At 36.5% G+C, this 60,195-nt stretch overlaps 6 protein-coding genes, 1 long non-coding RNA gene and 2 pseudogenes across 8 annotated transcripts; 8 read left to right on the top strand and 1 right to left on the bottom strand.

Moving 5' to 3' along the window:
• Positions 1–5,009: 5,009 nt before the first annotated feature.
• On the top strand, positions 5,010–11,632 carry LOC132309798 (uncharacterized). Of its 2 annotated transcripts, XM_059808074.1 has the most exons (5): positions 5,010–5,142; positions 8,885–9,057; positions 9,857–10,427; positions 10,932–11,083; positions 11,228–11,632. In XM_059808074.1, exons 2-5 carry the CDS (start codon positions 8,968–8,970, stop codon positions 11,414–11,416), a joined length of 1,002 nt encoding a protein of 333 aa, XP_059664057.1. In that variant the 5' UTR covers positions 5,010–5,142; positions 8,885–8,967; the 3' UTR covers positions 11,417–11,632. The 2 variants fall into 2 exon arrangements, with proteins under 2 accessions (XP_059664057.1, XP_059664062.1); XM_059808079.1 differs by lacking the exon at positions 5,010–5,142 and having other exon boundaries at positions 8,995–9,057; positions 9,867–10,427.
• Positions 11,633–12,410: 778 nt separating this feature from the next.
• On the top strand, positions 12,411–14,027 carry LOC132309788 (F-box/kelch-repeat protein At5g26960). Its single transcript, XM_059808066.1, has one exon. It carries the CDS (start codon positions 12,460–12,462, stop codon positions 13,714–13,716), a length of 1,257 nt encoding a protein of 418 aa, XP_059664049.1. The 5' UTR covers positions 12,411–12,459; the 3' UTR covers positions 13,717–14,027.
• A 2,988-nt stretch (positions 14,028–17,015) lies between these two features.
• On the top strand, positions 17,016–20,499 carry LOC132279159 (senescence-specific cysteine protease SAG39-like; annotated as a pseudogene).
• Positions 20,500–22,638: 2,139 nt separating this feature from the next.
• On the bottom strand, positions 22,639–23,779 carry LOC132311475 (senescence-specific cysteine protease SAG39-like). Its single transcript, XM_059809414.1, has 2 exons — positions 23,344–23,779; positions 22,639–23,222 (listed from the first exon to the last, which is right to left on the bottom strand). The coding sequence occupies exons 1-2, from the start codon at positions 23,777–23,779 to the stop codon at positions 22,639–22,641; spliced, it is 1,020 nt and encodes a 339-aa protein (XP_059665397.1).
• A 1,660-nt stretch (positions 23,780–25,439) lies between these two features.
• Positions 25,440–26,585, top strand: LOC132311390 (senescence-specific cysteine protease SAG39-like). Its single transcript, XM_059809320.1, has 2 exons — positions 25,440–25,875; positions 25,999–26,585. The coding sequence occupies exons 1-2, from the start codon at positions 25,440–25,442 to the stop codon at positions 26,583–26,585; spliced, it is 1,023 nt and encodes a 340-aa protein (XP_059665303.1).
• Positions 26,586–29,186: 2,601 nt separating this feature from the next.
• On the top strand, positions 29,187–30,338 carry LOC132279150 (senescence-specific cysteine protease SAG39-like). Its single transcript, XM_059781084.1, has 2 exons — positions 29,187–29,622; positions 29,752–30,338. Exons 1-2 carry the CDS (start codon positions 29,187–29,189, stop codon positions 30,336–30,338), a joined length of 1,023 nt encoding a protein of 340 aa, XP_059637067.1.
• A 9,894-nt stretch (positions 30,339–40,232) lies between these two features.
• On the top strand, positions 40,233–43,205 carry LOC132309781 (uncharacterized). The gene is made up of 2 exons (XR_009482546.1): positions 40,233–41,924; positions 42,933–43,205. It is a non-coding gene; the product is annotated as an uncharacterized LOC132309781 (long non-coding RNA).
• Positions 43,206–43,906: 701 nt separating this feature from the next.
• Positions 43,907–45,121, top strand: LOC132311312 (senescence-specific cysteine protease SAG39-like; annotated as a pseudogene).
• A 1,598-nt stretch (positions 45,122–46,719) lies between these two features.
• On the top strand, positions 46,720–47,845 carry LOC132279140 (senescence-specific cysteine protease SAG39-like). The gene is made up of 2 exons (XM_059781075.1): positions 46,720–47,155; positions 47,259–47,845. The coding sequence occupies exons 1-2, from the start codon at positions 46,720–46,722 to the stop codon at positions 47,843–47,845; spliced, it is 1,023 nt and encodes a 340-aa protein (XP_059637058.1).
• Positions 47,846–60,195: the final 12,350 nt, after the last annotated feature.

The raw sequence follows: 60,195 nt of genomic DNA, 5'->3' as shown, positions 1-60,195 counted from the left end.
AGGGTAAAGTACAAAAATCTCCTCTCGACTTATAACATTTTCTAATAAATTATGTCTAATTTTTTACTAAAGAACCACCCTTAACTATCTGAGGGGTTAAAAAGGTGGATACTTGGACCAAAATACCCTTTTTATTTAAATTATAATTAGCCCAAATTTCAAAAATCCATATCTCATAAACTGTACCTTCAAAAATTGTAAATAATATATGCACGGAAAGTTTATGAAATAAAGATTCATAACTAGAACGGGACTTGGATCCTCTAAGTTAAATATTCTCTAAGTTATCCTAAGTTGAATTTGCTACAGATTGACACGTGACATTTAAAATCTATTTACTGCTTATGTTAAATCACTTTAACTAATTTAAAGAAAGTTTGAAAACTGCACCGTTTTGAAATAAGGAAAAAATTACCAAAGTGTAAAAATTGTACCGATTTGAATTAAGGAAAATTCACCATACTCTAACGATGTTTAATGTCGTTATCTCTCCCTCATTTTTTCCAAAAAAATTCCTCGCGCCTAAAATGAATGAATGTAGTAATGTTACCATGTTCCACCATTTTTCATTTTCTGGAATTTTTGTTGTTGCAAGGGCTTGTCTTTTTTCGTTTTGCGTACCGGACACCGTGGGGTGTGCCGGGTGTGTCCGTGAGTTGGTTGGGGTATTTCATTGAGTTTAGGATCCATTGAAATGTAATGTTTGTCATTTTTGCATTTTTTCATTTTTCGGGTCGGACGGTCCCGTGTGGGACCCGCTACCGGAATTGTTGTATATGGAGATTTTATTGGGTCTATTTGCATCTCATATATTTTATTTTATGTGGTATTTATGTGGTTTGTGTGCATATATTTTATTTTATGTGGTATTTATGTGGTTTGTGTGCATATATGTATAAATTGTGGTTGAAGATTAAATGAAAATGAAAAAGACTTTTCATTAGTGGACCCAATTTAATCTTCTACCACAATTTATACATATATGTGGTGGCTTAGAGACTAATTTGGTCTCATTTCTTCTCTCTCCCCGTAATCCCTCTCTTCCTCTCACCTTTTTTTTTTTTTAAATCTTAAACTTCAAGTTTCAATTACTTCTTCAGTTCTTAAAATTTTTGGGTGCCGTTTGCGGCAAATCGGAGAGCACGACAAGATTTACGTGTGAGTACAAACAATTCCTTGTTTGGTGCACTCTAGGGATTTCGAATTTAGGACCCATTTTGAGGGTTTTTCTACAAAATTGAGGTAGGGGTTTCTAATTCCCAATTTCTTGCACCTTTGTGAATTTTTGTACAATATTTGTTGTCAAGTATGCTTAATTTGAGTTGATTGCCTCTAAAATGATTTAATTGTTGTGTATGAAGTTCATGACTATGTATATAAGTGATTTGTGTGAAAAACATGCTTAAGTGTTGATTTTATATGTTTATGTGCTTAGTAACTTGGTAAAAATTATTATGTGGATACAAATTTTATGAATTTATGAAACTCCTTATTGTCATCGCATTGTAAGGCATTAGATATTCATGCATATCACTGCTACAATATTTGTTGTCAAGTATGCTTAATTTGAGTTGATTGCCTCTAAAATGATTTAATTGTTGTGTATGAAGTTCATGACTATGTATATAAGTGATTTGTGTGAAAAACATGCTTAATTGTTGATTTTATATGTTTATGTGCTTAGTAACTTGATAAAAATTACTATGTGGATACATATTTTATGAATTTATGAAACTCCTTATTGTTATCGCATTGTAAGGCATTAGATATTCATGCATATCACTGGGCTTAAACAGGGGAATTGATTTGAAACGAAAGAAAAAAGGAGCTTTGGGGAAGGTTTTAATTAAAGGTTTTTTTTTTTTAGAAAACCCGGACGCCGAGAAGGTACTGAGGGTTCGTGGCGTTAATGTAACCTAGAGGGAATTAGGAAAATTGCCCAGCATTGTTGAGCTATCTGAGTCCCAAATGACGCCGCGGGGTTACCAAGGATCAGGGACAGTAATCAATTCTTCTCTCATGTCGCCGAGGAGTCACTGAGGGACGGGTTATGTTAACGGTTTGAAAGGTGATTTATGATTTTGAAAATGGGGAGCGACATGGCATGGCATAGCATTCCAAAGCATTCCATAGCATCACATTATTCATTTGGACTTAAAATTGATGTCGTATTTCTCCAGCATAGCATGATCCCGTTTTCTATACTTCTATTCATTTGTTTGGATTCACAGGGTCACAAGAGGTGTGTTTTAGGCACTACTTACTGAGCAATTTACTCACCCTTTATATTTAACATTTTTAGGACATGGAAAAGAAATGACGGATGTTAATCTACCACAGCCTTAGCTTGGACTAGAAGACTACTTTTGGTGACCTTTTTGTAAATAGATCCCATTTTGTAAAGCCTTGTATAGCATGTATAATTTTTGTAGCTTGTGGTTGTACTTATAATTTCATGATAGCTAATGTTGTAAACTTGATACAATGTTGTTACAACACTTGTGAATCATATTGGGATCATGTATTGGGCATGTAAAACTTGTGTTTCAATTGAATGGAATGTAGTATGTCATTTACAGTGTGTTAGAACAGGTTTTGGGTGGATTGCACAGCTTCCACATAGTCCATTTTCATTTCCATAAATCACAGCAATCCAGTAGTTGATTCACAGTTCGAAGGGCCATTTCGGCCGACCGAAATGGGCACTTCGGTTGGCGGAACATTCCAGTAGCTCCAGCAATTGTTTGGCCCACAACCGGTCGACTGAAATGGCTACTTCGGTCGACTGGAGCAGACCTCATTTCGGCCGATCGGAGCTTCATTTCGGTCGACCGAAATGAAGCTGTTTGGGAGTACTTTGTTCCTCCTTTTACACGATTAGTCTTTGAACCTTGAAAAGGTACTTAGAACCTTTTTGAAGCATAATTAAGGCATAATGTTAATGTTGACCCTAGACATGATGGAATTTGACTCAGGTGACCTCCGGTTCGGGTAAGGACCTAGTTAACGGTTCGGACCTATGGGTTCGGTCGTTACAAATATTCTTTACCATGGAATTAAGATGAACGAAAATGTGATTGCAAGATATGCAACTTTTACTGCAATAGTAATGATTGGAAAATATATATATATATATATATATATATATATATATACAAGCATGGATATTGATGGAGTTACAAAAATATAACTAAAAGCCCTATATATATAGAAAAGATGAGAGAAAACGATGAGAGACAAGATAACGACGTTAAACATCGTTAGAGTATGGTGAATTTTCCTTAATTCAAAACGGTGCAGTTTTTAAATTTTGGTAAATTTTTCTTATTTCAAAACGATGTGTGACGATCTGAAAATGAGATGCTCTGACTACCTGTGACGTTTAGAATTTTCACAAACCCGGATAGTTAATGTGACCCGAAAGTTGACCCGATAACGAATCTGGAATGTAGAATCGGAAACAAAAACAAAATCTATGGGGATGATCGGTATCCCTAAGACGTCATGGTGACTTTCCATGAGTTACGGAAACAAAAGAAAACAATTGTGGAAGCAAAAAGGTGAAAATAGACCAAGTATGTCCTCAAGGGCAAAATGGTCATTTCACATGCAACAAAGTCTCAAGAGATGTACGTTATTTCTAAGGCACAAACATGGCTTCCCATGAAGCCATATAACTTAAAAGAAAACAAAAATGCAGAATCGATGTTTTAAAAACGAACAAGTTTAACAATTTTCAAACTTTTTCTAAATTAGTTGACGTGGTTTAATATCAATAGTAGATCGATTTTAATAGCGAATTTAACTTAGAATAACTTAGACAATATTTAACTTAGAGCGAATTCAACTTATGATAAGTTGGAGAATATTTAACTTAGAGGATCTAAGTCCACCAAAGAGAAATAGGCAATCTAAAAATCTGCTTTAGCAGTCTCATTTTATTTTTAAAGAATAAAATAGACTTATTCATTTACCATAAAATATAAAAAATTTAGCTGCGTCAAAGTATTTTCATTTTTTTTTTTAATAGACTCACCATTTAAAAAAAAAAATCAAAATAAATATTCTGTCTCTGTTGGGGCTAATTTTTATTTTTTTATTTTTTTATTTTTATTTTTTTTATTTTTTTATATATTATGCTCCATATGCAAATGAATAATTCTGAAAATTTCTTTGCAAATATCCCGGTAATCCTTAGATTGCCTATGTCATAGTGTTTTGTTGAATAAATCTTATATTTTTGTAATACTTATTTCATAAGCTTTCCGTGCATATATTATTTGCAATATTTAGAAATACGATTTGTAGATATGAAATTTTGAGGTTCAAGCAAATTGGAATTTACATTAAAAAAAAAGGTATTTTAGTCAAAGTATCCACTCTTGAGAGGGATTCTTTGATAGAAAATTAGAGAAGGAGATTTATTGAAAAAGGCTCCAAGTAGAGGGGGTTCTATACATTGCCCACGAAACTATTACGAGTTCTTATATTTGTGAAGTATTTTTATTTACATATTGAACAATTATTTATTTATTTATTATTATTATTTTTGTCTCCCATTGAACAATTCATACTTATCAATGTTAGTTGGATTTTTTAAATTTTAATTTAAATTTTTTTTACATTATGCCCGAAATTCCGACTCCGCCCCTGTGCATAACAAAAGTTACAAAACTCTTTTTTAAACACCGTGCTATATGAGTATGTTTTAACGAATTTCAATATTTTTTACTATTGAATTTCAATATTTTTTACTATATGAGTATCTTGCTATGCATGTACACTTGTATTATATATATAAGAATTCTAATAGCAAAGAGATTGAACTAAAAGAGTTCGATAGAGAGGATCAATTTGGTAGGTCTGCAGATTTTGTGATATAGTTTAAGAAGGATACTAATACTGCAATTAATAATTCTAATTTAATAATACAGAAATTATATATATAAAATATAAAGACCCCAAGTACGTACTAGGTATATATAAAAATTATAAAATATAAATATATACACCCCTGACGTACAAGTTGTTTTCAGATTATACTTCGAACACTGTATTCATGAGGTTAGAGCTTCAGTGAATGACCATGTCCATGGTCCCCTAGATATTCACGTTTTCGGCGTCTCTCCAATTTCCGAAATTGTAAGTTCTGTAACTTTGATTTGGAGAAGATTTACTATTTTTTCTTTCAATTTCATTAATCAGTGTGAATCTGAAGTATTTTCACATGATGTTGAGATGAATTTTGGGTGATTTGTAAGTATTGATTTTTCATGAACATTTATTGTTTTTGTGGAAAACATCTTCGCAATGGTTGTTTAGTTCTGTTTATGCATTGAAATATATCTCTATGATGTGCTAACTATTATTTTAGTTTCTTACCCTTTTAATTGATTAATTTATAGTAATACCCTAGACATTTGTTAGAAAGATCTTTGTTAGATTTTATTAGAATGTTGGCGGAGTACTCCAGTGCATGATTGTTTCAGGTTGTGAATTATGAAGCTAATTAGTGTTTGGATTTTTATTTTTTAATTTTTTTTTCTTTCAAAAATACAGTATTGTTTTCTGATCTAGAAGATGCTATGATTAGGCGATTTCAAATTGTTCTACTATTGGCATTTGAAGTTAGGATTGAAGGATACTTGTAATTCAACTGCTCTTGCTTCTATTCCTTTAAAAAGTTGGGTTTTTGTTTGGTTTTCCTTTCCCTTTTTGGATAGTTTAGCGCACATACCCAACTCAGACACACACAATTGTGTGTGAAGATGATGTGATACCATTTTAGCTAAAACCTTGATGGTATTCACATTGAGGGTGGGCCTTGGCGCAATGGTAAGATTGCTCAATTGTGACCTGGAGGTCACGGGTTCAGATAAGGCTTAATGCTGCATACATCTGATCCTCCCTAGACCCCACAATGGTGGAAGCCTCGTGCACTAGGATAACCCTAATCCTCAGTGGTATTCACATTAGGTTTACAGGTTGAGTACTTGAGCTGTAAGAAGGTTCCAAAATGTGGCTGTGGTCTTTGTGCTTATAAATTTTTTTGCACCTTGTCCAAAAAGATGCCTATATGCAATTTTGTAAATCAAGAATCCAATAAAAATATGTGCCTTAATGCTTCTTAGTGGATTTGTTGAAATGACAATAAATATGGATTCTAAAGTAAATCAGTAAAAATAAAAGAACTATTCATTCAAGTAAATCAGTAAATCATGATTATTAGTAATTATACACATAAGTTACTATCATCTAATATACGTAATCAGTAATAAATTATAGGTACAAACTTCACACAATTGTATATAAAATTATCAATACTATACTATGTAGTGTAAAATCCATCATTATACTAGTTGTTTATAACTATTTATACAAATATCAAAAGAAAAAGAAGAATTAATTATACAAAGAAAAATTAAATAAACTAGAAAAATTAAATTAAATTGAAAAAAAGAAAAAAATCAATAAAAATTTTAATAAAAATCCAAAATTTAAATTTTATTGAAAACTGCAACATTTATAACCTATAACGCTCGCGCGCACACACACACACACACAAAATCATTCAACATGATTGTCTGAATGGTAGAAACTTACTTCTTTGAAGAAAATTCAATATAATTGAGAAAATATGAGTTTGGAAGTTATTGAGAAAATCCCAAGAACAAGACTTAGAATTTATAAGTCTTACGTTTTACACTTCTTTTGTGTTTAGCATTTATATCTAAGTGAAAAACCAAAAATGAGAAACAAACTGATTATTTGAAGTATTTGATGGCTTTGTTAAGTTTTAGATGAATCTCAAGTTTTGTGGGGTAGATCTAGCCTCTAGACTTTTTGGAGTGTGTAGAAGTTAACCGGGAAAAAAATCAGAAAAGAATGAAAAGTTTGTAGTTCTATGATTCCAGGCTCTTCTGACCATTGCAGAGCTGTAATTGCCGAGTTTGTGGCAAAAACAATTAGCACCCAGATATCAGTGAGACTTTCTGGCTGCTGAGTCCACTACAATTCCATTGAGTCACACTTTGACGGTCAAGTCTTGAAAATTTAGTTATACCTCAATCAAATTGCATTCTTGTCTTATGATGATTGGCTGTGTTTATCTTACATAATGGATCTCCTTGGAGCATCATTTCATAGCTATATTTGCTCACAAAATTGCTTAGAAGTAAAAAAAAAATGGCGGAATCATACAATCTTGAGAGAAACAGAGTCTATATAGGTCAGACTTATTTTAATCCCCTGCAATTCATAAAATAGTTATATCCGTAACAACTAAATTATTCAGTTTTCCCCCCATTTTCTTTTTAATGAAATTCCTAACATGGAACTAAGTTTGGTTGGTTTTACCTCAAACATTAGCATCAAGTTAGGCTTCATAAGTTTATTTAATTAAAGTATATGCATAGTTGCAAACAGCACATTTGAGTAAAAAAAAAAAAAAATCATTTCCATGGAGAGTCTTGTGTTTGGATTAGTTGATCTAGCCTGGTCTGCAGTAGTTAAAAGTTTCTAAGTTTCCATATATTTGAGTCTTTTTCCTAATAAGTGTGTCAGAAGCCCAATGTCTATATGTACTTGCTCAATCTTTATATTCAACAGAGTTAATTTGAGATTTGAAAGTAACTTTGAAGCTTTGTATGACGTGTTACTAAATCTTTCCGTAGGAGTTTTAAGAATTGCTGTTCTCAGGTTACTATATGTTGCCACAGAACAGCTATATGATATTCTCAATACTTGACCCTACCAAGCTCTAAATCCCTATGTCATTCTCAAAACTATTCCTTACTAAGAAGCTCTAATAAATCCTAGGCCTTTCCCTTAGTTTTTGCTGTCTATTTAAACACACTAACACCATACTTGGTTGCTGCCTAGAACTGCAACCTGTTGCATTTTAAACCAAGCCAAAATCACAACCGCTCTCATCCACAAAGCTTACTGATCTCTCCAACATATAAAACTTTTAAACTAACAAGCTTCCTGAAACAAAAACCCACTGCAAAGTCATGCATAGGAAGTTTTATTCTGAGTCTCCTACAGCTGTCTTACATCATGATCAATGCGATAGATAGTGATTATTGAGGGAATTTTTGTAGATTTTACACGGCTAAGATGTTTAAAGGATCATCAATATTGGATTTAATTATGAGCGTTTCTGTGTTGCATTTGACTTCGTTCAGGAGGTGCACTATTAAATTGAATTTAGTGACAACTAGCAAATTTTCAGCCGACATGTTATGCCCTAGAGTCTGTTATCTCAATGTTCTGCCTACTTTATTCTGTCCTGTCATTTCTACCATTTTTTTGACATTCTTTTTGTTTCACCTTGAGTCTCTTCCATTACAATACTAGCTCTACTCTTCAGGCATTGAAAGCAAAAAAACACCTGTTGCAGTTAGCTATGCCTCGATGGGTGGTATCAAGGGTACCACTCATTCCCCCCCCCCCCCCCCCCCATCGCGCGCGCGGGAGTCTTCATACTTGATGGAGTGAATTCTACTCTATGCTCTGACATTTAATGGTCAAGGGTGGCCTTCTGTACAACAACAATGGTTGTCCTTGGGCATCCATAAATAAATACACACACACACACACACACACACACACATGTATATTTATAGGAGCATTTTTTTCCTTTCTCCTTTTCTTTTGGGTAGACCATAGTCATGTAAACTATTGAGTTTGTTTAATTATTTGTACCTTGAGGCGATTCTTGAGCATTTACCTTGTTGACGCTGCACTTGCTTTGAAGGAATTTAGCTGTTTCATTCATGTTATATATATATATATATATATATTTAGACAGGTGATACTGCTCTAGGAACTTACATCTCACCTGTTCATTTTATACCTAATTGAGAGAATTGCATGGCTGCAGGTGTCTATCACTCTTTGAGTTGGAAGTGAACAAATAAATATTTGTTCTTTTATTCCCTGGGAGTGTTGTTGTTCGTTTTCAGTATGGATTTTAATGGTAATGGTATAACATGGGCTGGGATATTCCAAAAGATTGAAAATCTTTTCATGGAGGTGGATGATATGGTATCTGAGGTAGTGCTTCTATGTGTACCTATTTTCTGCTTTAGACTCCTGTGATGTCGTTATTCTAAATGTTTGTTTGGTATTCTACTGATTCTATTATTCCCTTCCAACCCCCCTCCTCCTCTTCTGAAATGGTAAATGATCCGTTTATCATGTTATTGTGGGCGTTTTGAATTTTGACTCTGATAATCTGATACTTGGGTTTTAATTTGTAAACTTTTGCATGTGGCCTACCCCACTTTCCCATGGTCCTCAAATTCGTTCAGAACTCATCATAAAATCTTTCTCCGAAATTTATCCAACTACTCAAATTTCTGCTTTTTTAAATTTTTTTTATTGTATAATATTTCATTTTCCTAAAATGATAAAACAACAGAGTTCAAGCCCCAAATTTTATGATTATTTATTTTCATAATCAAGTAATTGCAAGTCTTGTCTAGGTGCCTGTGGATGATGGATCAGTTGGTCATGTTATTGTAATCTGATTGACCTTCAAATTTATTTAAGTGCCTGTGGCAAATCTGATCATGCTGAGCTTTTTGTTAAACCATGCTCTTTTTAAATGAGCATTGTGTTGCTTATTCTGCCTCCATCTTTTGAATAGTTGCCTTACTACTACTTAGCTACATTCATAAATAATTGCTCCTGAAACTGCTAAGAAGTCTTATAACATTAATCGCCTAACTGCACAGGAAATAGTTTATATATATATATATATATATATATTTTTTTCCAGACGCACAGGAAAAAGTTAACTATGTTGAAACTTGAAAACCAGTTTCTGACTCTGGGTGCTGATGTTAAACAGTTATGTTCAGATTTTTTGCATGATATGTTCCCTCCAATTTTAGTAGATTCCATGAAAGGAGCAGTTTCTGATCTGTCTCTAGAAGAAAATAAAATTACCGAACTTGCAGCCCATGAAAGCTCAGAGGAATTTGTTGAAAAAGATTCTAAAAAGGGGCTTTGGAATGTAAATTCTTTGCCCCATTCATGGATGCATGTTGATTCATCTTTGGAGCAAAATACTGAGATTGGGAAGGGAAATTCTGTTGAAGAGATATGTTCCTATGAGATTCCAGAATTAGTTGCTCATGCAGAGAAGGATTCAAGCATCGTGTTATTGTGTCATGAAGTCCACCAATCCAATCAAGAAGAAAAATGGGATGGTCAGATCAAATTGTTAACTCCAAGTTCATTTGAAGGGTGCAACTCTTCCCTTGAAGAAGGAAGAAGTCGTAACATTGTGAATGCCACAACTAATATTACGACTGCCCTTACATTGGCCAGTTCTGCTCTTTTGGTCGGTTCCATTGAATGTGAAGTTCCAGAGAGTGGACTGACTTCTCCTAGTGATTTCTTGTCAGCTGTATCGAGGGGTAGGTATTCCATTAACTTATTTGTTTTTTTATTTTTATTTCTTGTCTATTTTTCTCTATATCTTTCTTTCACTTCACTTTATTTCACTTTCACTTTCTATAAAATTTTCTGTCTAACCAAACGGAGCCTACATTTCTGGTATAAATCTGTGATAAAAGTACTCTGGGACTGGGATTGAGCTGTTTGATGTATATATAGTATATGTATCTAGCTTTAATATTACTACCAAATTGTAATTCATTCTCTTTAGCAAACAGATAGGAAAATCTGGTTGCTCATTTTTCTAGGTCTGCTTTTTGTTCGAAAATAATCCATTTCCTTGTTCCTATACTTCTATATTCCAGGTGATGAATAAGTATTCTGTTGTTAAATATGTTAGTTCAAATGTTCCAGAAGCTAAAGACTTGTTAGCTCTCTGGTTTCTTCCTTAAAAAGTAAAATAAAAATCCCAATAAATTATCTCCTCCTTCGGTATTATGTTATGGAAAAATCGGATTATACAGATACAGAAGAGGAAGATGATCATGTTATTAAACCAGGCATAGAAACATTTTCACCATATAATGGACTGAAGCTTGAAGATAGTTGCATTTTCGTGGATAGAAGTGAAATGTGTTCAATTCCTCCCAAAGCAGCAATTCCTCAGTCTCACAAGGTGCGCCTCTGTCTTCCTTCATCTTCATATTCTGGTTGCTTTGGTCCCTTAAGAAAGTCTGAAGTTGCATAAACAATGTTGTTTAAACTACGACTTTCACCTGCATGGAATTAAACTAATATATCTTTATCCTTTTACTTTCAGAAAAATTTTCGGCAGGCTGTTACTTCAAAATTGAAGTTAGCAAGAAAGCAGCAGGATCGCGATCAACAAGCATCTCGTTATGCAGGTCAAAGTCGAAACAGTAAAGAAAGTTTTGCACCATCCACACTCATTGTAAAGTTGGAGTCGTCGGATAATGATTTTTGTGAATCGGAGTGGGAGATCATCTAGATAAATTAACTTTTTAGCGAGTCTCTTGTTCAAGGTTTGTCAGAGAGTCTGAAGTTATAAGGCACTCCTTAAATGTGAAAAGACACAATGAGGTAGAGGGAAAGGCTGGCAAGAATTTTTGCATTAGCAGGAAAATATAATAATAAATTTAGCATGAATTGATGCAAAACACATAGTTTCTCTGAAGCCCTATCAATAATATGTTCTTGTTTTTGTTGAGCATGATAGTTTCTCTGAAGCCCTATTAACAATATGTTCTTGTTTTTGTTGAGCATACCAAAATGTATGATTTGTTATTGAAATTTGGGAACCCATAATTAACAAATTGACAAGGCAACAGAAAAAATATGATATGAGAATTTTTTGAGGCAGTTTACTATAGAAATTGACGAAGACGTTCACGAATGAACAAGAGGACAACTCTGAATTCATAAAGTTGAGAGAAATTTTTAAGGTAATAGAAAATGACAAATGAACAAAAGAGTAAAAAATTACAGAGAAGATGTATTATTGATAATTAAATTGGTTATTACATATATTCATATTAGGGAAACCTTTAAGTATAGGAAACTAAAAAAAAAAAAACCTAGCATAAGGAAACTAAAATTACAAGGAAATTAAAAGTGAACATGACAAATGCTTTCCAGCATCCAAAGGGTTAGTTTGGAACGTTTGGTATATATGAGGAACATAAATTTAAATCTAATTCTAAGAAGAGAGTTCAAGCAAATCTAAATTTGAATGACAATAGTACTCAAGATTGGTTTCGACATTCAAGCAAGCAATAGTAGCGAGCTATTCAAATTTTTTTTTTTAAAAAAACATTGTTAAATTATTATTATTATTATTTTTTACCAAATAACCCTTCAATTTGTTTTTGAAATTTTACTATTTTGCCTTTATTTATACCATACGCAAAAGGACATTTTATTTATTTATTTAATTATTTAATGTTTCTATAATCTCCACAAAGGACACACGCCTTTATTTATTTATCATCGGAGGGTCGATTTCAGCTAAACACCCAACTCAAACAGGGTCACATGTCAGAGAGCTGTAATTCTCGCCAATTCTCATGGCTCGTGAAATCATGTTTCCCAAATCCACAACAAGACATCCACCACAACCACCGTGTGGTCACCACCTCACTCCACAGTACCACCGCCGGTAAAGCGTCGACGGAGGACCAATCTATCTCTTCCCTCCCCCACGACCTCCTCCTCGAATGCCTATCTAGGGTTGCACATTCTTCCCTCTTTTCCATCTCCCTCGTCTGTCGCCGCTGGGCCCATCTCCTCCACTCCTCCGATTTCTACCAACTCCGACGTTGCCACGGCCGTCTCCGCCACACTGTCTTCGCCGTCGCCGTCACTGATTCCGCCCTCCACACCGCCAGTCACCGTATCGGCCACGATGCCTCCTGGAAAATGGCTTCCTTTACTGCGGAAGATGTGCTTTGCTTTCACCATTTGTTTTCCCACGCACGCCTATCGGCGATTGGCCGTCACATTTATATCATCGGCCGAACCGCAATGCTCCGGTGCGATACTTGGACCGGAACCGTGACTGCGAGATCGGGAATGATCTTCCCTAGGAAGAAGTTCGCCGCCGCCGTTGTGTACGGGAAAATATACGTCTCCGGCGGAGCTTCCCGGTCGTCGGCCGTGGAAGAATACGATCCGGAGACGGACACGTGGCTAACAGTGGCCGACGCGCCGAGGAGGCGCTACGGCTGCATTGGCGCATCGGTTGATGGCGTGTTCTATGTGATCGGAGGGCTGAAGATTGGCTCGTCGGGAAACGAAAACTCACGCGCCGCTGGGGCGGAGGCGCATGTGTACGCAAGCTCAATGGATTTGTACGACGTGGAAGCGCGTGGGTGGCTCAGGAGTCGATCGGTGCCGGGTGGCGGTTGCGTGGTGGCGGCGTGCGCTGCGGAGGGACACATATACGTGCTGGCGAGCCATGCTGTGGAGCTGTCGTTTTGGAGGTTCGGCGCGCGTAAGAAGAGTGGTGGGGGTGGGTTTGGGGAGTGGTGTAGAGTGAAGTCTCCACCACTGCCGGCGCAGTTTAGACTGGACAGTACAGTTCGGTTCAGCTGTGTTGGGGTTGGGGACAAGGTGGCGCTGGTACAGGTGATGGGTTGCATCGATGACTTGTTGAGGAGGGGTGGGAGGAGCACCAGAGGGTTGAAAGAAGGATTGGTTTTGGTGTACGATTGCGCCGCCGGAGAGTGGAGTAGAGAGGCGGATCTCCCGGAGGTGATTCGACGCGCCGCCTGCGTTTCTGTTGAGTGCTAACATGCGCTTCGAGTAGTCCAATGCACCTTTGTCTCGACTGTTTGTGGACGTGTTTTGAAAATTGATTCGCGTTTTGACGCGCGAGGGTATTAATTATTAAAGTAATTACAAGTTGGGCCAAATCGAAGGGTATAATTGGTATTTAGGGTAATTATTGGAAGTTGAGAAGATAAAAGCGCCGTATATCTAGAGAATGGATTGTGATCTGTGTATTGTCACTGATGATATGTGGGCCCTACACGTGGGCGATAGATTTGTATGGTTCTTTGCCTCATTTGGAACAGATTAAGTTTCTAAAGTTTTATTATTCAGATTTTGACTTTGGGCTACTTGTATAATTGTATTGGACTAACTTAATCTAAAATTATTAAGTTAATCTATAAAAAAAAAAATCTGCAGATCTCCAGTGTTCTTGTCCTTTTACTTTCAGTTTCAGATGCTTTCACGTTGTGAAATTAAACTATTATATATGTAGATATGTGTGAAAAAATTAAAGTAGAATCAATCACGTGTGAAAATAACTATTATATATAAGGACAAAAATCACTCAGACTGCCAATATAAGGGTAAATTGCGTTGACACCCGGTCACTCAGATGGGTTCCGGAGATTTAATGTCACTTAGAATAGTTTTTTTTTTTTTTTTTTCAAAGGCAAGAAAATCTTTCATAAGATGAAATTAAATATGAATACAATCCATATAAATTTTCTCTTTTATGAAAGTTGGGAAAAAATTAGAAAAACATATAGTTTCTCTTCTCTGCATAGCATACTGGGCAAGACAATGAGCCAAAACATTTGCCTGTCTCTTCACCCAACCAATCTTCCATCGATCATGTAGTTTTATATAAGCCTGAATATCTCCCCAAATAGCTTCAATGTCAACTGAAACTTTTGATGAATTAATCACCAAACTACAATCTCCTTCAATCTCCACTTCTATTAATTCCCACGCTTGAGCCCACTTTAAGGCTAATCTTGCAGACATGGCTTTAGCTACTAATGCAGAAGCCACGTTTGGGAAGAAATGGATCACCGCCTTTAAAACCTTACCCCTACAATCACGCAGAACTAAGCCAGTAGCAGCATCTTTGGTCTGATCTCTATAGGCAGTATCAAAATTTAGCTTAAATCCATTTTCTGTAGGAGCTTTCCATCGCACAACATTAGATTGAGAGGAACGGCTTATCCTAGCTTCATGGCCGCCTTTAATAACCTCTTGATACTCATTCCAATGGTGAAACGCTAACTACATTAGAGCCCTCTCCCCAATCTCTTTCTGCTCATAATAAAATCTATTTCTACTCTTCCATAAATACCAGCAAACATAGACAATTAAGCTCAAATATAAATCCCTGTCCTTTGCCTTTTCCCACAATTTCATTAGACCACAAAACCACTGCACCCATGTATTATTATGGAAACAATTAGGATTCAATTTGATAGGGCAAAATTTCCACACTTTAACATCATAAGGGCATCTCAATATCACATGCTCAATAGATTCACTATCCAAACCACACCTCAAACAAATATTAGATTCCACAACTTGACGCTTCTTTAGATCTTCCAAAACTGGGACAATCCTATAAACACAACTCCAAATAAAGTAATTCAATTTCTCCTTCACCTTAAGCTTCCATACTTTGTCCCAAAATCCATTAACAATTGCACATCCATTAATTCTTCTCTCATATCCCAACGATCTAGTAGCTCTTTGCAACCACTCAACGGCAACCCTGTATGCAAACTTCATCGTAAAACTTCCATCATTTGAGAAGTGCCATACTTTTTTTATCCTCGACAGTAGTTTCACTTAATGGAATTGACAAAATTTTCGCAGACTCTTTTTAAGAAAAAAACTGAGAAATAAGTACAAAATCCCAAGATTTTAAATAAGGATCCACCAAGTCCTGAATTGTGCGCATAATACACCCCGTAGGATAAGGTGAAGAAATTTTAAAACCTGAAGCATTTGGAATCCATGGATCAGTCCATACCTGCACTGCATTCCCTATACCTACTCGCCACCTCAGGCCTCTCTGCACAACCTCTCTGGATGAACATATGCTTTTCCAAGCCCAACTTGAATTACCTCTTATTCTGGCCTCTAAAAAAGAATTGTGAGGATAATACTTTCCTTTGTAAATTCTTGAGAGTAGACTACCATCCTCCACCGCTAGCCGCCATCCTTGTTTAGCTAAAAGTGCAATATTAAAAGCTTTGAGATCTCTAAAACCCAAGCCACCCTCTTGCTTATTCTTACACAACTGTTCCCATTTTAACCAGCACAAGTTCCGTCCTTTCTTAGACCCAGACCTAGACCACCAAAAGTGCATAACTTTACTACTCAAACTTTTGTAAACTCCTACAGGAAGCCTGAAACAACTCATGGTATACGTAGGAAGGGCTTGAAAAACAGACTTAATAAGAGTTGGCTTCCCAGCACTAGAAAAGAAACAATCTTTCCACCCTTTTATCTTGTCAACCATTTTGTCTTCAAGATATTTGAAAATCTGTTTTTTGGGTCGACCAATCTCAGCTGGCAGCCCCAAATACCTGTCAAACCTTCCCCCTATGATAACTCCCAACCTTCTACTCAAATCTTCCCTCTCATCAACCGGGACATTAGCACTAAAAATAATGGACGATTTTGAGTAATTGATTTATTGTCCTGTTAGTATCTCATACCTGATCAGCAACTGTTTCAATACATTTAATTCCCTGTCATTTGCTCTACAAAACACCAAAGAATCATCAGCAAATAGCAAATGAAATACAGTTGGCCCTTTATTCATTCGAATCTCAGAGAAGTGTCCATCAGCCGTTGCCTTATTAATTAACTTGGTAAGTCCCTCTGCACATAATAGGAATAAGTAAGGTGATAAAGGATCACCTTGTCTAATCCTTCTAGATGGTATAAAGAGATCCCCTGCATTGCCATTCAACAAAATAGAGTAGGAGACAGTACTAACAGTTTCCATAACCACTGTAATCCACTTGTCATCAAAACCCAATTTATTTAACACTTTGCGTAAATAAGTCCACTCCACCCTATCATAAGCCTTTGCCATGTCCAACTTCACTGCCATGAATTTATTTTTCCTTCCAGCCCTAGTTTTCAAAAAATGAACTACCTCATGTGCAATAAGTATATTATTAGTTATTAATCTCCCTGGCACAAATGCACTTTGCTCTTCACTAGCAATACTAGCTAACAAAGGTTTTAAGTGATTAGCTAATATTTTAGTAAAAAGCCTCATTACCACATTGCACAGTGAGATCGGTCGAAATTGAGCTATGTTAGTAGGTACTTTCACCTTCGGAATCAACATAACATTGGTGGCATTTAGGCTTTTCAAAAGCTGACCATGCTCTAAAAAATCATTAAAAGAACTTATAAGATCTCCCTTTATCACATCCCAGTATTGTTGGTAGAAAATTGGTGTAACTCCATCAGGTCCTGGTAATTTTGTCAACCTTATTAATTGACAAAATTATTCTTATCATTAAACTTCTTTCTTTACCATAATCTTTAATTTTTTTTTTTTTTTTTGGTTCATTTTAGTACCTAGCCGTCGACACTCCGTCTCTCTTCTCGATCTCGGACATGGCTGTTTTTTTTTTTTTTTTTTTTTTTTTTTTTTTTTTTTTCCTGTTGTGGTGGGTCTGCGCTGGCCATGGTTGTTCTATTTTTTTTTTCCTACTCTGGTGGTGGTTGTTGTGGTGGTTATGGTGGTGTCGGGTCTTTATTTTTATTTTTTCTATTATGGTGGTGGTGGTGGTTCTGGTAGCGTCTGGGTGTGTTAGTGGTGTTGTCTTGGGGTGTGGTGGTGGTCACCTTGTTTGCTTCCCAGGTTGTTTTAGGTGCTTTTGGGATGTATAAATATGGGTTGGCCATGAGTGTTTTCAAATTATTATTATTATTATTATTATTTTATTTATTGTGGTGTTTGGATGTGGTGGTGGTTATGGTGGTTTACAGTTATATGGCTATTTCAAAAAAAAAAAACTGAATTTTATTTTTTTTATTTTTATGTTATGGTGGTTATGGTGCTATAAGTATTATTATATATAAACTATATCTATATGTATATGTATAGAAGAGATGAAGAAGTTACTTTACTCCATTAAATTTATTTAAAAGGTTAAATTTATAATTTCATGATTAAATAGAGTTGTTGACAAGTTAAAGAGTTAAAATGTAATTTCATATCTGGAGGGATGTCAATGCACATTTTCAAACCTTAGAATCAAGTTTGTTTCTTTGAAACTTTTGACTGACTTGCAAATTTTATATGCATGTAATCTTTTCGAATGACTTGCAAATTTTGTATGTGTGTAATCGTGGTAATTGCTCAAACTTTTGAATGACTTGCATGTAATTACGTAGATTATTCAGGTTCAAGCCTTATTGAAATTTCAGGATTTCTCTAGAATTTGAGAGGATTTGGAAAGTAATTGCTTATCAACGAAAATTACCCATCTTGCCCATCTTGCAAGTTGCATTCACTTTCAAATCTCTCATCCTAAAATGGTACCAGATCTATTTTTAAATTTTTTTTTAACAAATTCCTGTTAATTCCAAACAGCGAATAAATTATTATTATTTTTTAAATTATAATCCAATTTATTTTACAAGTCCAATTTTAAATCCCATAATTCCAAACAAAGCAGAGATCCAAGTAAAATACCTGCAAAACCTTATCATTGAGCCAGCTCTCATTATATTTTTGTACAGGAAAAAAAAAAAAAAAAAAAAATTATTTGGGGACCTACGCCAACACAGAAGAGAGAGTTCATTAACATTTTGATGCAGGTGAAAATCAACACAGAAGAGAAAGTTCTGAACTCTCAACACACAATTGTAAAATTGGGGTCATCGGATCAGGCTTTTTGTGAATTGGAGTGAGAGATTGTCTAGATAAATTAACATTTGGTCATTCAGTTAATTAAAAAATTCCTCAAATGTGAAGGGACAAGATGAGCTAGATATATAAGTTTTGCAAGGTCAGTCAATTTGCTAGAGTTGTCAGTGACCAATCAATCTCTTAAGAAGAGAGTTTCATATTTGGGCACCGTAAATGCAATTCAACGACCATTTTGCAGGTAATACTTGAGATTGATTCCAACATTCACAGTGCACTCTAGAATATATTAATATACAAAAAAGGAAGCAATTTATTTATTCCAAAATCATTATCATGTAAAGGGTCCCGGCCATACATTTGCAACTGAGGAGGACAGGCACCTGCAGACAAAAGAAAATTCCATATGAGCTTATGCTTCAACGGCACGTAGTAGAACCAACATTTAGTTCAGCAAGGTTCTTAAACTTTAGGAAGATTTCTCACCTGAACTATAATAATGACAAAATATATAATAAAGTTGAAGCAGCATCTACGGCACCAACCTTTAGTTGTCTATGTCATACATAACTTACCGGGCTTTCTCAGGACCTTGGTTCCTTGCTCATAGTGGGAACTCACTTTGAGGGAAAAAGGTGAGGAAGCAAGAAGAATGTAGTTGTATATATATATATACTTATATCTATCCAAGGACCAAAGTGTGCCCACTCATTCACATTTTCACTGCCCAATAGCAAAATCTTCTCTGCAATATTCAGTTAGCAAACAATGGGGTTTACACTCAATTGGAACCTAGTTTGTGCAACTTTGCTAATTTTGGGGATGGGAATTTCTGAAGTCACATCCCGCACCCTGAATGAAGTATCCATGATTGACAGACATGAGCAATGGATGGCTCGTTATGGAAGAGTTTACAAGGATAATGTAGAGAAAGAAATGCGATTTAAGATATTCAAGGACAATATGGAGTTCATTGAGTCTTTCAACAATGCTGGTACTAAGTCATACAAGCTAGGCATCAATGAATTTGCTGACCTAACTAGTGAGGAGTTTCAGGCTTCTCGTAATGGTTACAAGATGTCTTCTAATCTGAAGTCATCTAAGACAACTTCGTTTAGGTATGAAAATGTGACTGCAGTTCCAGCTAGCATGGATTGGAGAAAGAAAGGAGCTGTTACTCCCATTAAGGATCAGGGTCAATGTGGTAAGGCACAACACATTCCTTTTGCTATTCCACTACTACAATTTCAGATATGCAATTACTTTTTTATATCCTTTTGACTAACTAAAAACATAAGTTATAACACAACCTGGCCATACAAATAATTGCAGGATGTTGCTGGGCATTTTCGGCAGTGGCAGCCATGGAAGGGATTAACCAGCTCACAACCGGTAAATTGATCTCATTATCTGAGCAAGAACTTGTGGACTGTGACACAAGTGTAGACCAAGGCTGTGAGGGTGGCCTCATGGATGATGCCTTTGAATTCATAATAAAAAACCATGGCCTCACTACTGAAGCCAATTATCCATATGAAGGAGTTGATGCAACTTGTAAAACTAAGAAGGTAGCTGCAGCAAAGATTACCGGTTATGAAGATGTGCCTGCCAATAGTGAGGCAGCATTGTTGAAGGCTGTGGCCAACCAACCCGTATCTGTTGCCATTGATGCTAGTGGATCTGACTTCCAATTCTACTCAAGTGGTGTTTTTACCGGAGCTTGTGGGACTGAATTAGACCATGGTGTTACAGCAGTTGGATATGGGACAAGTGATGATGGTACCAAGTATTGGTTAGTCAAGAATTCATGGGGCACTAGCTGGGGTGATAATGGATATATTATGATGGAAAGAGACATTGCTGCTAAGGAAGGCATTTGTGGCATTGCCATGGATTCTTCCTATCCAACTGCTTAAATAGCAAAATAGTGGGTGGATCCTCAATCGTCTCGAGTTCTCTTAGGAACCCAGTGGTTTCACCTTGCTTATTATCTATGTGGTGTTTCATTACTCCCCCTTGATCTTGTATAAAATGTTGTATTGCAGTTCCTATATAAATTAAATACAATATTCAATATTGATGAAGAAACTGCATTTTTTTTTTTCTGCTTATGGTTATACTCCGACTCTCCAAGTCTCATCATTAATTGCAAATGAAAAAATAAGCCCCACTGATTAGAATAGCATCCTCAAATGCAATGAGAAGCACACACCTAAAAGCTATATTTAATATCACACATCTAATATCTATATTCAATCAGTGTTTTGGCATTCAAAAGAAGCTCAAATTTGAAGATATACTAGACTAGTTTTTTGCCTAAACTGGTTGAGTTTCTTTGCAGTAGAACTGAATGAATACCAATAGACTGAAATGAGCTCGAGCAGTATACTGACCTTGGAAGTTCTGGGCAATGTAATAGAAGCAAACAATTCTCACCACCGTGACAGGCCATAAAGGCATAAACCACCACAGACCACCGTCTACACCTATGAAATGAGTTCCTGTCTCCTGCTGCTATTAAAACAGAGCCAACTTATCTATAACTATCATATCCCACCCAGCGGCTTGTTTTGAACATTGGAGTCCATCAGACTGACATAATTTTAATCATAAGACGTGAAATGAAGTAGATGTAAAAGCTGACATTTCTCCCTAGGCAGTGAAATATATAACAAATTTAGTATGAATTGCTGCAAAACTTGTGTTTATTGTGTTCTCAGAAGTCCTATTAATGTATTTGTTGCGCATTTTGTGGTTCTTCTTGATTTGTTAATAAAATTTGGGAACCAGTAATATCATATGGATAAAGATGTTAACAGATTGATGAGGCTAGAGTTGTCAATGACCAAATTCGCAGTTTTGATAACTAGTTTCTAAAATCAAAATTTTTTCCCTAAACAAACTGTTATTAACAAACAGCTAACCAAACAACAAACACAGAGGTGAATATACTTTTCTAAACTCAGTTTTATTCAACTGCCTTTTGAAATTTTATAGGTTTCTTTAGGAGAAATAATAATAAAAAAGCTTTTGACAACAGTGTGCAATCCGTTATTTGGAATTCGGATATAAGTAACATAAATTTACAATTTGAACTAATTTCAATCCTAGTTCTATGAAGAGGGTTCCATATTTTAAAAAATTGTAAATTTTGGCTGAAGTAGTCTTCTTCCTCTTCCAGAAAGTGGTGTGCATGTTCCAGCCATTGTTGTGATTTTCTGTTTTCTTGTTTTTTGAGAACAGTGACGTTTTATTTTTTACAGTCTTTTTAGACCCCAATAATCGATTTCCTTGGTTATAGTCGAAAAGAATAGGTATTACTTGTGCTGCTAGTTCATCCTTTTGCTGCATTGTGCATTACTTTTCGACATTTCATCCTTGAAATGAGTAAAAATCTACTCCCTTGCACCAATTAAGCTATAAGCTACCTAACTATCTCACTGCTAATTAAGTAACCAAGCTTCAAGCAGTAATATAGCCAAGGGGCTTTTAACATGTTGTTCAGCATAACATACTAAGAATTGCTTAACAGAATCATCAGTTTTTTTACTGCTGTTGAGGGCATAAAAGGAGTGAAATGTAGAAAGGTTTCTTACTTGCAAATGCCATTGAAATAGCCATTTTTTGGACAAGCATCATTTCAGTCTATTGGTATTCTATCAGTTCTACTGCAGAGAAGCTCGACCAGTTTAGGCAAAGAACTTAGTCTAGTTTATCTTGAAATTGAGTTTCTTTTGGATGCCAAATTACTGATTGAATATATAATTAGATGTGGGATATTGAATATAGATTTTAGGGGTGAAATTTTGTTGCATATGAGGATGCTAATCTAATTAGTAGGGTCTTGAATCTTGGTTTTATCAATTGCATGAAATTGTGAGACTTGAGAGTATAATCAAGAAAAAAACACTATGCAGTTTCTTCACCACTTAAGATTGTATTTCATTTATATACGAACTGCAATACAATACACCACATAGATAGTAAGCAAGGTGAAACCACTGAGTTCCTAAGAGAACTTGAGATGATCGAGGATCCACCCACTATTTTGCTATTTAAGCAGTTGGATAGGAAGATTCCATGGCAATGCCACAAATGCCTTCCTTAGCAGCAATGCCTCTTTCCATCATAATATATCCATTATCGCCCCAGCTAGTGCCCCAAGAATTTTTGACTAACCAATACTTGGTCCCATCATCACTTGTCCCATACCCAACTGCTGTAACACCATGGTCTAATTCAGTCCCACAAGCTCCGGTAAAAACACCACTTGAGTAGAATTGGAAGTCAGATCCACTAGCATCAATGGCAACAGATATGGGCTGGTTGGCCACAGCCTTCAATAGTGCCGCTTCACTATTGGCAGGCACGTCTTCATAACCGGTAATTTTTGCTGCAGCTGCCTTCTTAGTTTTACAAGTTGCATCAACTCCTTCGTATGGGTAATTGGCTTCGGTGGTAAGGCCATGGTTGCCTATTATGAATTCAAAGGCATCATCCATGAGGCCACCCTCACAGCCTTGATCTACACTTGTGTCGCAGTCCACAAGTTCTTGCTCGGATAATGAGATCAATTTACCGGTTGTGAGCTGGTTAATCCCTTCCATGGCTGCCACTGCTGAAAACGCCCAACAACATCCTGCATTTTTTATGCATTGTATTATAACATATGTTTTAAGTTAGTCAAAAGGATATAAACAAGTAATTGCATATATAAAAATGTAATTGTGGATTAGCAAAAGGAAGGTATTGTGCCTTACCACATTGACCTTGATCCTTAATTGGAGTAACAGCTCCTTTCTTTCTCCAATCCATGCTAGCTGGAACTGCAGTCACATTTTCATACATAAAGGAAGTTGTTTTAGATGACTTGAGGTTGGAGGACATCTTGTAACCATTACGAGAAGCCTGAAACTCCTCATTAGTTAGGTCAGCAAATTCATTGATGCCTAGCTTGTATGACTTAGTACCAACATTGTTGAAAGACTCAATGAATTCCATATTGTCCTTGAATATCTGAAATCGCATCTCTTTCTCTACATTGTCCTTGTAAACTTTTTCATAACGAGCCATCCATTGCTCATGTCTGTCAATCATGGATACTTCATTCAGGGTGCGGGATGTGACTTTAGAAATCCCCATTCCCAAAATTAACAAAGTTGCACAAATTAGCTTCCAATTGAGTATAAAACCCATTGTTTGCTAACTGAATATTGCAGAGAATATTTTGCTTATGGATAGTGATGATGTGAATGAGTAGGCACACTTTGGTCGTCTTATATATAGAGCTATATATAGAACTGCAGTCCAATTGCTCCCTCACCAATTTCTCTCAAATTGAGTTCCCACTATGATTTTAATCTTTTGGCATGAAATCAAGTTCCTGAGAAAGCCCGGTAAGTTATCTATGACACAAGCAACCAAAATTTTGGTTCCGTAGACGCTGCTTCAACTTCATTATTTACTTTGCCATTATTATTGTTCTGCTGAGCAATCGTCCTACAGCTTTGGACCTTGCTGAACTAAATGTTAGTTCTACTAAGGGCCGTTCAAGCATAAGCTCATATACCATTTGGTCTTTTCTTTGTCTGCAGGTGTCTGTCCTCGATCAGTTAATGATTTTAAAATAAATAAGTTTGTCCTTTTTGTCTATATTATCCTAGCGTACACTGTGAATGTTGAAACCAATCTTGAGTTTTATTACTTACCAAAAAAAAAAAAAAAATTGACTATTGTCTGCAAAATGGTCTTTGAATTGAAACAAATTTCATTCAATATTTAATAACTTGCATACAGTCTGAAAACACACTCTCACTCACTTCCTTTGTAACCTATCCTCTAAAACAGTTGTTATTTTTGTTTTAAGGGGCCATTTACTACTGAAATGCAGAAGCTTCTGAACATCCTCCATAACTAAAAAGGAACACGATTGCAAATAATTTTATTTAAGAGATGACAGTAAAGATATTTACACTGAGAAAGAACAATATAATATATACACAAAAAGAAAAAAGAAAAAAGAAGAAGAAGCTGTCAATGACCAAATTTGTAGTTTGATAACTTGTTTATAAATTAAGTTTTTCGTAACAGCCTTTTGAAATTTTGTTGGTTTCTTTAGGATAATTGATCAACTCTAGCTACCTAAAAAGGCTTTGAGAACACAATGTGGGGTAAGTTTAAAATTTGAACTAATTTCAATTATAGTTCTGAGAAAAAGTTCCATATTTCTAAACACTGTAAATGCAGTTCAAAGACCATTAAGCAGATAATTAATACTCAAGACTGTTTTCAACATTAATAGTGCACACTGGAATTTTTAAAATATGTGTCCAAATTGTTCATAAAGGAAATATTTATTTATTTTTCATCATTTTAATATATAGGGTCCATTTCAGCTACACTCAAACGAATCAAATTGAATTATCATGTAGTCATTCATTGGATACTGAGGACAGGCACTGCAGACACGGAGAAAAATCCAAATGGCACATGAGCTTATGCTTGACCAGCCAATAGAAGAAATAACATTTAGTTCAGCAAGGTCCAAAACTGTAGGAAGATTGCTTACCAGAACAGCACAAATGACAAAGTATATAATGAAGTTGAAGCAGCATCTATGGAACCAAGCTTTAGTTGTCAGTGTCATACATAACTTACCGGGTTTTCTCAGGAACTTGATCCCTTGCAACAAGATTCAAATCATTGTGGGAATTCAATTTGAGAGAAGATGGCAAGAAGCAATTGGAATACAGTTCTATATATACCTATATCTATCCAAGGACCAAAGTGTGCCTAATCATTCACATTGTCACTATCCATTAGCAAAATCTTCTCTGCAATATTCAGTTAGCAAACAATGGGTTTTATACTCAATTGGAAGCTAATTTGTGCAACTTTGCTAATTTTGGGAATGGGGATTTCTGAAGTCACATCCCGCACCCTGAATGAAGTATCCATGATTGACAGGCATGAGCAATGGATGGCTCGTTATGGAAAAGTTTACAAGGACAATGTAGAGAAAGAAATGCGATTTAAGATATTCAAGGACAATATGGAGTTCATCGAGTCTTTCAACAATGCTGGTACTAAGTCTTACAAGCTAGGCATTAATGAATTTGCTGACCTAACCAATGAGGAGTTTCAGGCTTCTCGTAATGGTTACAAGATGTCCTCCAATCTCAAGTTATCTAAAACAACTTCCTTTAGATATGAAAATGTTACTGCAGTTCCATCTAGCATGGATTGGAGAAAGAAAGGAGCCGTTACTGCCATTAAGGATCAAGGTCAATGTGGTAAGGCACAACACCTTCTTTTTTGCTAATCCAAAACTACACTTTCACATATGCAATTACTTTATTCTTTCCTTCCGACTAAGTTAAAACATATGTTATACTAAAATCCATAAAAAAATGCAGGATGTTGTTGGGCATTTTCAGCAGTGGCAGCCATGGAAGGGATTAACCAGCTCACAACCGGTAAATTGATCTCATTATCTGAGCAAGAACTTGTGGACTGTGACACAAGTGGTGTTGATCAAGGCTGTGGTGGTGGCCTCATGGATGATGCCTTTGAATTCATAATAGGCAACCATGGCCTCACCACTGAAGCCAATTACCCATATGAAGGAGTTGATGCAACTTGTAAAACTAAGAAGGCAGCTGCAGCAAAAATTACCGGTTATGAAGACGTGCCTGCCAATAGTGAGGAGGCACTGTTGAAGGCTGTGGCCAACCAACCCGTATCTGTTGCCATTGATGCTAGTGGATCCGACTTCCAATTCTACTCAAGTGGTGTTTTTACCGGAGCTTGTGGGACTGAATTAGACCATGGTGTTACAGCAGTTGGGTATGGGACAAGTGATGATGGTACCAAGTATTGGTTAGTGAAGAATTCTTGGGGCACTAGCTGGGGCGATAGTGGATATATTATGATGGAAAGAGGCATTGCTGCTAAGGAAGGCATTTGTGGCATTGCCATGGAATCTTCCTATCCAACCGCTTAAATAGCAAAATATTGGGTGGATCCTCAATCATCTCGAGTTCTCTTAGGACCTCAGTGGTTTCACCTTGCTTATTATCTCTGTGGTGGATTACTCATTCTAGATCTTTTATTTAGTTTTGTATTCCAGTTGGTAGGTATATTACATACAATCTTCAGTGATGAAGAAAGTGCATAGTGTTTTTTCTCTTCTGTTTATTGTTATACTAGTCTCACAATTTCTTGCAAATATTTAAAACAAAAAATTGAATCCCCACTAATTAGATTCGCACCATGATACGCAACAAAAATCAAACCCCTAAAAGTAATATTGCATTCAAAAGAATCCCATTTTCAAGATAAACTAGACTATGTTCTTTGCCTGAGTGCTCAAAAAAGGTTTTAAGTAAAAGTAAACCAGAACCTAGAATCAATTTTATCCCACTTGAATTCAAGCACTATACCCACCTCGGAAGTCCTAGGCAATGTAATCGAAACAAATTTTGCTAGTTTTGAGAGTCGTGTAAATTTCTTGAGCAATATACACATTGAGTGTCCAGATGTCTCATGCAAACTGAATTATCATTTTCCCGTAACCATATCACCCTCTTCATTTTACATAGTATTTCTTGGGTATTTTATGACTGACCACGTGTGTTTTCGAAACAATCTTGCACAAATTACTATTCCTAGAACCACCAGTTCTACTACTAGTAATGCCACTAGTACTGCTTTTCTTATTTTTTCTTTTTGCTAAGTAATATTGTCATTGTTCCACTGTCATGGCAGGCTTGTGCAATGGCAGGATTTTGAAAAAATAATGAGATTAAAACAAGAAAACATAAGATAACAACTTACACACCTCTTTCAGAAGAGGAAGTATATTTTTTTGCATTCTTTGGGAAAACAAATTTCATTCGATATCAAATAACTTCCATAGAATCTGAAAGCACACTATCACTCACATCCTTTGGTAACCTGTCCTCTAAAAAGTAGTTACTTTTGTTTTTTAAGGGTCAAATTTATTGAGGAAATGGGCTGCCATGTTGCCTACTCTTGGCATGAAGTCCAATTTGAATTCCTTGTGAAAATGCATAACCATCTTCGACAACTGCTTCTACAACAATGGTGTGATTTTTTTATTTTTATTTTTATTATTATTATTATTATTTTTTTACCTCTAACAGCGAAAAATACTGACTGAGCATCTTTAACATGCCTAAAAAAGACCCCTGCTGCTTCCAAAACAGAACCATGTGCATCTCTAACTATTATACCCAAAACAGAACCAGTTTCAAAGTTTAATTTCACTTAGTTGAAGAAACCTTGTTCACTGCTTTGCTTATCATCACTGTTTCACTTATTCTTTTGTCCATGAAGATCAGTTCTTTCCTTGCTTTGCACATGTAAAAGCATGTGTAATACATTTGAGCCACCAACCCATACATGATTAATCACAGTCCTTAACAGAATCCAACTGGGCTAATGACCTTCACCGAATCACTGGACCAGAAAAAAGATTTGGTTGTCACAATTTGCACAAGCTAAGATAAAAATAATCTAGAAGTGTTTAGGGCTGTTTTGGTTTATTTATTTTAGAGATTACCAATACAGATATGATTTAAATTAGGTCTTTATTGGAAACTGTCAACTAAATGAATTTTAAAACTGTTTTTTCTCTATTATTTCATAGAAAACTAGAATAAAACTTCTTGTTGAATGATACTGTTTCTTCCCATTCTGCTCACTTCCCTGTGAGTAATTCACCAGCCAACGCTATGATTCTTTTCATCTCAGGTCACAAGAACTTTGAAAATTGAAGCTGCTTTTTTGCTGCAGGCCCTAATATTAACTTAAAAGTTACATGTGCTAAAATGAAGTTGTTAGGAAAGAACAATTTCTTCCAATAAAAATCACATATATCAAATATTTGAGTCAATTTTCTATTCAAACGTATCCTACAAGGCTGAGGAACAAGCCACGAAATAGAAATTTCAGCTAGAAAACAAAAAGAAAATACAAACAATACAACAAAAACTTACATCATACATATTTATTTATAAAATATTCTCTGTTTTTCTCTCAAAACAAGGACTATTGAATAAGTTTTTTCTATGTGGTAGAGTACTAGTATTTTAGGGTAATAAATTAATCTAATAAAATGAATTGTAGTTTCAATGGGGCAGCTTTTATGGTACTGAACTTGGTTGTCCAAGTCATTACAGTTTTCCCTGCAAACTGGAGAATCGTGTTCCTTTCAAATCATAGTGGGAACTCAATTTGAGAGAATATGGTGAGGAAGAAATAGGAATGTAGTTGTATATTTAATATATACCTATATCTATCCAAGGACAAAGTATATAATGAAGTTGAAGCAGCGGCTACGGAACCTAACTTTAGTTGTCTGTGTCATACAAAACTTACCGGGGTCTTTCAGGAACTTGACTCCTTGCCAAAAGATTAAAATCATAGTGGGAACTCAATTTGGGAGAAGATGGTGAGAAAGCAATTGGAATGCAGTTCTATATATACCTAAATCTATTTAAGGACCAAAGTGTGCCTACTCATTCACAGTATCATTATTCATAGCTGCAAAATTTACTCTGAAAAATTCAGTTAGCAAACAATGGGTTTTACACTCAGTTGGAAGCTAATTTGTGCAACATTGCTAATTTTGAGGATGGGGATTTCTGAAGTCACATGCCGCACCCTGAATGAAGTATCCATGATTGACAGACATGAGCAATGGATGGCTCATTATGGAAAAGTTTACAAGGACAATGTAGAGAAAGAAATGCGATTTAAGATATTCAAGAGCAATATGGAGTTCATCGAGTCTTTCAACAATGCTGGTACTAAGCCTTACAAGCTAGGTATCAATGAATTTGCTGACCTAACCAATGAGGAGTTTCAGGCTTCTCGTAATGGTTACAAGATGTCCTCCAATCTCAAGTCATCTAAAACAACTTCATTTAGGTATGAAAATGTGACTGCAGTTCCGGCTAGCATGGATTGGAGAAAGAAAGGAGCCGTTACTCCCATTAAGGATCAAGGGCAATGTGGTAAGGCAGATCACCTTCTTTTTTGCTAATCCAAAACTACACTTTCGCATATGCAATTACATTTTTGTTTCCTTTTGACTAACTTAAAATATATGTTTTATACTTCCCATTTAAAAAAAAAAAATGCAGGATGTTGCTGGGCATTTTCAGCAGTGGCAGCCATGGAAGGGATTAACAAGCTCACAACTAGTAAATTGATCTCATTATCTGAGCAAGAACTTGTGGATTGCGACACAAGTGGTGTAGATCAAGGCTGTGGGGGTGGCCTCATGGATGATGCCTTTGAATTCATAATACACAACAATGGCCTCACTACCGAAGCCAATTATCCATATGAAGGAGTTGATGCAACTTGTAAAACTAAGAAGGCAGCTGCAGCAAAGATTACGGGTTATGAAGATGTGCCTGCCAATAGTGAGGCAGCATTGTTGAAGGCTGTGGCCAACCAACCCGTATCTGTTGCCATTGATGCTAGTGGATCCGACTTCCAATTCTACTCAAGTGGTGTTTTTACTGGAGCTTGTGGGACTGAATTAGACCATGGTGTTACAGCAGTTGGGTATGGGACAAGTGCTGATGGTACCAAGTATTGGTTAGTCAAGAATTCGTGGGGTACTAGCTGGGGCGATAGTGGATATATTATGATGGAAAGAGACATTGCTGCTAAGGAAGGCATTTGTGGCATTGCCATGGAATCTTCCTATCCAACTGCTTAAATAGCAAAACAGTGGATGGATCATCGATCATCTTGAGTTCTCGTAGGAGCTCAATGGTTTCACCTTGCTTATTATCTATCTGGTGTATTACTCTTTGTTAATCTTGTATTAAATATTGTATTGCAGTTGATATGTACATTAAATATAATCTTCAGCGGTGATGAAACTGCATGGTAGTTTTTTTCTTCTATTTATGGTTATAATTCAAGTCTCACAACTTCTTGCAAATGATAAAACAAAAATTAGAAGCCCCATGGATTAGTTTAGCAGCCTCATAGGTAGCAAAGTTAACGCACCTTAAAGCTATATTTCACACATATAAAAAGCTATATGCAATTGGCAATTTGGCATTCCGCTCAATTTCAAAATAAATTAGAATTGATAGATAGAGGGTTGCCCACAAAAATGGCTATTTTAATGGCACTTTAGCCAGTTACACTCAAGAGGTAAGTTAATTGTAAAAAGATTTCAAAAGGACTCACTGGTAATACAAAAAATTATTACTTATTTGTCTTCTAAAAGCAAAAAGTAGGACATAGTAGTAATTTAAAGTAAAGATAGAGACAGATGTAGCTTCTCCAATTTTTATTTTTTATTTTTTCTGGAAAAGTTAAACAAACTCACACACTATACTCTCACTAATGCTTGAACCATTGACCTCTCCTTTGAAAAGGTTGGTTTATTGCCTATTAAGACCCCTTCCACTAAACTTCATTAAAGTACCATGTAACAGGAGCATAAACTTTTTCCCATATTATAGGCTGCAAATGATCCTCACTTGTACTTTCTATGTCCCAAAATAAATGTTTCGTTTGGGGAACTCATTGTGAGTCACGATTTTCAAAAAAGATATTTTTTTTGGAACAAAAAGAATATTTAATTAGTAAATAAATTAACCGAATATAAATATATTTATCAAGCTCCTGTTATAAACCAGTGGAATACAAACACACACCAGAATCAACTCTTTCATTGACGAATGTGTTCACAAACGGAGGTCTTCGGCCCTTCACAAACAAGTTCTATTACAAAAAGGGTTAAGTGTAAAAAACTCTCTTTATATATAGGGTTTGTGCATAATTTGTCCATACTTTTTTAAAATGTGCATGTTAGTCCATAAAATTCAAAAAAGGTACAAATAAGTCTCTCTAACCACTTTTTGATAAAAACCCTATTTTACCCTTTTGATTCCCATTTTGCCCCTCACCCTGTCACCTATGTAACACCCCAAACCTGTCCCAAGTGTACATTTCAATGTACACACAATAGAATGGAAAGCTATAAATGAACATTCATAATTTTCCCCGACTATATACATCTCAAAACATAAGTCCTTAAAGTCCATTAATTACAGGCCTTTAAGACAAGTACTACTGCTATTACATGATCAAACTATACAACACTCCACATAGATATAACATATACAGTGATACAAAAGAAAAGTCATATGTGACAGTTCAAATCCATCTAAGCTTGTGGAGGGATGTCTTCAACGACTTCCTTTCCATGACTTGAAAAATATATATAATAATGATGGAATGAGCGCAATGGCTCAGTAGAAGTTGCCTAAAATGCACTCCTTAATACTTCCGTGAATCCACACAAAGAATAGCTATAAGTAAGAGGGATCATGTTTGCCGAGAGATACAATCATTCTACAATGCAATTCTACGCATGAAATGAAATGCAATGCGAATGAAATGTCAATGCCACTCCCCAGTTCCACAATTCCATCCAACGCCTCAATCGTCAAACCGTTAATGTAACCCGGCCCGAGGTAACTCCTCGGCGCCACGAGAGGAGGATTGGTCACTATCCCTGACCTAAAGTAATCCCTTAGCTTCATTTGGGGCCTAGTAACCCAACCACACGGAAGACAAGCTCTCTACGTCCCCTCTAGGTCCCATTAACGACACGGACACAAGGTAACTCCTTGCCGTCCGGTTTTCGCAAACAATCTTTGAAAACAATTCCCAAAACAAAAAAAATCAGATTTCTTTCTTTCAAAACGAAATTTCCTCCTTCCAAAATTCAGTTTTTGCCCCATTTGATACCCAATGTAATGCATGAATAACACATGCCTTTCAATGTCGTAATATTGCAGCATTTCTACATAAAAACTCAGTCTAACAAAACAGATTTCTAGCAAAAAAATTATCAAGGTAGCTTTCATGTAATAAACTCATTCACATTGTCATCAACTCCACATAATTCACAAGGCAAAGTGAACATAGTAAACATATAGCAATTCAAAAACATTCATACACTTGCATATATATATATTATTAAACATGTAAAATTCCAGTTTTGAGCACATAATACAAGCTCAAATTTCAGATTTCTAATTACATAAAACAGTCCCAAAATTTGAGGTACACTAGGCATAAAATTTTCAGTTTTTGTAGTAAGTACATTACAACAATTATGAGTACTGCTTTTTAGTTTTAATTTTTCAACTTCAACACATATGATATATCAAACATTAGAGAAACAAAAATTTAATTTATAGTACATACTACACACCATGACAAGAGCTAGAAATTTCAGTTTGTGAATCACACTTAACGTGCTTGAAAGGAGGTTCAATTTAGAGAGATTAATTCACTAGAAACAAAGGTTGTGAGAGTTAGAACAACTCCTACCTTAATTCAAGCTAAGACCCACAAAATAGCCTCCAATTGATCAACTAGAACCACCAATGGAAAGGAGAAAGAAAGAGGAGTAACTTCCTCTTTGAAGCACCAACCAATAGCCCACTTCCAAGGTAATTTTAAAATTCAGCTATGAAGGAATGGTGTGGATTTTATTTTATTTTTATTTATTTATTTATTTTTACATTAATGGAAAATCCTCTCTCCAAGAAACATTTTATGTTCTTATGGCAGCCCTAAAATCTTTCTAGAAAGCTATCAAAATTAAGCTCCAAAAACAAGCTCTAATGGAGGAAAGAAGAAGAGAAGAAGAAATAAAGAAGAGAGAAGAAGAAATTGAGATAAGCTGTTGAGAAGGAGTCTGTAAGAGTTAGTGGAATGCTTCCATTTAGTGTATAGGTGTCCTTTGCATGAGAAAGAGCTGCCAAGTGTGGTGCATGTGTCAAGTGGAGAAGTGGTCAAATGTGTGACCATGCAATTAGACTTAAATGCCTTCCCAAACCATCCTAAATCACTCCTATGCCATTCCAATGCTAAAAGACTATCCTATCCCCACATCATTATATATATTACAGCAACAAGACATTATAATAAAATAAATAAATAACTAAATAAATAAATAAATAAATAACTAAATTAGGAAACATCACTACCCATACGTGCATATAAACCCCACCCTAGAACCATTTCCTCTCTCCTCTCTCTCTCTCTCTCTCTCTCTCTCTAGTTAGAAAATGCTGAGCATAAGAATGCCCGAGCATAACTTTTGTCTTGGTGTTTTCTTTAGGGAGTTTGTTACATAATTGTAACCCATTGATATGGTAACTTGCTCAAATCCTATATTATATTTGTCATCAAATAAATTGAGATAGAATAGTTGCTGCAGTTGGTGAATATATTTGATATTACAGATATTGGAATAGCTGTTTTTCCAATTTTTGTGCAAAGCAAAAAAAAAAAAAAGGGTTAATTACAACCACACCTCCTGAGATTTAATGTAATGACAGTCATATATAAGTTGAGCCATTTTTAAACAATAACACCTCCTTAGATACGATAAAGTTAACAAAGACACCCCAATGATCCTAAATTGACATTATTGCCCTTGACACATTCAATTACCAATTTATTCAATACAATTATTTTTTTATTAACCAAAATACCCTACTATAGTCACCACCCACCACTGCAACCTCTGCCACCAGAACCAAAATCCATTAATTCAACATATAAAAACCCACAAAAAAAAAAAATCCAGCCAATTGAACCCATGAAAAACCCATAAAAAATCCCAATTGCATAGACACACAGATTTATAGATATATATATATATATAAATCTCAAACCCCCAATAGAAGATGATGCCTAGACCCCAAACCCAAACCCAAACCCAAACCCAAACCCAACCTATCAATCCTGACCAAACTCGATGAGCAGTGGCGCAAAGGCCAAGCTCTGCGCCGCCGCCGCTGCCGTTCCGAGCTCCGCGTTAAGGATGTCTCGATCACCATCGTTGTCGAAGAGAAGAAGCTGTTGGCCTTGATGCGTCTCGGAGGTTATTTTAACTGATGTGAACTGAAGAGATGCCATCGAGCCGTTGCAGGAATCGCGAATCGCGAACCAGAAAATCGTCGCCGGAATCACGACTGATTCTTCATTGCCGACTGGAATTCTGATTTGCCCGGCAACGGCCTCTGCCCAACAAAAACTCTGGCATACTCTCCAGCAACGGCCTCTGCCGGAACCCGCGCCGTCATCTAAAACCCACCGCTGCCGCCTCCGTCAACGGCGTCACGGTCAGACGGTCTGTGGAGCACAATCACCGAACTGAAAAAAGATCGATCTCCACCATTCCTCCACCTCATCTCATGTTTGTTGGGTTTTGTGTGGCTTTGCAGTAGTGGGTGGAAAGAGATTGGGGAATTGGGGGTGGCAGCGTAGTGGATAGAGGTTGGGGAATTGGGTGTGGTAGCGTAGTGGCGTCGATGAGGGTGGCGGCGGCTGGTAACTCTGATGGTGATTCAAGAGGACACTGCTATAGTTGGATTTCGTCAGTGCTTAGGTGATGAAGTTGTAATGGTGAGATGCTTTGGTCGACTGGAGGGATTTGTGATAGATGTTGTGGTTGCCATATTTGGAATTTCGATAAAGTTGAGCTCTTAACTTCTCCCTCAACTTTCCATATAACTATAGATATAAGGGTAATAATGTATATAATTAATATATATATATATATAAGGGTAAATTTGACTTTTTATAAGTTTTGATATTTTACAATAAAAATAAATTAAATATTGAAAGGCAATTTCGTCTTTTTTAATATTTTAAGGATTTGTTTGGATCAAAATTATCACGGGAATGTCTTTATTTAAAAAATAATTAAATTATATATGACTGTTAATATATCAAACCTCAGGGGAGTGACATTATAATTAACTAAAAAAACAAAAAAAAAAAAAGGCCGTAAGTTTAGTAATTATAATTATAATTTTTCTCTCTCTAAAAAAACGCCATCTGTGGCTTACCTTCCTCGGCGGCTTGATACCTGTTTTCCTATGTGGAGTAACATTGCTGCAATAAAACCTCTTGTGTCCCACAAAGGAAGATTATTATAGGTAAGGATGGGGAACACGTAGCGACCCATGGAAGCTAGAATGATGAAATTATCTCTGTAAATATGGTAAAAACAGAAAATCAATGATTTTTTAGAGAGAGAAAGAATGGGTCTGGTTTTATTATTCTTATTTTTTTATTCTGTAATATTTTATAAATTCTAATCTACAATATATATATAATAAAAAAATAAGAATAATAAAACCAGACCCATTTTTATTCTGTAATATTTTATAAATTCTAATCTACATAAATTGTAAATTTTCTTCTTATTCATTATTTTCAAGGGATAGTTATTATACTTTATAAGTTGATTTGTTTGAGAGATTTTCCTTAAGATATAAGATTGTAATTCTTAGGAATTTTTTAATACTACTTAGTTATAGTTTAAGAAAAAATGACCATTGTTGATTAATTTCAGAATTTTGCCAACTGTTTATGAGTGTTTCAAAAGTATACACATCAATAGTTTGTAAATATAAAGTTGTCATATGAGTTGTTATTGAGATTGTCTATAGTCCTAAACACATCCCGGTATGTAGGCATGAGTTTAGAATCATCCAGAAATATGATATATTAAAGCAACAGAGTGAGTATATAAAGAACATTTTGGGATGAAACTTGTTTTCTTGATTTGCGCAGAGGATAAATTCAATGAATTATTATTTGTATTGGATGGCAATTTTGTTATCTAAAATTTATTTTTAAAATGTTTATAAAACATTTAAGTATTTTTGACCATATTATCCTCAAATGGTCACTTAAGATCAATTAAGTTTTAACATTGGTCACTATTCACCTTTTCTTGACTTTAAGATCACTATAGAGCAATTATGTTTAATTTTAGTTACCAAAATATAATTTCTGCATGATTAGGGTTTTTTGCTTCTGCATTTTCTTTTGAAGAAATTTCTCCTGCTCACTGATTTTGAAGAAATTTATTAATTATCATATACACACTTGAATATGTACATGTAAGGAAAATGTGTAATTGAGATTATGCTTCTGAATCAATTTCTTTGTCTTTGCAGCACTTGATATCTTTGATTGAGATGTCTTCGTTGATCTCAGATGTGGATTTGAATGGGGAAAAGGTAAAATCCGTGAGCCCTAATGTTGAATCTGATGTATATGAGGTTAAATAGAGTAATGGCAGTGTTTATTCAAACAATCTCATGAACCAAAAGCCGTCTAAAGCCTTTATAGGCTACAATCCGCAAGCAGATTTTGTTTACGAGATCTGTTGATTCCTGTTGAGATTGTGCCAATCAAAAAATGTTAATTAAGAGCATTGAGTTTTTCATATTGTTATTTGCATTTAATTTGAAAATTTTTTTTTGGGGTATTTGATGCTACTTAAGTGAGCATGATAACATTTAATGATTGAAAGTTCAAGCACGAGCTAAGATTAAGAAGCATAAAGAAATAGAGAATGAACTGAGGGTTCTCATATGATCAAGAAACTGGTATATGATAATGTGAATTGTGAGAACATTATACAAGCATGAAATTGCATTTCTGTTAAAAATTGAAACGCTTTCATGCGATGTTCTTCACACACCACGAAACCATTGCACTCCACAAAACGACATCCTTTTGTCTATCTGTTCAAATAGCTTGTAGACTATTGCCATATCCCATGTAGAATAAATGCCAAGAAGGGCTGTTGCAACTGATGTTTCTGACTCACACCCCATTTTTTAGATATGTTATAACATGCCTTCTTTATTTGAATTTTACTTTTTAACAACTCATCATGAATGTAATTACATATTGATGCTCTTATTTTATTCTAGCATAAGTTATCATGTATATTTTGAGTGAATCTAGTTTCTGAATACTTTTATGTGGGTCAATCTTAATGATGAAGGTTTACATTTTGAAAAAGACATGAAAAGGCCAAATGAGATGAGTAGTCTTGGAAATAAAAAGGTAAGCCCTAGAGACGTATTTTGTTTGTTCTTGTAGTGCTACATTGTGTATCAACATGTTTATGAAAAGGATGTATTTTTTTTTTTTAATAAGTAAAAATATATTAGAAAAACGTTCAAAAGGGAAACACATCCCTAATACACAAAAACGAAGAAATGAAGTATTTCTTATCCAATTTTTTTTTTTTTTTTTTTTTTTCTTCTTCTTCTTTCTATTAGAAAAATATCACACTTTGTTGGTGTATCACTTTGGTATGTATATTAAATACAATCTACAATCTTCAGTGGTGCTAAAGAAACTGCGTAGTATTTTTCTTTTAGGTGTGTTTTTTTTCCCTTTGGTTTATGGTTGTACTCCAAGTTTCACAATTTCTTGCAAATGATAAAACAAAAATTAGAAGCCCCACTGATTAGTTTAGCACCCTCATCGGCAGCAAAAATAACACACCTAAAAGCTATATTTCACACATGTAAAAGCAATATTCAATTGGCAATTTGGCATTCAAAAGAAGCTCAATTTCAAGATAAACTAGACTATGTTCTTTGCCTAAACAGGTCGAGCTAGCTTCTCTGCAGTAGAACTGATAGATTACCAATAGACTAACAGGATGCTTGTCCAGAAAATGGCTATTTCAATGGCACTTCTGCAAGTTACGGTAAGAGGTAAGCTGCCTTTCTATAGTTCACTCCTTTTATGCCCTCAAAATCAGTAAAAATACTGATGATTCTATTACTGAATCATTAGTATGTGTTACTAACCAGCATGTGAAATGCCCCTTGGCTATTTAAGTATTACTTGAATTGCAGTGAGATCCTTAGGTAGCTTATAGATTGACTGGTGCTGGGGAAGAAATTGTACTCACGTTGAGGATCTAATGAGAGAGTAATTCATATAATCCTGTAGACCAATGCGCAACCATGGACGGTACTGCAAAAACTGAAACAGGATGATATAGTTGTTCTGCTCATGACTGCAAGTAATTAATTAGAAAAATGAATATAGCAAGGTCCCTTTGGATTGAAAGTCAATCCTTGTCCTTGACCTCATTATGGGTTAAGTAAGGTTGTAAACAGATTTGAACTAGACCAAAACATGGTCAGAAATTGTTGGTCCGGGGAGTTTGAGAATACTAGAGTAAGCTTAAGCAAATTAGAAGTGAGAATCAATTTTAACCCACTTGAGGTTAAGCAGTACCTTGGAAGTCCCAAGTGTATGTAATTAGTGTTGGTAAAGGCACACCTAGGCTTGAGGCGCAGGTCTAGCGCATGTTGTCATCCTAGGTGCACTGATGTTTACTAGGCGCGCGCCTCATCCTATTTGTCAGGCGCGCCTTACTGATTTTTTTTTGTAAATAATTATTCTATTTCTTAAGCCAAAGAGGGTACTTTTGGTAACTTAATAAACAAATAAGAAAGCTAAAGTGTGCGAGAGAAGGAACTTTTGTTCACAAGAATAAACAAATAAGAAAGCTCAAGAGTCACAGTGTCAACCGAACAGAGAAAGAGTGAGACTGTGAGACGAATGAAGAAGCCCTAGTTGCAGAGATGAACGATGAAGCCACGTCAGTTCTTTCTTCTTCTCTCTCCTCTCTACTCCTCTCTTATCATCTTTGTTTACATCTCTCTCTTCGTCTAATTCTCTTGTCTCTTTTTTTTTTTTTTTTTGGGCTCTATTTTTTCTCCTTTTCTTCTTGAACACTTTCTTTCTCTTCTCGTCTACTTCTCTCTCTCTTCATCTACTTCTTTCTGGCTCTGTATTTTTTTGGCTCTGTTCTTTTCTTTTCTTATTAACAGTTTTTTTATTTTTATTTTTTATAACCGATTTATTTCTTTGTGCTTTGTTTTGCCTTTCGAAAAAACAAAATTTGTTTTGCCTTTCAAGAAAACAAATTTGTGCTCTGTTTTATAGTCGTTGGATTCTTGTACAGTTGATGGATTTACTTTTTTATATTTGACATTAATGTTTAGAATATTAATATGACTTATGAGATATGAATGTTTTTATGGTAGTTTAAATATTCAATTGTGTGCCTCACATCACTCGGGCGCGCCCCTAGGCTCCAAAGGACTTCTAGCACCTTGAACATTTAATAACACTGTATGTAACCGAAGCAATTTTAATTTGCTAGTTTTGACAGTCACGTAAATTTCTAAAGCAACCTACACAATTGTGTTCGGATATCTGGTGCAAATTGATTCATCATTTTCCTTGTAAACCAAATATTGCTCAAACTACTATTACTACAATCACCACTACTTGTACTGCTATTTCAATTTTCCATTCCGCGAATTACTCCATGGTTCCACTACAAGAAATAATGGATCTAGCGGCTTAGTTTAAGCCGCGGCTTAAAGCATTGTTCGAAGGCCATCGGGTATGGTCATCAATTGGCCAAATAGTGGACCCCCCACAAAAATTGTCTGTGGGTGTGTTATATGTGTCTAGCCTGGTAGCAATTGTGTGTAGCCCCACCCCATTTTCCTCTCTTTCTTTATCTTTTAAACAACGAGTCCCGTGTAATACCTCCTATCACCATACCGACTAAAAAGAATGGTTATATTATAAAGAGATACATCAGCCAAATGGGCTGATGTAGCTCTCAAAACAAGGACTAATGTGGCTCTCAAAAAAAGTACACACCGCCAGCCAAACAACATGCACCATACCGGATGCCCTAACTCCACTAAAGATGTAGGATAGACCACTCATTATCTCTCGGTTAGTCCATCTCGCTTAAAACATTTTTTGGCTCCACCCACCACGATTTCTCTCTCATTCTCACTCGACACACTCTCTAGATCGATTGATCCTACCTCTCTCAATATAAACTAGGGGTTCTAAACACATCCTGCTCTCTCTCTCTCTCTCTATTGATGGATCATACCTTCTTGATATGAGCCGATTTTGATTGAATTAGTCGATTCCAATGACTACCGAACTTCATCTGTCACTCTTATTGATTCCAATGGCATCCATGATCGAATCTGTCGCTACGTTGAAATTTCTTTATCACCAATCATCCATCCTTAACGAGTTTGCAGGTACGGTTGATTTTTTTTGGGGTAAACTACAATGACCTCCCCTAAAGTTTGGTCTAATTACAAATAAACCTGAGTTTTGTCATTTTTTTTTTTTTTTGCAAAGACCACTTGCGTCAAGATTTTGTAAAATATTGTTAAAAATGTTCAAAATATCTTGCATATTAAATGACCCTTTTATTTTTGTTTTGTTTTTTTGTTTTTTTTTTTTTTTTTTTACTTTTTCTCAACATTCCCCCTTTTTTTTCTCCCTCTTTCACTCTCCTCTCCACCTCGTATCACCATCGCCACCAAGCACCTTCTCTCACTCTCCTCGCCACGAAGCACCACGATCGCCACCAAGCACCACCATTCCCACCTCACAACCACCAGCGGCGCCACCGCCGCCAACCAACACCTGCAGAAACGCCTTGACAACCTCCTTCTACCCCTTCCATCTCCTAATTTCCAACCTTCTTCTCCACTGAGGTCAGATAACCATCGGGCTCTGCTGATTGAATCCACAACCTCTTACGAATCGACGCCGATGACAACTGTCGGGAAGGAGACTGAAATCCTAATCAAGCGTCGGTGTGGTCGGAATGTGCAGACACGGTCGGAATCCTAATCAAATGTGGGTTGATCGAATCCACAACCTTGCCAAACAGCAGAGCCAATGCTGATGTCGATACCGGAGCCAAATTCACTCTCTTCTTGGATGTCTCAACACTTGTTTATTGAATCCACAACCTCTATATATGATGATTGAGGACGGTTGAGGGGTGATATTTTTTTTTTCTTTTCAGAAAAGGCTCTACTATAAGTTGTCAAATTAATTTGGTATTTTTGTTTACTGGTCCAATTTTTGACGTTCTTGTGGCTTTTTCTCCAGAAGCTACACCAGTTTTTTGTTTGTCACTTTGTCTTAAAGTGAACCAAGCAATCGATCCCCTGAAAATGTCAAAATAATAATGTGTTGGTAGAAGATTGGAGGTAACCCCTAAAAGTTCGGCTACGGCTCCCACCGTGTACCTGTTTGTCCCTCTTTGATCCTAATCGCTTCCAGTTCTGTGATTCTGATGATAAATTTGATGATGATGATTATGGGCGTGGGGATGGTGGTGGTGGTGCCACCAATTTGATGATTATGGTTTCGGCTCCCTCACAGTAGTGGTGGTCCTGGTTATGGGGAGTGAGTGGCGGCGGCGGTCGCGGTCGCGCCACTAGTATATGTATATATGGGCAAAAAAATGCATATATACAATCATTACACGATCGTAAGTTACATGCTCTCCAAATCAGGTTTTTCTTGGGATTACAGTAGAGGATCAATACTTGCTAGTGAAGAATCAGTTTGGAATGCTTGGGTAAAGGTGAGAACTACTTGCCAATTGTATAACATGTTTATAGTTCGTGATTTCTGCCTATCAGCATTTGTCCTGTTTATATTGAATCTGTGTTGTCATGCTGCACACCTACACTGGCATATTTTAATGCGTGAAGCTTCCTTTTGAACATTAAGATAGTGAAAACCCTTGAAATGTTCTTTCTATTTTTTCCAGTGTTGTATTGCATTTCAGCTAGGAATGTTTGAAGTATTATATACTCCATTGTAATCTTTGTAGGCCCTTGGGTTGGTCAAGTGTAGTCACAGAGAAGAAGATAACATTTTCCATTTAGCAACTAGATTATGTATGAAGTAGGATAGAGAGAGCTACATGAAATGAACTTAACTATGCTTATTTTGTATGCAAATTTACTATTTCTTTCTTTTTTTGCTTAAAAGAATAAGGCAAAAAGAACTTTCCAGTTTGTAATGATTACATTTCAGTTTGAGGAGTTTTGTGATTTTTTATTTTTTATTTTTTATTTTTTATGAGAGAGACTTGGAGAGAGATGGTTTCATGAGTCATGACATGCCTCTTTTTTGGCAGAATACTTTTACTGAATGCCTTTTGGTTTCTTCGATTTTGTGCTAATGTATATCAGGAATGAGTATTTTGCAGGTTGCATGTGACAGGTAAGGGTTTTGTACCGTTAGAGAACTGATGCAACTTTTGGGTTTCTCTAGGCCTTCAAAGTATTTTCATTTTTTTACTGAGAAGACGTGCTAATTTTAGCCCAAATTTTTTTCTACTGAAGTATCCCTGAATCAAATATTGTGACATTTTTTATTGAGCATAATAGATTTGCTAGGATTTTTTATATAATGCTAAATCTTTATTAGAGCTGATTTCTATTATGGAGTGCTGTTTCCAGCAACCTCTCTCTCTCTCTATATATCCTTGTGTCCTTTTTGAAAAAAATAAAGATAATGAAAATTTCGAAAGTGTTGGCAGTATTTCTGATTGCGTTGAAACTCTGGTCTTGTGCATTTGTAGGAACATCCTGAACTGGAGGAAAATTTCACTGAAAAACTGAGATGACATATGTACTTTCTTTACACAAGACCGTGCAATTGGAGAGGGTGCTCAAACCGCTTTGGAAGCCGACATGCAAATGGTTAATGAAGAATCATCCGGAAATGTAAAAACTGAGATGACATTTGTACTCTGATTGTCAAGTAGCATGTTATTTTCCTTTTCCGGACAGAATAACTTTATTTTCATGTAAACAGTATCATGATATATATTTTTAGTTCTCTTTTAGATTCATTTTCATAAATGGGTATTACAATTAATTTTAATTTTAATTTTTATGAAGATTTCTTCATATTTTAAATTTGTAATGTCCATTTTTGTTTTTGTGTAGTGAGTTGTTACCATCATCATCATCATTCCTCTCACCCCTAGTTAGAATAATTCAGAAAAAACCCGGTAAATCCCAATTCACCCCTACTTAGAATAATTATGAAAAATCCCAATTCAATCCTAATTCTTCTCAACCAAGACCATTTTGTAGGTAATACTCGAGATAGGATTCAACATTAACGGCAACAATTTATTTATTCTAAAATCCTTATCAGGTCCTGCCCATACATTTGCTAACGAGGACAGGCACCTGCAGACAATAGAAAATGCAAATGGTATGTGAGCTTATGCTTGAACGGCCTGTCGTAGAACTAACATTTAGTTCAGCAAGGTCCAAAACTTTAGGAATATTGCTCACAAGAACTATTTAATAATGTCAGTATATAATAAAGTTGAAGCAGTGTCTATGGAACCAAACTTTAGTTGTCAGTGTCATACATAACTTACCGGGCTCTCAGTGGCAATTGATTTGAGAGAAAATGGTCTGGAAGCAATAGGAATGTAATTGTATACCTATATCTATCAAAGGACCAAACTGTGCCTTCTCATTCACATTATCACTATCCACGTGCAAAATCTGCTCTGCAATATTCAGTTAGCAAACAATGGGTTTGATACTCAATTGGAAGCTAATTTGTGCAACTTTGCTAATTTTTGGGATGGGGATTTCTGAAGTCACATCCCGCACTCTCAATGAAGCATCTATGACTGACAGACATCAGCAATGGATGGCTCGTTATGGAAGAGTTTACAAGGATAATGTAGATAAAGAAATGCAATTTAAGATATTCAAGGACAATATGGAGTTTACAAGGACAATGTAGATAAAGAAACGCGATTTAAGATATTCAAGGACAATGTGGAGTTCATTGAGTCGTTCAACAATGCTGGTGCTAAGCCTTACAAGCTAGGCATCAATGAATTTGATGACCTAACAAAAAATGAGTTTCAGGCTTCTCATAATGGTTACAAGATGTCCTCCAATCTGAAATCATCTAAAACGACGTTGTTTAAGTATGAAAACGTGACTGCCGTTCCATCTAGCATGGATTGGAGAAAGAAAGGAGCCGTTACTCCTATTAAGGATCAGGGTCAATGTGGTAAGGCACAACATCTTCTTTTTGCTAATCCAAAACTACATTTTTAGATATGCAATTACCTTCTTATTTCCTTTTGACCAACTTAAAACACATGTTATATAACATAACCTGTTAAAAAAAATCCAGGATGTTGCTGGGCATTTTCAGCAGTGGCAGCCATGGAAGAGATTAATCAGCTCACAACTGGTAAATTGATCTCATTATCTGAGCAAGAAATTGTGGACTGCGACACAAGTGGTGAAAATCTAAACTGTTGGGGTGGCCTCCTGGATGACGCCTTTGAATTCATAATACACAACCATGGCCTCACTACTGAAGCCAATTATCCATATGAAGGAGTTGGTGCAACTTGTAAAACTAAGAAGGCAGCCTCCTCCGCAACATATATTACCGGTTATGAACACGTGCCTGCCAATAGTGAGGCGGCATTGTTGAAAGCTGTGGCCAACCAGCCCGTATCTGTTGCCATTGATGCTAGTGGATCTGCCTTCCAATTCTACTCAAGCGGTGTTTTTACTGGAGATTGTGGGACTAAATTAGACCATTTTGTTACGGCAGTTGGGTATGGGACAAGCGATGATGGTATCAAGTATTGGTTAGTCAAGAATTCTTGGGGAACTAGCTGGGGCGATAGTGGATATATTATGATGGAAAGAGACATTGATGCTAAGGACGGCATATGTGGCATTGCCATTGAAGCTTTCATATCCAACTGCTTAGATAGCAAAATAGTGAATGGATCCTAGTAGGTTCACATTGCTTATTATCTGTATATGTGTTGTACTACTCGCTCTTGATCTTATATACAATTTTCAATACTGAAGAAACTGCATAGTGTTTTTTCCTTATGTTCCATTGTCATGGCAGGGTTGTGCAATCACAGGCTATTGAGAAGAAAACAGAAGATAATTGCAATTCCCCGAGCTTCCACACCTCTTTCAGAAGAGGAATACTTTTTGTTGGGCGAAACAAATTTCATTTCAATATTAAATAACTTGCATACAATATGAAAGCACACTCTCACTCACTTCATTTCGTAATCTGTCCTCTAAACCGGTAGTTACTAAAGAAATGGTCTGAAATTGTTCGAAAACCCCATGAAATGGCTTTCTTCACAGGGTATCGGAAAGTTGAAGCTTCAGCCACTGATGCATCCTTAACATGCCTATCATCTAGGCCACAAGTAAAATATCATATGGATTGTTGATAAAATTTGGGAACAAGTAAAATATCATATGGATAAAGATGTTAGGCAAGAGAAAATGTCACATGAAGGAGATTTCAGTAAGAAAAAGGCAGTTTACTATGTTTACCTTATCATGATATTATTCATATTTTGCAAAGATATTAATAATTAAATTGTGAAGAGACAGCATTACTGAGATGGTTTCCAGCATCCAAAGGGTTATTCTATGGGGGGAGAAAGGAAGACGATTGCAAATAATTTTATTTAAGAGATGACACTAAGATATTTACACTGAGAAATAACAATATAATATATACAAAAAAAAAAAAAAAAACACACACACACACACTAAAGAAGAAGCTGTCAATGACCAAATTAACTCTAGCTACTTAAAAAGGCTTTGAGAACACAATATGGGGTGGGTTCCTTGGAGTTGGGATACGTAAGTTTAAAATTTGAACTAATTTCAATTCTAGTTCTGAGAAAAAGTTCCATATTTCTAAGCACCGTAAATGCAATTCAAAGACCATTTAACCGATAATACTAAAGACTGTTTTCAACTTTAACACTGCACACTGTAATTTTTAAAATATGGGTCCAAATTCTTCACAAAGGACACATTTATTTATTTTTCATCATTTTAATATATAAGGTCCATTTCAGCTACACTCAAATGAATCAAAATGAATTATCATATAAAGAGTCATTCCCTTACATTTGCCACTGAGGACAGGCACTGCAGACACACAGAAAAATCCAAATGGCACATTCTTATGCTTGACCAGCCAATAGAAGAAATAACATTTAGTTCAGCAAGGTCCAAAACTGTAGGAAGATTGCTCACCAGAACAGCACAAATGACAAAGTAAATAATGAAGTTGAAGCAGCGTCTACGGAACCAAGCTTTAGTTGTCAGTGTCATACATAACTTACCGGGCTCTCTCAGGAACTTGATCCCTAGCAACAAGATTCAAATCATTGTGGGAACTCAATTTGAGAGAAGATGGCAAGAAGCAATTGGAATATAGTTCTATATATACCTATATCTATCCAAGGACCAAAGTGTGCCTAATCATTCACATTATCACTATCCATTAGCAAAATCTTCTCTGCAATATTCAGTTAGCAAACAATGGGTTTTATACTCAATTGGAAGCTAATTTGTGCAACTTTGCTAATTTTTGGGATTGGATTTTATGAAGTCACATCCCGCACCCTGAATGAAGTATCCATGATTGACAAACATGAGCAATGGATGGCTCGTTATGGAAGAGTTTACAAGGACAATGTAGAGAAAGAAATGCGATTTAAGATATTCAAAGACAATATGGAGTTCATCGATTCTTTCAACAATGCAGGTACTAGGTCTTACAAGCTAGGCATCAATGAATTTGCTGACTTAACCAACGTGGAGTTTCAGGCTTCTCGTAATGGTTACAAGATGTCCTCCAATCTCAAGTCATCTAAAACAACTTCCTTTAGATATGAAAATGTGACTGTAGTTCCATCTAGCATGGATTGGAGAAAGAAAGGAGCCGTTACTCCCATTAAGGATCAGGGTCAATGTGGTAAGGCACAACATGCACCTTAATTCCTTTTTTTAATCTACAGCTACATTTTCGTATATGAAAACATATGTTATAACACAACCTGGCCATAAAAAATTTGCAGGATGTTGCTGGGCATTTTCAGCAGTGGCAGCCATGGAAGGAATTAACCAGCTCACAACTGGTAAATTAATCTCATTATCTGAGCAAGAACTTGTGGATTGTGACACAAATGGTGTTGATCAAGGCTGTGGGGGTGGCCTCATGGATGATGCCTTTGAATTCATAATAGGCAACCATGGCCTCGCCACTGAAGCCAATTACCCATATGAAGGAGTTGATGCAACTTGTAAAACTAAGAAAGCACCTGCAGCAAAGATCACCGGTTATGAAGATGTGCCTGCCAAAAGTGAGACGGCATTGTTGAATGCTGTGGCCAACCAACCCGTATCTGTTGCCATTGATGCTAGTGGATCTGACTTCCAATTCTACTCAAGTGGCATTTTTACCGGAGCTTGTGGGACTGAATTAGACCACGGTGTTACAGCAGTTGGATATGGGGCAAGTGATGATGGTACCAAGTATTGGTTAGTGAAGAATTCTTGGGGCACTAGCTGGGGTGATAGTGGATATATTATGATGGAAAGAGGCATTGCTGCTAAGGAAGGCATTTGTGGCATTGCCATGGAATCTTCCTATCCAACTGCTTAAATAGCAAAATATTGGGTGGATCCTCAATCATCTTGAGTTCTCTTAGGACCTCAGTGGTTTCACCTTACTTATTATCTCTGTGGTGTATTACTCGTTCTAGATCTTTTATTGAGTATTGTATTGCAGTTGGTATGTATATTAAAAACAATCTTTAGTGATGAAGAAACTGCATAGTGTTTCTTCTCTTCTGTTATAGTCATACTCCATGTCTCACAATTTCTTGCAAATATTTAAAACAAAAATTTGAAGCCCCACTGATTTGATCAGCACCCTAATACGCAACAAAAATAAAACCCCTAAAAGCAATATTGCATTCAAAAGAATCTCAATTTCAAGATAAACTAGACTGTTATTTCCCTGAGTGCTCAAAAAAGGTTTTAAGTAAAAGTGAACCAGAACCCAGAATCAGTTTTAACCCACTTGAATTCAAGCACTATTACTATTACTAGAACCACCAGTACAATCTAGAACAAATTAATATTAGTAGAACCACCAGTACTACTATTAGTAATACCACTAGTACTGCTTTTTCATTTTTTCTTTTTGCCGACTAATATTGTCATTGTTCCACTGTCATGGCAGGCTTGTGCAATGGCAGGATATTGAAAAAATAATGAGATTACAATAAGAAAACATAAGATAACAACTTGCACACTGCTTCTACAACAATGGGTTTTTTTTTGTTTTTTTAAACATCTAACTGACAAAATACTGACTGAGCATCACCTTCAAAACTATAATTCAGGGTATTATGAAATTAATGCTGCAGCCCAATGTTGCATCTTTAACATGCCTAAAAAAGACCTCTGCTGCTTTCAAAAACAGAACTGTGTTCATCTCTAACTATTTTACTGTGATGTTTCCGTTTTTCGTCATTTTTTTCATTTTTAGAATTTTCTGTTTCGGCAAGGGTATTTTTGTCTTTTCTCATTTTCGCGTATCGGACACCATGGAGTGTGCCAGTGGGTCCGAGAGTTGTTCAGAACATTTCATTGAGTTCAGGACTCATGGAAATGCAAGGATTGTTATTTTTGCATTTTATTATTTTTCGAGCAGGACGGTCCCGTGTGGGACCCGCTTACGGATTTGTCGTGCACGGGAATTTTGGTTGGGTCCATTTGCATATTATTTATTTTCTTTAATGTGTTTATGTGGGTTTTATATGGTTGTGTGCATGTACATAATTTTGTAGTGGAGAAATTAAAAGGAAAAAAAAACAAAAAATATTTTCTAGTGGTGGGACCCACCACTGACTTGTATTAGTGGCATAGAGACCCATTTGGTCTCTCATTTCTCTCTCCCAGTAAATCCCTCTTCCTCTCTATAAAGTTTTTGACTTTTCAACTGTGGGGCCCACCTGAGTTATAAGGGTCATTGCAGACCTATTTAATTCCAATTTGTTTTCTCTCTCGGCAGCTTATATCTCTCTCTCTCGCTGCTTCTGTTTTTTTTCTTTTCTTTTTTCTTTTTCAACTTCAATCCTTGATTTCTCTCTCAATTCTTGGCGGATTTAGGTGCCGTTTGAAGCAAAACGACGAGCACGACGAGCTCTACGTGCTAGTACCAGAAATTCCAGCTTTTGGTCCTCTTTGGGAGCTCGAATTTAAGGACCCATTTTAAGGGTTTTGTGAAATCTTGAGGTAGGGGCTCTTAATCCATGTTTTTCTTGCTCCATTGTGAATTATATCTCTCTTGTTGTGACAAGCATGTTTAATTTGGAAGTTAATTGTTTCAATGATTATATAAATGATGTTTAGGAAAATTCATGATTATGAATATGAGTAGAAAAGCATGTTTAGAGGTTGTCTTGTTGTGCTTAATGTTTTGATAATTCATTTGGAGATGTTGAACATGATGTATGCTTAATTTTGTGGTGTAAAATTTTGTGTTGTCTTATCGTGTTTAATGTATTGATAATTCATTTAGAGATGTTAAATATGATGTATGCTTAATTATGTGGTGTAAAATTCTAAGTGCCATAATATTGAAAGCATGGGATATATATACATGTACATACCATTGGGTTTGCATGAAATGGGAGAATTTGCTTGAAACAAAAAGGGAAATTTTGGGAAAAGAGTTTTTACGAAATGGTTTTATGAAAACCCGGTCGCCGCAGGGGTACCAAAGGCTGGAGTGTTAATATAGCCTAGAGGGGACTAGGGAGTCGCCTTAGTGGGGTTGAGCTAGCTGGGCCCCATAATGACGTCGCGGGGTTACCAAGGGTCAGGGACACTAGCCAATCATCCTCTCGTGTCGCTGCGGGGTCACCAAAGGGCGGGTTATATTAACAGTTTGAAAGTGATGGATTTTAAATGTGAAAATGGGGAGCGACACCGGCATGCATTCGCATTTCATGGCATTACATTGTTTGTACTTGAGTTTGATTGGAATGTTGTATTATTTCCCGACATTGTATGATCCCCATTTCCCATTGGCCTATACTTTGTTTGGATTCACAAGGACACAAGATGCGTGTCTTAAGTGTCACCGACTGAGCATATAGCTCACCCTGCATACTTATTATTATTTTCAGGTCATGGCAAAGAAACGGCGGATGACAATCCTCCGCAAACTTGAAAGTTGTTAGAAGGTTGTTTGCTATTTTGTATTTTGACCATTCTATGTATATTCATAATTGTGGAAACGTAACTAAGTTAGTATTCATGGCCTTATAATTTAAGAATGAACTTATCTTTTGTTTAATGTAAATGAAACTAAGGGAATCATGGTATATATTTCCATGTAATTGTATCATGTAACGTTGTAAGACATGGACTTTAGATCTTAACCATGTATTTTGGGACTGTAATTATGATAATTTGGATTAATTGGTGCGTGCATGTTCTACCATGAGAGGAACTATGTTGAGGTGTGATGAATGGGATGTTGGAGTATATTTTTTTTGTTTTGTGTATTGGGACAGGTTGTTGAAGGCCCATTTTTAGGGGAGGTTATGCCGAATTTTTTTTAAATTTTGGCATTAGCTAGGGTCGTTACACTCTCTTTTGTTCTTCATTTTTCTTTTTCTTTTGCTACAAAATTCAAATCACTACAACATATTAGGGTTTCACTAGTGCTTTTAAAAAAAGCGCTGGTGTTGAGTACTAATTACCAGCGCTTCTAGGAAAACGCTGGTGTTGAGTATTAATTACCAGTGCTTCACTAAAAAGCGCTGGTATTGGGCTAACGTACCAGTGCTTTTAAAAAAGCGCTGGTATAGGGGTAATAGTACCAGCGCTTAACAAAAAAGCGCTGGTATTAGGGTAACGTACCAGTGTTTGAAAGAAAAGTGCTAGTATTAGAGTAATAGTACCAGCGCTTAGAAGAGAAGCACTGGTATAGGTGTATTAGGGTAATAGTACCAGCGCTTAGAAGAGAAGCGCTGGTATTGGAGTACTAGTACCAGCGCTTAGAAGAGAAGTGCTGGTATTGCCCTTTCCATTCCCTACATCTTTTCCCCCTTCTTTCCAATTTTTTCTCTTCCCTCCACTTTTTCCCTCCCCTTATTTATATATATATATATATTTCGTGCTTGAACTACGTCATTTTTTGGGTCCACTATTTCAGATTATTCCACTTTCCCTTTTCATTCAATTTCATTTTGGCTACTTCATCCGCTGCCCTCTCTACTCTATCTCTATCTCAATCTCTCAACTGCAAGATACTGCTCTTTCTCGATCCATTTAGCAAGACCTTGATTGATGTTTGCCCCTATCATCATCTGATAAAGCCCTTTGACACACACACAATCAGACGATCAGCATAAACCCTCTCACACACAATCAGACGATCAAACATAAACCCTCGTGCACACAATCAGACGATTCTTGACCAAGGAGAAAGACCGTGTCTCGCCGCAGATTCTTCTCTTTTGGTTTTCTTCTCCGGCCAATTCTCTGGCCGAAGTTCGGTCTCTCTCTCTCGGATTCTCCTCTTTTTCCTCTATTCTCCCTCGGGTAATTTATCTCCCTCTTCTCATCTTATATATCTATATATATAAATATATGAGTTCATGTTTGAAAATCAAAAATTGAAGGAGGTTTTGATACATGTTGATTTGGGGATTTTGGATTTTCATGAGGAAATTTGGGATTTCATTGTGACGTAGGTCTATATATGGCTTTGTGTTTAATTCTTTTGGAAACATTGGGATTTCATGTGGTTGTTTGTAAAAACAATTTGGATGGTATTTTTATATTGACTTGTGTTAGGATGCATTTAGTAGCCGTAAAGAAATTTTTTTCCAAAAACAATAACGGAAAAAAAAATGTAAATAATTTTACCAGCGCTTTTTTAAGAAGCGCTGGCATAAGGGAAAAAAAAAAAATTAATTTTTTTTTTTTTTCAAATAACCCTTTACTAGCGCTTTTGGCGAAGCGCTGGTAAAGCTCTATTGACACTGGATTTACCAGTGCTTTTTCAGAAGCGCTGGTAAAGCGTTGGTAAGCGAATTACCAACGCTTTTTAAGGCTTTTACCAATGTTTTTGAGCGCTGGTAAAAGCCAAAACTGTTGTAGTGAATTTCAAATACTTCCTAATCTCTTGGAGTTTTTGGGTGCCGTTTGCGGTAAAACGGAGAGCACGGCGAGATTTACATATAAGTACAAACAATTTTAGCTTTTGGCCTCCCCTATGATTTCGAATTTGAGACCCATTTTGAGGGTTTTTCTACAAATTTGAGGTAGGGGTGTTCTAATGCATGAATTTTTATACTTTTGTGAGTTTTCTAGCTTAAATTAATGTCTAACATGTTCAATTGATGTAAAATTTTGTGCAAAACTTTGTGTAAATGATAAGCATGGAATATATGTGGTTATTTGTTAGTTGTTTTAGGGTGATTAAACATGTTAGTTGTTTTAGGATGATTAAACATGCTTATATGAATTTGAATCCATGCCTCATATGCTAGTTATGCAAAGTTAATGTTAAATGAGAGTTTTAGTATGTAGTTTATAAATTTGGTTTGTATAACATGTGTAAAAGTTTTATGGTTGGATTGATAAATTAAAGTATGAAGCATTTCATGCATTCATTGGGAAAGAGAAGGGGGGAAAAGTGTATTATAACAAATGAAATTATTTTGGGAAAAGGTTTTTTAAAAGTGTTTGCGAAAACTGGACGCCTAGGAGGTGCCTTGTGGTCCGTGATGTTAGTGTAGTCTAAAAGAGAGTGTAGTTGAGCTAACTAGGCTGGATGCGACACCTTGGAGGTGCCTTGTGGTCGTGGATAGTTAGTCAACCCTTCTTTCGTGACGCCTTAGAGGTGCCTTAGGTCGGACTACACTAACGATTTGAAAATTGAAACGAATATGTTTCGGATGTGGGGAGCGACATTTGCATGTCATTGCACTTCATTAGCATCTATGGTGCGTACATGTTTGGATGACATTTGTTATATACTTGTCATTATGATTGTCAACATGTATCCCCTATGGCATAATCCCGTTCCTTTTATCTACTCATTGTATGGATTCACGGGGCTATAAGAAGTGTGTCTTAGACACTTCGTACTAAGTTTATGCTCAGCCCATTATTTAACATTTTTCAGGTTCGAGTAAAGAAGTAGTGGATGACAACCACCACCATTCTAGACGAGATTGGGACTTTAGTCGATGTTGTATTTGTACATGCAGCCTAGGCCTTTTTGTAAAGTTCTAAATGAAGTTCTTGGAAATGTATATTTAGTAAACTTTTATGTTTTGCTAAAGATTGTAAAGAATCATGTATGAACATGTTGATGTTAATTCTAGATAAATGTTGTAACCTATATTCATTATTGTTACATATGCATGGGATGGAATTATTCAGTTTTAGAGCTCCTTAGTAGACTTTTGTCCATTCCCTGGTTCATTGCAGTTTTCCAGTAGCAGGGCAGCTCATAGGACCATTTCGATCTACCGAAATGGCCACTTTGGTCTACCGATTCTTCCAGTGGCCACCATCATCATTTGGGTCACAACCGGCCGATCAAAATGGCCATTTTGGTTGACCGGTACAGGAGCTGATTCGGTCGACTGAAGCTCCATTTCGGTCGACCGGTTTGGCTGTTGTTTGTGATTCTTGCTCCTCTTTTGGCTTAACTAATCTTGAGTCTTGGGAAGTCGCTTGGGGTTTTTGTGGATCATGATAATGAAGTAAATAATGATGTAACATACTGAATTTGATGGTGTTGACTTAGGTGATCTAGGGTTCGGGTAAGGACTCGGTTAGCGGTTTGGACCTACGGGTTCGGATCGTTACAAATTTGGTATCGGAGCAATAGTTTGAATACCATTAAGACGACGGGTAGAGGCCTGCCTAAGAATGCATGGGGAAGTTGAATTACATAATTACGTGCCTTTATGTTAAAGTGTTTGAAAAGCATGCGTAATTGCTTACTTGTTTACGTGATTGCATGTTAATTGTTTAAAGTTGTTATACATTGTTAACATGATCATGCTCATCATTGGTTGGGGTTTTTCCGGGAGTATGGAAATTTTTTAAAGTGTTGCCATTTCCTGTGGAGTTATTCGTGTGAGGACTCTGTTCTCGTGTGTATCTTAGTGTCCTTGTTTTGATCCATTCTCTCTTTTTATAGTGTCATGCCACCACGAAGGGATCCCGGTGAGAGTTCTAGTTCCAATACCACGGAGAGGGATCAGGAACAGTATGGGCAGGATGTTTTGTTGGGTGACTTGGTTCTGTCGAGAAGAGGACAATCGAGGGGGACCGTTGATCTACCTCTTCAGATAAATGAGGAGCAGTTGAAGTTGGCCGTTCAGGTCTTTTTGATGCATTTCGGTCCGCAGGGTCGTCATCGTCACAGGTTGTGCCGCCACCGGCACCACCTCCAAAGAAAAGTGAGTCGGATGAGACTCACTTAATGCCGACTTTATTTGAGGGCAGTCTAAACCCACTTATTGTGGACGGTTTCATGGATAGGGTGGAGAAACATCTTAATGCCATGAATTTAGCGACGGACAAGTTGAAGATCACTTTGACGACCTATAACTTTGTTGAGGATGCTGAGATTTGGTGGAAGACTGTTTCTCACACCCACAATCTGGATACAATGACTTATGATACATTCAAGAAGTTGTACTACGAGAAGTACTTTCCGGTACCTAAGCGGAGAGAATTAAAGAAAGTGTTTGATGGCTTGAAGTAGGGAAATATGACTGTCACTGAGTACGAGAACAAGTTTATGTCATTTTTGAGGTTTGTTTTTGGGATTGCTCACGATGAGGAAGGAAATATAGAGAAATTTGTTGATGGCCTTGATCTTACCATCAGGCCAATTGTAGCTACCTTAGAATCGACAGAGTATGCAAAAGCAGTGCGAAAGGCCTTAGTGGTTGAGGCCGAAAGTAAGGACAGCAAGGCTATCAGGGAGTCCTATAAACATAACAGGAGCATGAGTGTTATCTCTGAGGGTCAATCAAGTAAGAAGCAGAAGAATGAACAATCAGGGTTCAGGGGACAACAGTTAGCCAGATCTGTAACTACAGTTTTAGTGTCTATAGGGTCTTCTAGACCGAATATTACTTATTTCAGATGCAGGCAGCCCGGACATTTCAAGTTCAAGTGCACTCAGACTCAGGTAGCTCAGGTGATTTGTTTTAAGTGTGGGCAGTCAAGGCATCACTAGTTCCAGTGTACTCAGATTTAGGTGGCATCTGGTGGGTGTTTTGGGTGTGGCCAACAGGGCCATATGGTGAAGGATTGTCCACAGCGGGGTAGTGGTTTAGGCAGAGGTGGAGGTCCACAGCAGAGGCAAATGTAGTATGCCAAAGTTCAGTCAAGGTTTCGACCGCCACTACCACCTCAGCCATCTCAATCAGCTATGCCAGCGCAGAGTTCACGATAAGGCAGATGGGCTTCTTCGAATGCACCAACTCAGCAGTTGGGTTATCAGACAGGTGGTTCTCAGGGGCAGAGAACCTAGGGTCGTGTGTTTGCACTCACTCTAGCCTAGCCATCATCCAGTCCTTCAGTTGTCAGGGGTATGTTTCTTGTGTCCCATTCTTAGGCTCTTGTATTGTTTGATTCTGGTGCTTCCTATTCTTTCATCGCTTCATCATTTGTATGGGCATTGGGGTTGGAGGTCAGTCAGTTAGATAGACCACTTTGTGTTGACACGTCTATCGGGGGTTCAGTTGCTCTTAGTAGAGTTTGTAGGAGTTGTTCCATCACCATTGCCGGACGGGTACTAGAGTTCGATCTCATCCTTCTCGAGATGAAAAGATTTGACGTCATTCTTGGGATGGACTAGTTGTCGTCCTTCAGAGCCGTTCTTGATTGTTTTAGGGGCAGAGTTTCAGTGTGTACTCCGGATGGAGATTGTTTCTGCTTTATGGGAGATCGGTGTGATTCTCTCATTCTTGCGTTTTATGGTATTAGAGGTTGGGGTCAACAGGGGTTCTTTTTGGATAGCCTTTTTACTGATGATGATGTTGAGTTTTGTGGGGTCGATTATCCAATGGTTGTGCGCGATTTTCTGGATGTATTTCCGGAGGACTTGATGGAGTTGCCTCCACATCGAGAGGTGGAGTTTTCTATTGATTTGATGCCTGGTACCGCGCCAATTTCTATGGCACCGTATCGTATGGCACCGATTGAGTTGAAAGAATTAAAAAAGTAGTTTGATGATTTGAGGGTGAAAGGTTTCATCCGACCGAGTGTGTTACCGTGGGGTGCACCGGTCTTGTTCGCTAAGAAGAAGGATGGTTCCTTGAGGTTGTGCATTGATTACCGGAAATTGAATCATGCCACCATTAAGAACAAGTATCCTTTGCCAAGGATAGATGATTTGTTTGATCAATTGAAGGGAGCCAGTTGTTTCTTGAAGATCGACTTGAGGTCAGGCTACTATCAGTTGCAGATTAGGAATGAGGATATTCTAAAGACCGCTTTTCGTACGCGGTATGGGCATTATGAGTTTCTTGTCATGCCCTTTGGTCTAACTAACGCACTAGCGACATTCATGGATCTAATAAATCGTGTCTTCCACTATTACTTGGATCAGTCTGTGGTAGTTTTCGTGGATGACATTCTTGTGTATTCACGGACTCGGGAGGAACACGAGGTCCATTTGAGTATAGTGTTATAGATTCTACGGGAGCACCGTTTATATGCCAAATATGAAAGGTGTGAATTTTGGCTACAAGAGGTGAAGTTTTTGAGACATATTGTCTCGGAATGTGGGGTTTCAGTTGATCCTTCAAAGATAGAAGCAGTTCTGAATTAGGAGCAATCCAAGAATGTCTTTAAAATCTAGAGTTTCCTTGGCCTAACAGGTTATTATTAGAGATTTGTGCAGGATTTTTTCCGTTCGACAGCTCCTATGACCAGATTGACCCGAAAAGGAATCAAGTTTGCATGGAATGAGGCTTGTGAGTCATCATTTCAAGAGTTGAAAACAAGGTTGACTATAGCTCCAGTGTTGGTAATATCTAAGCGTGGCTTAGGTTATGTGATCTATTGTGACGACTCACGTGATGGTTTAGGTTGTGTACTGATGCAGTGATCGGTTGAGAATTCGATCTATAATAAATCAACCTTCGCAATAGCACGAATCATTGTAAAATAGAGCTATTGGTCGGGTAAGTCGAACCACTGGGACTGCGCTAATCTATGGCAACTTAAGTGTCTATAGTCTTTTTAGAATGATATGGGGTGTTCATAGAGGATTTGTTGGTTGTCACTTAAGCTATGAAATTAAGATGCATAAAATAAAAGCTTACAAGAATTTAAAGGAGATGAAATACAAGTGAAGAGGACTAGGGAAGTGAATCCGCCTCCATCCCTATACACATGCTAGATTAGAGCTAAATTGGGGAAAAAACAATATATGATGGTCAAGAAATATATAGCAACACATAGTTGCCATATAATCAACAAGATGTACATTAAATCTTAAGCAAGCATGATCCATCAAAGGTTAATATGTTTAGACTACCTAACTAAGGTGTAGCTTAACCACATTTACTTGAATGAAAGATTATCAAGCCCTAGATAAAATGATGAAGCACATGAAGGTAAGAAATAAGCATAAACTATCCAAGGCATCACCTAAGCAATAATCTATCAAAGTTCTCCAACTCCATGCCATTAAAACTATTCCATGATCTCACTACCATTGTCACCATGAGAGTGCAAGCAATATGATTAAAAGAATAAACCATCTAAGATAGATAATTGACTCAACATTAATCATTTAAATACATGAAGATCCATTACAAGAGGCAAAATGCTCTAGACCATGAAAAGACCAAAGATTATACATTGCAATCCCCAAAATAGAACTATGCTAGGACATGCTTACAAGGGAGGGGTTTCATCACCTCCCTAGAAGAAGATTTAGTTACCTATGGAAACTCTAAAGGAAGGAAGAAACTTGGTCTCCATCCCCATTTTCGAGCTCCTTTGTTATAGCTTCAAGAACTCTCTCTTCTCCTCCTCCTTCTCTCTTTAGAAATCTTGCAAGATGAGATATGATATATGATATGTGGTTCCCCTTACCTTCTTGTAGACATTATCCTTCCAAACCCTCACTAAACAAGGCTCAACTCTCCACCAAAAGACATCTCCAACCAACCCATAAAGATGGAAATCAGAAATGAGTGAATCAAGGAGTAAGTGGGCTGAAGTGATGGATCCCGGAGAGTATTCTGCCCAAAGTTCTAGAGCTCGAAGTAAGCCCTTCGAGCGCTTGAAGTTCCATCAGCTTGCTCTCTTCTCTTGACCTACTTTGCACTACTTTGGTAAAACAGCCATAATTTTCTGCTCCGAACTCCAAATGATGAACCGTTTAAAGATTTGGATAGCTAATTCAAAGCTCTAAATACGCCATGCTTAATGGAAGTCCAGTTCTTGAGTTTGTTAGGTCAAAAATGGAGAGCAAAGTCAAACTCCACTGCTGCCAGAACTTCAGCCTTGAGCACATTGCCATTCAAAGAATCAACGAAATATCATTTTTGCTCCTTTTTGGCCAATAAACCTGAAAATATATAAAAACATGTAAATGAAGATAATCTACATAAAATAATTAAATAATGGACTTAACTAATGCAACTAAGGGCGCTTGAATATGCAATATTCGGCGCTTATCACACCCCCAAACTTACATTTTGCTAGTCCCTTAGCAAAATCAAAATGAAAAACTCAATGAAATGACAACAATGGGAATGCTACCACACAAAAATATCAACTATGGCAAAATGAAATATATACATAGCTCAAATACAACTCGAAACAAACAAAGGACTAGAGACGAGGTTATTAAGTAGACTACCATGCATATATAAAGCATTGATACAAAAATTGGCTAAACACATTTCAACATACATGCAGCAACATCCTAGTTTATATAAATAACTCAATTGTTATCTCTTGAATGGAAATCAACTCTAACTTCAGTGAAAGTGGATTGCATTCTCAACATGCGGCTTTTACTTTCTTTTCCAATTCCAAGACACAAGTCTTCAAATCATTGGATTCCCTTTTAAATGAAGTCCCTAAGGCATGAATTTATTTACAAGACAACTTTTGCTGCTTGCTGACAATTTATTATAACTCAAAAATAATATATAAAATGGTTATGCAATGCTGAAATCCTTTAAGCTTTCTAATCAACCCATGTAGCAAGCGTTAGGCCAACAACTCCCAAACCAGATGGCTTTAGGGTGCTGAGTGTAGAGACACTCCTAGGGCTTAATAGCTTGAATTGGTAAGGCTACGAACTGCAACGAACCATGTTTATTACAATATATATATATATATATATATATATATATTTGAATGACCGTGCAATGTCTAAGTCTTTTAAGCTTTTTAACCAACCCATGTAGCAAACGTTACGCCAACAACTCCCAAACCAGATGGCTTTAGGGTGTTGAGTGTAGAGACACTCCTAGGGCTTAATAACTCGAGTTGGAAATGCTACAAACTTAAACCGGTCATTATTTTATTTTCTTTTTTTATTTTATTTTATTTTTTTTTAAATCATGCCAAAGGTATCCATCTATTAGGTTCATCATTTCAGATTAACTAGGTCAAGATCAAGGTTAATCAAGTTACATGCCTCACGGTTAAGTTTCCAATGTGCATCTGTGTATTGTGAAGCATAAAAGAGTATAAGATCCAGCAAGAATTTAATTGAAATATTTATACAGACTACATTGCATCCACATGATCATTTCAAATTCACATTTTTCTTTATTTTCAAAACTTAACAATTGCTTCTATACACAAGGTATTAAACATATGTTTCATTTTCGACAAGTTTCAAATTATACTATCATTGCTTGGCAAAAATGTGGAACCAAAAATGCAATATTGCACCCCCAAACTTGAAGTACACATTGTCCT

This window comes from Cornus florida, unplaced genomic scaffold (genome assembly GCF_030987335.1).
Source record: "Cornus florida cultivar Cherokee Brave unplaced genomic scaffold, ASM3098733v1 CherokeeBrave_3.0.0_Hap2_Chr01, whole genome shotgun sequence".
Classification (NCBI taxonomy): Eukaryota; Viridiplantae; Streptophyta; class Magnoliopsida; order Cornales; family Cornaceae; genus Cornus; species Cornus florida.
The sequence above is the reverse complement of the archived record's forward strand: the minus strand, read 5'-3'. Positions and strand labels throughout refer to the sequence as shown.

Coding starts and splice junctions, on each gene's coding strand:
- LOC132309798 (XM_059808074.1), top strand. CDS start 8,968: ATGGATTTTAATGGTAATGGTATAACATGGGCTGGGATATTCCAAAAG. Junction 9,058..9,856: donor TGGATGATATGGTATCTGAG/GTAGTGCTTCTA, acceptor GATGTTAAACAG/TTATGTTCAGATTTTTTGCA. Junction 11,084..11,227: donor CAATTCCTCAGTCTCACAAG/GTGCGCCTCTGT, acceptor TTTTACTTTCAG/AAAAATTTTCGGCAGGCTGT.
- LOC132311390 (XM_059809320.1), top strand. CDS start 25,440: ATGGGTTTTATACTCAATTGGAAGCTAATTTGTGCAACTTTGCTAATT. Junction 25,876..25,998: donor TAAGGATCAAGGTCAATGTG/GTAAGGCACAAC, acceptor AAAAAAATGCAG/GATGTTGTTGGGCATTTTCA.
- LOC132311475 (XM_059809414.1), bottom strand. CDS start 23,779: ATGGGTTTTATACTCAATTGGAAGCTAATTTGTGCAACTTTGTTAATT. Junction 23,223..23,343: donor TAAGGATCAAGGTCAATGTG/GTAAGGCACAAT, acceptor TAAAAAATGCAG/GATGTTGTTGGGCGTTTTCA.
- LOC132279140 (XM_059781075.1), top strand. CDS start 46,720: ATGGGTTTTATACTCAATTGGAAGCTAATTTGTGCAACTTTGCTAATT. Junction 47,156..47,258: donor TAAGGATCAGGGTCAATGTG/GTAAGGCACAAC, acceptor AAAAATTTGCAG/GATGTTGCTGGGCATTTTCA.
- LOC132279150 (XM_059781084.1), top strand. CDS start 29,187: ATGGGTTTTACACTCAGTTGGAAGCTAATTTGTGCAACATTGCTAATT. Junction 29,623..29,751: donor TAAGGATCAAGGGCAATGTG/GTAAGGCAGATC, acceptor AAAAAAATGCAG/GATGTTGCTGGGCATTTTCA.
- LOC132309788 (XM_059808066.1), top strand. CDS start 12,460: ATGTCAGAGAGCTGTAATTCTCGCCAATTCTCATGGCTCGTGAAATCA.